This window comes from Onychostruthus taczanowskii, unplaced genomic scaffold (genome assembly GCF_017590055.1).
Source record: "Onychostruthus taczanowskii isolate IOZ18803 unplaced genomic scaffold, ASM1759005v1 scaffold32, whole genome shotgun sequence".
In the NCBI taxonomy this organism is placed as follows: domain Eukaryota; kingdom Metazoa; phylum Chordata; class Aves; order Passeriformes; family Passeridae; genus Onychostruthus; species Onychostruthus taczanowskii.
In genome coordinates, this window is record NW_024500572.1 from 7,971,901 (window position 1) to 8,040,552 (window position 68,652).

The window sequence follows — 68,652 nt, forward strand, 5'->3', positions numbered from 1 at the left end:
ACCAGGTCACACAGAATCAGGGATTAAACTCTACATGATGAATAAAAAGCCACCCAGCAATCCAGTGCAGAACGTAGAAATGACTCTGCTTTTCAGAGATGACAAGATGGACAAGGGGAGAAAGGAGTGTCTGTCATTCAGCAAGGACAGCAAAGGATCCTGAAAGCTGAACAGTGTTTCCATTGTTTTAACACAAGCTCCGCTTCTCTACTGAAAGATCCAAATGACAAGGACACTGAGGCTTTCTTTCTCTTTGCTGTTTGTTTCCCTAGTAACAAATACACAAGCTGCACTGTTAGATACCATCCTTTCATCCTTTTCTCTTTCTTCTTTTTTTTTTTTTTTTAAGATAAAGACATGTCAAGGATGTAGTCAGTGGTAGCAGGTTAAGGTTGCTTGTATGAATGAACCTCCAATGCAGCACAATATACTTGAGGCCACTACATGTAGTCAGTGGCTGAGACAGTGAAATAACTTTAAAAGCATGGAAGAAATGATGGAAGTAGTGATGCATCTCAATGTTTGCATCATTACTTCCTTTGCTTCTTTAGCATATGTTAAGTCTCAAAGGTTTGGAGACTAACCAAATTTTAAAAATCAGTTGGTCTTAGAATTTCAAGTTAGATTCTTTGTGTTAGCTGAAAGAAAACCACTGAAAGAAGGAAAGACTATTTTTAAAAAAAAAAGTAATTTAACTACTTTCCTATATGCTTGCCACATATGCAAGCTTAGTAATGAAAAACAAATCTGCTCTTGTGTTCTCAGTTACTCAAGTTTGTAACCTTGTGTTCTCCAAAGTTCTTCAAGGAAAAGAAAAATGCATCTCAATGTTTGCATCATTACTTCCTTTGCTTCTTTAGGATATGTTAAGTCTCAAAGGTTTGGAGACTAACCAAATTTTAAAAATCAGTTGGTCTTAGAATTTCAAGTTAGATTCTTTGTGTTAGCTGAAAGAAAACCACTGAAAGAAGGAAAGACTATTTTTTAAAAAAAGTAATTGAACTACTTTCCTATATGCTTGCCACATATGCAAGCTTAGTAATGAAAAACAAATCTGCTCTTGTGTTCTCAGTTACTCAAGTTTGTAACCTTGTGTTCTCCAAAGTTCTTCAAGGAAAAGAAAAATGCATCTTTTTTTCTTGGGACATGGCAGCAACTGGTCTAAATAGTGTAATGTACAAATAACTGACAAAATTCATATCAAGCTTCTTATTATATAATATGAAAATACAAAATTATGCATTAATTGTAAACCACCTTGTTGCTAGGACAAGTTACACTGGTATTTGTCACAGTGTATTTTAGTTACTTGTCTGGAACTGCCTGTGTAGGGAGGTATTTTAGGTGAACAAATAAATTACTTTCATTTGGGATGCTTTCTGAAATCAGTAGAACTATTAAATTGTACCACTTATGCCAACATAAAATCTGCAAATGCCAAAAAGATGCAGAGAAGCTGCATCTCCAGTGGATCAGGGAATCCAAAGCGATGTGATCAGCTGTCCTGAAACACTTTGATGTCTCAAGCTTTCATCAAGTGGAGAAAGGCAAAGGAATTTGTTTGGGGGTATGAATCAAACAAATCTGGATCATGACTTTACGTGATGTAGACATCTGCTCATATACATATAAATGGTGTGATGTGGAAAAAAGTCAGAATCACCCAGAGCTCCAGATACCTAATCTAGGACAATAAATGTTCTCTCTGTCAGAGGGCTGAAATACACACCACGGGAGGGCAATTTGTCATCTGCAAAATCTGAATTGCTCTGTTAATGCCCACCACCACTGTGGAAGATCTACTTTATCTCTTGTGTGACTTTTGAAGTAGCAAAACCAGATGTTAATTAAACTTTTCTAATATTCAGACTGACAGATATACAAGTGTCCTGCCTAGAGTGGAGAGGTTCATCAGGGAATGCCAGCACACATGCCCTTCAAGCATGCTGTAGTGGCTAGGTTAAATTTTATTATCTTTTCCCCCAAATTTGTTGTTTTAATAATTTAATATCAATTTTCAGTAGAATATCTAGATCTTTCTCTATATGATAACAGTAGGTTGAGTTTTGTTTTATACTTCTTTTAGTTTTTAAACAAAAATTAGATCTTTCTAGAAGAAAGATCTTTCTCTAGTAGGTTGAGTTTTGTTTTATACTTCTTTTAGTTTTTAAACAAAAATAAGGCCCAAAAAAGAATCATCATACTATAAGCACAGTAATGAAAATGGTAATGATAACAACAAGTGAGAGCTGTATTTATTGTTGAAATGTGGTTTTTGTACTAACCAAGCTGTGGAGAGATCAAGTTTTGTCTGTCCTCAAAAGCAGAGGCAACTTTGGAACGGTGACCCGACTGTGTAAATGGGGAAACCTGGTTGTGTCTCCATTTCCTAATGGCTTTGCTTGTTTGCTTTGGGAAAGTCTGTCAAGAGACTCAAGAGCAGAACAGACAATTGCAGTGTGTAAATATCTGTGTGTATCTCTAAAACTTACAACACTGTTTTTCTAATGGGAGAATTTGTAACCGTTCCATTTGTGTTTATATCTGGCACAATCAATTACAGGCTCTGGAAGAGCAGGATTCACAGATCCTGTCTGTTAGTTCTGTAACTTCTCCCTCATCTCTGGAAAAGAAGCTGTACTTCTTTTAAGCTATCTCAAGCTCCTTTGCAAGGGGTGATGTCTAGATCATCTCCAGAGACTGAAAAGGCAGAACTGTCCTGACCCCTCCCTGACAGTGGCTGTGATTCTGAATGCAGAGAGGGCTGGAGGCTGTGCCTCCAGCATGAAACATTGAGATTGTAGACAAGGACCAGACTGCACTTTACCAGGGGACTGGAAACAGCATCATCAGTTTTCCAGCTGTTCACTCCTGGTAGGTAAATTACAGAGTACAGTGGAATATTTAGCATGCAAACAGGAGTGGCAACACAGTAAACCAGCACAACAACACGTAGAAACGAATTGCACTTAATGAGTACCATAGCATTTATATCACAAAATCAGATGCTAGCAGGGATTGTCTGTATTTAGCAGAAGAGAGAGCAGAAGATGTGTTTTTCTGAGGGAAAAGGAAAAGGTAGTAGAATAAAGAGAACTAGGTAAGCTTTTCAATGTATACATACATGTTAAAAACTCCGCCCTCATGTAGGATTGTCATATATTTCATGCAGCTATCAACTCCCTGGCTGACTATTGGCCAGCTGTTTCTTATCTGGGAAGTTAAATTTGTGTTTTGTGAGCCATAGAAAAGCAGAAATTAAATTTCTGTTGATATGTGTTTTGTAGAAACACATTCTGCATATGCTTGCCTATATATGCAAAACAGTTGGCTAGAGGCAGGGATTCAAGCTTTTTCTGCATTGGGATTGTTCAGTTTCCTTTTTTTCCTTTCTTCTAAGAGATGTGTTTCTCATCTTAAAATCCAGATTTATATTTCCATCTTAATTTTCTCTCCTGCCCAGATTAGGGCATCCAGCACAAGCATATTCTGTCATTTCACAGATAAATAGAGCCAGAGGATTATTGTAATCATGTGGCACAACTCACCGTGGGACAGAAGCCATGTGACTGCTGATATTACTTGTCATTTAAACCAGAACATCCCTTAGGGAAACATGCCTTAGAACATCCTGTCTCCACAAATTGTTAATTCCTTGTTCCAGTCATTAATTACTCTCATTGACAGATATATATATCTTATTTCTCCCTTGAATGTATTTAATTTTACCTTTCAGCTGCTGTTTCTTCTGTCTCTGTAAGATGGATGAGACTGTAAGACTCACTATAGGCATGAGAGCATCCTCTGAAGTAATAGTGTTTGATAAAACACATTTTTCAATTTCTAAGTTACTTCTGTATCTCTTCTCAGATCCTTTTCCAAGGTATCAAATGATTTCTTGAGCTGTGGATTCCAGCAGTGAATTCAAGCATGGGACTGTCCTTTTCCTGTTCAGTCAGATGATCATATCTATCTTTGCAATTAATTGCCAGTTCAACTGACTCTTTATTGGGATCCCCAAAGGCATTTCAGAATTGCTGTTCCCACTTCAAAACAGAAATATCTTCCTATAAGGGGTAAGCAAACCCAAAGTTAGTTAATTGATGGTAAAAATCTTTGTAAATTTTAGTGTTTTCTCGTGAATCAGGCTAGACATACTATACAAATTAAAAGCTTGGCCACATTCAGAAGGCATCTGCTATCAGGAATGACCAGCAGGTCACCTGGAGTTTTTCACAGAAGGTGAATTTAATTTAATTTCTGAGGTGAATTACAGATTTCCATAGCAAAGCAATACTCTAGGAAAAATTAAATTGGAAACAATTTTTGTTAGGATTGACTTCCTGTGGTAGCCAGCCTGTTGTTTACAGGGCAAAAATGCAACAGGGCATCAAATTATTCTCTGGAATTAAATGAAGACAGATACTAAAGAGCTGATTGTTTTTGCAATGTTGAGATAAATATACAAAGTAAAGAGTAATGTTGGCCATGGAAATTTTCTGAGAAGGACAAAAATAAAAGCTTTTATTGTAATTGATATGAGTCTAGTGTAACTTTGAAACTGAATGAGAAGGAGACTGAAGAGAAGAACAGTAATAACAAGAAAAAACAGATGTTCTGTGACTATCAGAGCGCAGGGTTATACACTGTAACTTGACACTTGACACTTACTCTTTTTAGTAACTTATCTAAAAAGTGTCTACAAAGATTGCTGGAAGGAGAACATACAAAGCAACCCCTGTCTTCCTGCTCTTCACACTGGGGTTTTTAAATTCACTGTGGTAATTGCTAGAGCTGCCTCTGCTGATTTATTGCTTGTACTGATACACCCGATTCTGTAAGATTAACTCAAAGGCCTTATTTGCCACCCTGTAATTTTTCCCTCCTCTTAATCTTTCATTCTTTTTTTTCCCTTAGGTCATTTAATTCTGTAAACCCCTGGAGAATGCAACTGAGTCTAAAGACTAGTTTTATTTAGACTCAAGAAAAAGCATCACTGATTTTTATGTTTTGTGATCAGATTACCTGTACATTTCATTTGTAGGTTGGAACAAGCTATATGTGATTTCTGTACTCTAAATACTAGATATTTCTGATTTTTGTTTTCTCCAATGGATTTTTATTTTCTCCAAGGCTATCTCAGTAACTGAGAAGCGAACAATCCTATTAAAACTGCTGAAGGATTTAGAGAAAAACCAGCCTAACACTTTGTCCCACTGGGAAGGTGTGCCTGGTACTGTACTGGCTCCATCTTGTGGTTGGACCTGCACTGGTTCTTTATAACAGGCTGAATATTCTTATATAAATATTGATAAATAAGTGTGTGAACTTCCGTTATAACTTTCAGGACGAATGGCTCAAATTTTTCAGGTAATAGAGAAATAGGGAGACAGGTTGAAGACAAGATTGGCCCAAGCAAGCATTGCCCAGTTCCCAGTGTAGCAGTGTCAGTCCCAGTGTTTGGTTACATTCTCCTGCTTACTGTCAGAGGAGCCTCAGCCAGGCAGAGGGAGAACGAGCAAATACCAGCACTTTTTGATTCCAGCCTGCACTAAAGTTGCTGTTCATTATTAGCTTGCTGTGGCCAGTAAAGCAATTCACCATTTACCTTCAAGAGTGGCCTCGAGTTTCTACCAAAACAAAAACACAGATCAGTGTAGTTTATTTTGGCAGCATTCTTTTTTTCTAAAACAAATATTTTTTCAATCGGTTGTCATTAAACAAAATGCTAGCATTTGAAGGGCAAAAAAAAGCAGATACCTTTCAATTAACCCTTTCCTTCCATCCCTGGACTGTGTTCAGTAAATGCCTCAATTTGTCTGCTCAACCACCCAAACCATGAACTGAGCATAGGAAAGGACAAAACACACAGCAGGAATTACAGAAGGCTGCCAGCATCTTGACTTATTGACCACATGGCTCAGCTAGTGCCTGCTTCATGTCCCAGTTATGTAAGTTCATGCTTTGGTGCATAGCACAACTAGGTGTTTTCTTCAGACTGCAGAAAAGTAAATAGTTCACTTTTAGCACCTTCAGTGTTGGCAGCAGGAAGGCAGTGAGCTGCTAGGGCATGCTGGATGTTCTGTTCTGTTGTGTATCAGCTTGTGTGTTACAGGATAGAGCTTCTAACAGGCACAGTAGAAATGGCATTCATCTCTAAAGATATTGCCACAGCTGCAGGATTGCAGAGATCAAGAGAATACAAACTACGATTGCAGAAACTGGTAGAGGGTTGGTTACTGAGTATGAGGCAGGATAAGACTGGCTGCACCCGTATTTTGGCAATGTTACTATCAGACACATCCCCTGATCCATATGATGTGAAAACAAAGGAAGTGCCTGTTTCCAAGGAATCACAAGGCCCAGCAAAATATGCATGGCAAGAAAAGTCCCTCTTGCTATATCATACAGAGCATCCATGATATCCAGGCTTGAGTGACAAAGCAGCTTTACCTTGTAATGTTGTCACTGCAGGCCCCCAGCTGGGTAATAATTAGCACTGACTCCATGATTCTCAGAAGGCTGATCAATCTCTTTATTATACTATACTTATTAAGAAACCCTTCCCCCTTACAGACAGCCACGACACAGGTGGACCCAATTGGTCCTTCAACCTAAACACCATCACCATTGGCCAATTAAGAAAACCCTTTGGTAAACAAATCTCCATAACACATTCCACATGTTCACAACAACAGGTGCAGCAAGTGAAGATAAGAATTGTTTATCATTCTTTTCTCTGATCTCCTCACAGCCTTTCCCAGGACAATGCCTGGGAAAGTTGTGCTTTGCTCTCTGTGGTCAGAGAGCTGCTGCCACAAAATGTAGCTGACAATCTGAAAAATATTCTATATCTAAAATTCCATTTTGTATCCCCTGCAGACATGCTTAGAAATCTGAAAATAAGTACAGATTTGCAAGACTGCCACAGTGAGTTGACAGTGTCAAAGTCTCATTCTCTGCTGCACATCATACCCGTTGCATAAAGCAAATCCACTCAGAGCTGCACTACAGTTTTACGTGAAGGATTCCTTGCTAGATTTTAGCAAGAAAAAAATCTTTGCACTGTGTCACTTTGCACACAGTACATACCTGCTGCGCTCCGTGCTGTGCCACTCAGCTGCTGAATGCTCTGTCTGTTCTGCTCTGGTCCTCACATGTCTGTCAGTGTTTGCTGAGCCTGGCACAGGCACTGCTGCAGCTTGCGGCCCAGGAGGCAGCACAGGAGAGGAGCGGGGTGGCCAGGCTGCTGCAACCACAGCATGATCAGTGTTTGAAAAGACTGGAACAAGGGGGGAGGAAGCCATAAAAGACTCTCTTACATCTGCTCAAGACAGCAGCATCCAGCACTACACAGAAAAGTTACAGGCGTGTCATGGAATGTAATAACAATTACTTAAAATAAAGGCAGAGGTAATGCTGCTGCTTCGTGTTCTGCAGTGTGCCAGGTTAGCAGGTTGTTGTCTGGTAACAGAGGGGTGAAATGCAAATATTGCAATGCCATCTCAGCTGGTATCTAAGCTTTAGAAAGGTCAGTGCTCAGGTGGGTCTTACCCACACCAGCTGGGGGTTACAGTCTTCAGCATCCTTCTCTGCATCCATATATTCCAGAAAAGTAGTGCTGATGTTGGTGTACCATGCAAAGGAACTGTCACAGGTGCCTTTGTCCTGTGCTTTTCTGAAACCCACTTTGCATTCTAGGTTTTCTTTTTGTATTCCCCGCTGTCCTTGAGAAGACCCTGTTCTGCTACAAATATCCACACTGCAGTGCCTTTCTGGGGTATCTCAAAATTTCAGGTTCTAAAAGAAAGTCATCTGAGACTTCTGGTGGCTCAGGGGACACAGGAAACAGGACACAGGACACAACCAAACCAGCTGCTCTGGCAGGAGCGCACAAGTGCAAGTCAACATCACTCACATTTGATCAGGAAACTGATACTTGCTCTTGTGAGAGCTAAAGAATTCTAGAGCAGAGCAGACAGCATTAACTGCGTGGGCAGGGTGCAAAGCAGGGCATGGAGACTGACAGAAAAGCTATTGGAAGCAGCAAAATCCCTGAGCATCAGTATCCAGACACTTCCTGTAAGACACTTTGCTGCTGCTACAAACAAGATTCTGCAACCCCTTGGATATTGTTACAAGAGAGAAATGTGTCATCTCAGCTGGGGGTATAAAACACACCCACAGGCTGGTGAAGTTAGTTTTTCTTGTTACAAGCTATAATACTGTTCTCTCAGTCCTCTATCTTGAATTGTTCTTTTGATACTTCTGCCAGTACGTATGGAATGGGTGGATTGGAACAGAGATGAGAAGAACAGATTGTACAAAATTTGACAATCATAACTAGCATAATCATAATCATTAATATTCATATTAAGTTCCCAATGCCTCACCTTGCTGCTGTGCTTCATTCCCTAGCACAGTGGTGTGCTTTTTTCCTAGATGGTTGGAATTGCTTGGACCCACACCAGAAACGGGGGAAAAAACGGAAGAATGATCAAAGCAGTCCCACCAAAAAAAAAAATTGTCTTTAATTCCTCATTTCTACTGCCTTGGAAGAATGATCAAATCAGTCCCACACACAAAAAAATTGTCTTTAATTCCTCATTTCTACTGCCTTGACCAGTCATACTGTACACCCACTGTGAGACTCAGACTACTTTAAAATAATACAACTAAACAACCAAACCAAAACAAAAAGAACCACCAAACCTACAACATAAAAATAGAAATGATTCATTTACAGTTTCAGAGACACGTTTGTATTGTACCCCGTGACTAGGTTAGCCTTTGACAAACACCGGAGCTCTAAATCTAGAAGACTTATATGGTATTTTTCTAGACAGTCTGGGTATTATTATAAATTCTGCTGGTTTTATTTGTATAACGCATTCATGGCAGCTTTCCCCCAGCAGATGGCACGAGCACAGCCCTGACCATCCCGACGGCTCTGCAGGAGCGGGCTGGGCAGGAGCGTTTGAGGCAGAGCTCCGAGCTACGCTTACGCTTTCTCATTTCCTTCAGAGCTTTTATTTGGATTTTAACAGAGGCAAGGTTTCTACCACGAGGCTGAATAAAAAGTGTCATTACGTCATTTCTAGGGCCGGTTTTGTCTCTTATTTTTGCTTTCTGGAGAATAGAAAATTCACCATTGCTGAAAAATTTGACCTGCAGACAAAATGAATAGCAAACATTACACAAAATGGGGTTTGATTTGTAGAAAGTACGTGTAAAATCCAGTATCTGAAACGTGCAAGGTGGTTCAGGATGAAAGCTCAGCCCTGGAGCAGGAAGAGCACGAACGGGGGTGGTGCCAGGCAGGGCAGCCTGTGCAGCAAGGAGGGGCTCAGCCTTTGCCTCTCTGCGGCAGCTGTAGGCTCTGTACAACGGGGATCAGCCTTTGCTGCCAATGTCTAACAGTCAAAACAGAAAAAAGGATGTGAGGGGTAGCCCCCTTTATACCCTACACCCAACGTGACTGAAGTAGGGGTGAAAGTGATTAAAGGATAAATTCCATGCCTAAATCTGTCTTGATTACTGTATTTCTTAAAAATGGCAAAGTTTAGCTGTCTAAGGTATTAGCAAGTATGAAGTAAAGATCTATTTCTCCCCTCCCTTGAGCAGGTCCTCTTCATCCCCACACAGCCCAGAGGTGTCCAGGTCACCACATCTGCACTGTCAGTGGGTGTTAGGCTGGGTGACCATCAGAGGTTCCTTCCAACAGGATTTTTCTATGGTTGCCTTCAGGAGCTTGGTGACATTTGACAACAGCTACATCTAATGGCACTGAATTACAGAAAGTTCTTGGGATGACCTGCCTGTTATCCAGGAAGGCCAGGCATTCATCTGCCCTCAGCACAGCCTTTAAAGTGTAAGAGGACTAAAGAGAAGAGTAAAACTACAAGAAAAAAAAAATGATTGCACAAGACAACAAATGGAAAGAAAATCATTGCAAGAAGATACCAGGCAGGACACCTCTGGCAGCACCCATTACTTCCTGAGGCAGTACTGGGTGAATGCAGTTTTGGGGCTGGTTTAAGAAAATCAACATGGCATTGGAAAACCCACCCAGCAGTACTGTAGCAGCTGCCCTGGAAGGTGACAGCCCGTGGTGTAGTCTCCAGCAGGGTGTAGGAATTGTCCTCATAAGAAGAGCTGTTTCCCTCAAGCTTTTCAGAAATTAGTTAGCTCTTCACTGCCTGAGTAGGTGCAAAGGGTTTACAGATGTATTTATTATCCCTAAACAGGCCATACAAAGAGTTTTTAATTTTTACTTGTTTACCTGAAGATTATTTTATTCCAGGGCATGAAAGGCTTCACGCCCCCTGCTCCAAAATGTAGCAGTTAGCAAGCAGCAGTAAGACAGATCACTGAAAGGCAATCACACTTCTTTTCACAGCGAAAATTACCAAATATTCAAATGATTCATACATTCAAGTAAAACCAAAATATACACATGCAAAATTTCAGTAATTGAACTCAAACATGTCATCATTAATCCATTCTCAGTGCAAGTGAATGCCAAGACAATTCCTGAATATCCTGAAATGAGCACCTTAAGAGCTGAAATAGACTCACCTGCTTAATTAATTGCTACCTTTGATGAGGAGTGTGGCAATTTGCAGATAGCAATATTTATACAAGAAATGCCATGGGCCTCATTGTTGCTGCCCACCTCTCTACCCACCAAACCCACCTGAATTATAATCACCACCTTCAGACAACCCCTGTTGCACACACAGATTTCATTCATTCAAGTGCATTGATCTGGAGATATTTTTGTTTCCTAGTCCCTTTTTTCTCCCCAAGATTTAATTCAGTAGCTATTACAGACGTGGCACTTTATTCTTTGAGCAAAGTGTTTTGTTTAATATGCTTGTTGTAAATAAACTCTATTACCCCTTGTGGTAAAAGGCTACAAGTTCCTGCTTTGAGAAACTGTTAAGTGAAATTGTTTCCAGATAAATGTTTCCATGTGGTATTTGCCTTTTCATTCACTTAAATACCTTTGAAAGTCTCAGCCTCCCAAAGACTGCATGTAACAGTTGCAGGGGAGGGAGGTTTAAAAGGAAGAAAACAGTGAAGAATTACAGAAGAATGTAAAAGTTGGGAAAATTATTATACTGTCATCTCCAAAAAGTGAATTTTTCCCTGCATACATGCAAGACAGCTGACTGGAGTCTCAGAGAGTTGGGAATTACAAGCTGCTTCTCTCTTCAGCACTGCAGAACATCCACCCATTTGATTATTTCCTAAAAGTATTTCATATTCACCCCCCCAAAGAAAAGACATTCAATCCCTTGAATTTTATCAGCTGCTGCAGTGCCCGATGACTGCCTTCCACAACACATGGGCTGCATTCATCAGGGCACATTGTTCTGAAGGCCTTCACACCTGGCTGCCCATTCCACCTCCTCAGGACCGATTTCTAGGAGAGGGAGCACTGCTCTGAGCACATCTCCCAGCTGCCAGCATTCCTGCTGTCCCTCTGCCCAGCCCAGCCACGCAGCCTCTGCTGCTCCCCTGCCTCGACACCTGCAGAGACAGCAGCAGAGCAACACATCTGGATTTGGAACTCAAGCACAGCACTTCGTGTTCTGCACACAGGCCAGACCTCTTCCACTCTTCCCCCCTCTCTCCTTGGATAGGAAACACACCAACAGGCTCCAGGGACACAACGCCCCAGCAACAGCTTCCTATCAGCCTCCCACTGTAAATAATCCTGTGTTCTGTACTTGCTATACAAATGGTTAGAGGTATTTACATAAAACGGTATTACTGCTGCACTGACAATCAGTCTGACAGAAGGGTTGATTTGCTGTCAGCTGGAAAATAATGTGGCAGTGCTCTTGCCTAGGAATAATTGCTGTCAATGCTAGAGTTGCCTGGAACTTGTTATAGGACCAGACTGCTGTGGAGGCTGGTCAGCAAAAGCTTCCTCATACAAAGCACAGGCACAGCCTGTGATCCTCCAGGGAAGTGCAGTGAGGATTGACAGCTAAGGCAGTGTCACACGTGTACAGAGCAGCACCACAAATGACTGTGCGTTTACAGTAATTTTATTTACAAGTTACTATGACACCTGTAGTACTACAGTTTTATAACACCATTAGCAGTAAAGTAAGTCACATCTAAGAAGAGTAGGAGGCAGCAGAGAAAATGTGCACAGAGAAGGCAGAAAGGCTATTTAGCTATAACTGAAAGTAAGTCCTTCTACAGACCTAGGAAGCAAGAAGGAATATATGTTGAGAAGAAGAAGCTCTTCAGCCCTCTTATTTCTACAGCATGAAATTTTTTGTACAGTAACAATTTAGTACAATAAGTACTACACTAGCAGTCAAATGCAAGTGATAGGGAGAAAACTGTCTTAATATCTTGCCCTTTTGAGCATCCAGAAATGGAACCCAAAGCTTCTCTTTGAATGGAGTTATCCAGGGCTGGTTTACTTGCAGAGCAGAATTGCTACTGGGGGGCAGGAGGGAACACAACTTATGACTAGAGAGTTCCCAAGCATTGCATATTGCCTGTGAGGTCTTATCTGGCCTTAAGTAGTTGGTGAGCAAAGCCAGTTGCAGCATTCCACAAAAGTCTTTTTACATGCTGTGCTCTAAAGCTGAGTACATTTTAGCAGAATCCTAAAATCAAGCAGAGAAAAAAAGCCCTTCTGCTCTCGTATCATCATTGGCTCTAATGATGCTGGTGTTGAGCCTGGGCCTTTCTCAAGAGGAACAATGTGGAGGAACAAATCTGGAAAAACACTCTAGACTTTGATGTATTCTGATGACAAGACTCTGAAGAAAATAAGCTTAATGCAGCATCAGGTGCAACCCTTTTCTGCTTCAAAGTACAGCAACAGCTTCCAGAAAGCAAACAAGTGTTATCCAGGACCTGGTTTTCCCCCAGACGTCTTTACCAGCCTGGAGCGACTGTCAGTGCACACAATCCATGCTAGTGGCTGCAAAGACAATGAAAATACAAGCTGCACAGTAATAATTATTTCCACTAGTAACTACAAACAGGATATATTGCTTTTGGTACAATGCCATTTATTGTCACGAGAAGAAAACCAGTGATTAAGTTGAGCACATGAATTATGCAGACCTTTGCCATGCTGGAACAACAGCATATTTTACTTACAGAAATGTCCCCGAGTCAGCTGTAAAAACAGCTTAACACAGTTCCTCCAAAATACCAAGCATATCCTCAAATCCAAATTTATATTACATTTAGCTACAACAGAATGATTAAGAAATGGTTTTGTTTTCAATCCCCACTTTTGTCTGGAGTGCTGTGCTTATACTGCATGGAGGCACACAGAATCAAACCACGGAGCTACAGTGACAGCCACAACACTCACTGAAATACTTCTGAGTGGGCAAACTGGCCTGCAAGTTTGTGTCCCCTCCACACCTGTGCAAACCTACTCTGAAAGCCTGCAAAGGTATGTATGTGTACAAAAACTAACAAAAAGTTTTTTTTAAAACAGAGAATGCGTTAGAAAGTCTAAAGTTTACTCTTGAGTCTTGTGGTGCCTCAACTGTAAGTCAGAATATCTGTGAGTTTTAACACTTCCAGGAACAAAGAAAGGATTTTTAGTCCAAATTTCCTTTTCAGCAATAGCTATAAAAATTAAAGGTGACCTAGGAGAAAAGCTTGACTAAAAAAACCTTCCAGCTCTCTTGTGGTATCATCAGTTCAGTGAGTCTCAAGCCAAAATTCTGAATATTCAGCATTTTTGCATTTGCAGTATTAAGGCAGAAAAAGATGTTCACAGCAAGCCATTTAGTCTTGGATGTTACAAAAAAATCACAAACAAAAAACCAACAAAAACAAATAAACAAACAATCCTCCTAAAAGGTGCATCTCAAGTCTTTTAGTAATAGCAAATTTTAAAAAGTTCTATGGCATTCTCTTACAGCTTTGGGTTATCTTGTGGGTTGTTTTGTTAAAAAAGTCTGCATTTTCAGACATAGATCACACATTACAGATAGAGAGATTAACATCTTCCATTATTTCTAAGTTGTGTGTTCAAGGTCAGAATTAAGCTCGCAGGGTGGAATGAGAGATCCCTGCCCTGCCAACGCCCTGGCTGCTGCCACGGCAGGGCTGGCCCAGGACTGGAGCTGCCCTGCACCATCCCGGTCTTCTCCCCAGAGCCAGTGGCTGAGCCAGGGCTCCAGGTCACTGCCTGTCCCCAGGCCCAGCTCTGTGAAGCACAACTGTGCCCTCAGCTCAGCTCTACAGAGGCAAACAATGAAAGAAGCAAATAAAAGCAGAGCTGTGAGACCGCAGGAATCTACAAGTGTGCTAGGTAAGGAAAAGTAAGAACAAAGGAGTGAAGTCATCAAGCCAGAGCAGACAAGGGACTTTGGAGAAAGATCCCAACATGGAAAGTGCAAACCCCTGAGCAAGAGCAGAGTTGCTGCAAGAGGAACTCAGATCAAAGGTCAGCCCAGTGCAAGCAGCAAGGCAAGGAGACAGGGAGGGGCAGTGCTGCAGGCAGCAGCCAACAGCTGAGGGCACACAAACTCACAGACTGGCAGCAGACATGAAAGTATTTTTATTACTGTCTTTTTAGGTGAAAAAACACTGCAAACCCAAGACCCTGGCAAGGCATTTCTTGCTCTTTTCAGGGAAATCAGGAATGGAAGACTTCAAGTCTCCTCTCTTCAGCTTCCACATACAAACGCAAGCTACCTTTGTACTAAGCTAGAAGGATCACCCATTTTTCTACCACACTAATTAATCAGCTGGAAAGAGAAGGAACTTCAGGAAAAATGGGTTCTGTGTGTGTGCATGTTGAGAGGAAAACAAGAGGCAGCTTTAGGGAACTTGCAGGAAGTTTTCAGTATTCACAAGGTACATCAGTTTAACAGGATCAATAATCTGCTGTTTATCATCAGAACACTCACAAATCCCATAGAATATTTTTTTTTTTTTTGTAACAAGTGGAAGTTGTTTAGACTGTTTAAAGACAGAGAAAAGTAAATTGTCAATAGCAAGGCGTACTGAAAAAAAGGGCAGAGTTTTAGAAACTGAAGGAAAGTTGTCAGTGTCAATTTATAAATTACAGGGGAAAAAAAGAGGTTACAGAACAGTTCTCACATCCAACTCCCAAGATCAAGTTTCACACAAACAGCACGTGAGCAGGGCTGCCTTCCTGCCGGGGAGGTGAGCACCCCTGAGACCAGGGTGGTGTTCAGCAGACACACTGAAGTTGCCTTTGGAAGCAGAGCTGAGGCTCTAGAACTCCTTCTGAAGCTACCTGGACTTGTGTGGTGAGAAGAGCAAGGTAATTGCCAACAGACCTGGAACACATCGATGCAATGATGTTTGTGAGTCTTCTCCAAGCCTCAAGTGTTTTTTATTTTTTAAGCTTTTCAGTGTTACATATATGCAATTTAGTAGAAAGAATAACTGAAGATGAAACATGCACAACACAGAATTATCTTTGGTCTGCAAAGTCCTGGCTCAGAGTTCTACACAGCTTGATGCCATCAGACCTACATGAATCTCTTCCAACAAACACGGCTTGGCCTCAAAAGCAGCTCCTTACCAGACTTGCTTTGAGTGCAGCATCTCCCCAGCACCTGGGGGTTCACTGGAACCACCACCCCAACCCACGTGCCCAACAGCTCAGGAGTGCCCACTGCACCTGAAGCTTACAGATGGAGAGCTTACAGCCACTTCTGGTGAAACACAGGAAATCTGTGATGTATTTCAAACTAATCCCACTGAAACAAGGATCACAACAATATTAAGTCGATCAGTTATTTGTCAAAATCTTCCTGGAGCCAAGCAGCTGTGCAGTTGTACCTTGAAGTCCCTTCCTGAAGTGCATGCTACAGTGAACACACCTTCTGCCAGGGGAACAGCCACAGCCAACAAAAATGTTAAGAACACACAGAAACATAGTGAAAATGAAATTCTGTATTATTCTTGGGGGGAAAAAAATTGTATTCTGCAGTGAAAGCCAAGGAGGGGAATGAGAGATGCATTTTTACAAGCCAATCCCAGAGCTGTTACACACCTGCCAGTTACGGTTAAGCTTTCTTTAGTTTCAGGTCACATTTTTTGCTTTTCATATTAACTAGAGAAGTTTTTAGCTGCCATTATCCAGCTACACCTTTTAAGAGTTAAATTCTTTGAAGAAGAATTAAAAGTCCATGACAGTGATATGAACTTACTTGCACTGCTCCCAGAAATCACACATTTCAAATCCCTGGTTGGAGAAAAACCTTTTTGTACTGAAATGAAACCATTTTGTTTCTAAGGATTACACAAGTAAAAATGTTCAAGATTTCATGGGAACAGTGCAATATGAATATCCATATAAAGAGTGTCTGTGAAAAAGCCTGTGAACCATCAGGTAACACTGACATTGATTTGCATCATTCAAGGGGTCAAGATTTCATCATTTTCTCACACCAAAGATAAAACATTCTGCCTGTCTATAAAGAAAGCTCATCTGTGGGTTTTTAAATTTTTTTTTTTTTTGGGATGGCTTCCCTAACTTAATTGGTACAAGTTGTTACACAGGGGGACACACACCTTGAGCAGCTCCAGCTCTGCCTGCAGGCTGCTCCCCGTGCACTCCCAAGGAGGGGCGGGCTTGGCTCAGCCAATGGAGCAGCTCAGGCCAAAGCAAAGTCCCAGTCGTTCTAGATATGCACGGAACTATGCTGGTTTGGTAATACAGGGACACAATTTAATGATTTTCTTTGCATTTGTTTTTACAAGATTCAGATGCCAAAAACAAAACAGAACATTAAGTTACCTGATTTAAAAAAGAAAATCACAAACGTTTACAACATCAAAAGAATAAGACGAAATATAAACCTTTGCTACTTACAATTGATCTATACAGATTAACCAAATCACAAATCTGTCACAATATAAATGTTTAATTGTTACAATGAATAAGAACATACAGAAAATGATTTATTTATTTTTTATAAAATCTTCCTTTGCTTTTTTATTTTAAACTTACCATTAACTAAATTAGCTATGCAGGACTTGTGGGGTACATGACTAAGAAGGCACCAACAGTACAAAGCAAAGACAAAGCAGTTTGAGTATTTTAAGAGTGCTCTACACTGATACAACACGAGAAAAGGCAACAATAGTAAGTAAACCAGCTGCAACCTTTAGAAATTTGTTCTAGATTTACACATGTAGTCCAACTTTTACATTTCTGCCGATGTGTCACTTGGTTTGATCACAGCACATGCTACAAAAACCACTGTAAGCTTCACTTTACTAATGTGCACTTTTCACTAATTTAGTGTCTTGATTTCAATTGTTAACTAAACCATTTTGAACCACAAATGTATTTAAAACTTAGTAAAAGGATTGTTTGGACTTTTTTGTTTAAACCACTGCATTTACAAAAATATTTCCCCTAAAATCTGGGATTGCTTGAAGACATTGCTGTACAAATATAAAAGTACTATGCAAGGGACCAAATTCATAAGTATATGGTGTGTATGTATAGACCTATATTTATACCATATCACTGTGCTGTAACAACACAATAAATTTATCAATAACCAAGGACTATATAAACTACACTAACATAAGCAAATATATATTAATAAAGTTTAAATCTATAGTACAGTTGCTCAGCAAACAACTTTGACATGGTATAAATATATCATAGCATATTACAGTGGGCAGCAACAACAGGTTTTTCTTTCTCTCATTCTGCAAGGAAAGCCCTGCTCAGCTCCTCAGCTTTTGTTTGGCCACTGCCGAGTTCTGTCCCCGCTGCCGCTCCCGGAAGCTCCCGGCGCACGCGGCCCAGCTCTGGCGTCACCGGGGTGAGGAAGAGTCTGGCCACAGGCAGGACAGCAGAGTCAGAGGCTTGTTTGCCAAAGCATCCATGAGAATTTTGTGTTTGCATATTTTTCTTCAGCTGTAAGGTTGGAATGTTTTTGACAGTGAACTGTTTACATTCCTTATTCCCAAAGCATCTTTACCATGAAATATGCATGCTACTTCGATTAAGAGTTGCTGTTCTCCGCTTTAAAATATAAAAACTGCATAAAGAAAAGAACCCAATGTAAAATGATGAAATAACTGACCTAACACAGTGTTGTTAGAGGCACCTTCTTTAAACTATTTTTAAAATCTCACCAAAAAAAAAATCGTGCTTCAGCATTTGACGCATCAACAAATTCAACCCAACAATGTTTACTGGATTCAGTAAAAGGCCGATGAATGTGGTTATGGATCCTGATGGATGCCAATTGGATCCAGCAAAAGTAGCTAAGGAAGAAAGCCCAAAAGCACCAGACATTAGGTAAAGCAAATCCTCGGCTTCTCACTCAGAGAGACAGGATGCAAGGGTAAGTCTACACCACCCCAAACATCCCAAATTAAAGACAGTATTAAAAAAAATAATTGGGAAAGAGAAGGGTGAAGTAAGCTGCCGAAGTTCTTCCTTAATAAATTAAAACGGAGGTGTTACAAACTAATTTCAGTAACAGTCATCTTTCCAACCATGCCAAAAATGATTCCCGTTGTAATGATGATCATGCAAGTAGCAGAGATTCTAGAACTATTTCAACTTCTCAAAACTGAGTGAGAAAAGCATTTTGGTAAAGATGTGTAGAAAGGTCAAGAGAAATTTCTACACTGGTATCAACAGTCAAGTGCATATTTCTTCTACAGAAATGTTTTTAGCATAGGTTCCATACCACGATTCCATGATCACTTGTGCAGTGTCCTGACAATGCTCCGAATTTGTTCCCCACGTCAGAGATTTATGTACCACAGGAACTTCCTAATAGAAAATGCCCTTTAATGATGAACCCTTGCTTATTAAAAATTAGTTTTGGCAGATTAACACTTAAACTATAGGAAAACAAAATTGAAATGGAATCTTGTAAGCACCCTTATCTACTGGAGTCTAAGTTAATGGCTTTCTAGATTTCTCTGAAGAGCAGACTAAATGGTATGAGGAAGCCTGGAGTTATTAACCAGCCAGCATCCTTATGTACTACAGTAGCAATTGAACCTGATTTCCATTCAAAGACATTACCCAAGAGGAAACCAAAAACTAATTCTTAATGTTAATGTGAAGATATAAGATTTAAATTTATTTCCAGGAATTACAAGTGCATTTTGTTCATATTAGCAAGCAGTCTTTATACAATCCATTCTTCACTGCTGCCAAAATAAAATGAGAAAAAGACAGCAGAGATATGAAAAGCTAAAAATAGAACTATTTTTCCTAAGTTATTTGTTGAATAGCATTTCAGTTGAACACAACTCAGAGGTAACAATAGATTATTTTTTTTTCTCAATCATAGGCATGTGGCACTTAGACAATCATCTTTGCACAGAAAGCTTTAACAGTCATGCGAGGGCACAGTAATTATTTTAAACAAGGCAAATTTCTCACCACAGAGAGCAGTGGGGAAAGAAAAGGAGGCACTGCACTGGAACATAACACCTAGTAAACTCCACATTATACAATTTCAGTAACAAATACTTGAAAAGATCATTAAAAGGTATACAATTTTAAATGTTATTTAGTGCTAGCTTTGTTTGGTTGTCCTAACTCAGCATTATCAGAAAAGTTTGATAGTACTTGACAACAGAACAGTACTTCATGTCACGAGCTCATGGAGGCTTGATTACAAATCACCATAGTGTAGGTTGCAAGAAATGAACTTGAGATGCTGACATGCTGTAGGAGCAAAAGTAAAATCAAACTTTCTCATTTGAAGATGCAGTGTTCCTCTCTGCAAGAATCTAAATGTCAGTGATTAGATTCAAATGTCAAAACTATCAATCCTCATTTGAAGCATTTCATTGGTAAGCAGGATGTAGACTGAGTTAATTAACATGATATTCTGATTTCTTGCTTTTCTTGCTTGGCTGCCTCGCCCAGGAAAAGCACTGGCCATGGGGTCACGGTGCCATCGTGGTCTGTGTTAACCCTTCCAGCACTCAGGGAGCCAGGAGCAGCTGCAGCTGCCACCTTGCCTTTGCACAGGCCGTACAAACACTACTGCATGGTAGAACTTTGGGAGTAGTATGCCTCCAACACGGGTAAACTTTAAATGATCTCTCTTAGGAAAAGCAGGGAGAAAAAGGTACAAATTTTGTCAATACATGGAAAAATGTTTCTTAGATGAATTCAGTTAAGTTGGGCTCCTATGTGGCTCTTACACTGGATAGAATACCTGTATGTACAGCACAGGACACCCAAACAAGTGCATAAGCAAGATTAACATGAACACAACTTATGCTGCAATCCATAGCATAATGGTACACTCTGCCGGATGCTAACCAACCATTTCTATTTAAAAAGGACGTGCAAAAAAAATCTGGGATGTCACTGACTTAAAGTGCCCTGAATAGTAGCTTTTCTAAAAAAAAAATGCCAGCGACTTCAGTAAAGTCAGAAAAACACAGTTCATGGTGTAAACGTCTTACAGGTTAATGAATTATCTTCTTGGATATTGATCCAGGAGTGAAAGGAACCACTGCATCTTTCAAACCAGAAAGCAAGCAGTTAAAACACGGGCAGCAGTAGGTGCACGTACAGTACAGTACTGCAACAGGTCAACAATGGGCATTACGCATAGGAGTGTCAATTACAATTCTTCAGGCTTAAAAGATTCATTGAAAGCATGAAAAGCCAAAACTACCAGGAACCGCCCTCCTGAATGGCTCAAAGGAGTTAGTGGATAAGCTGAGAGAGGCCACAAGACATGACCAACAATAAAGAACTGGGAAGAGGAACAGCAACATTTGAGCATGCCCAGTCCTTTAAGTCCTTGTCCTACAAGAGAGCAGAGATATATTTCAGTGAAGCAAGTTTAACATCACCTTTTAAAACAAGCCCTTTCCCATTTCTGTGCTCTGTGCACTCTGTTCACCATCGGCCAGAGCCAGCAGGATCTACAGATGTTAAAAAAGAACTCAGAGACAGTAAATCTCAGGGCATTCCATTTTAAACTATTAATTCTTCAAAAGATTAAGAAGATTAAACATAACTAATCAATGAAGTAACATTGTTTGTCTGAACCAAAAATCGGTTCTTTTCATATTTCTTCTCAATTCCAAAACCCACAGCTCAGGGGAAACTTTGAATCTTGAGAAACAGCCCAGTGAGAAGAGCTGGCTGATTGAGCAAAGAGGGAGTGTGCAGGAGAACAGGAATGCACAGCAGGACAGTTACTGTGCATTTGGAGCCAACTCCTGGGGACTGGCCCTCACTAGGATGTCAAGCAGCCATGTTTAAACTGCTGTGCTATGGCATAGCTGGCAATCCTAACCACAAATGACTCGGACAAATTACCAGCATATCCTCATCAAGCTAAGTACAATGTTTCAATTTCAGTATTATGCTGGCCAAATCAACTCTGCATAGTAGCATTTGAAGGTAAGGATTTTATCAAACCAGAAATTTCTGCTAGCAACAGATCACTGATATCTTTATCCCTAATCCTTTTATCCCTTAATCCCTAATACAACCTAGGTAAGTATGGTCTGAGCAAAGAGGCAAGCATGAGATCACAAACCATGATTTACCACATCAGTAACCACTCACTACCCTTCCTTAAGACTACACCCTATTAGGAACAGGCTCCATCTGTTCCTAAAGATTTCTGTAACTTTCTTCCACCATGTGCACATGCACAGCTCTGTTCTCACTCAGAAAACACGGGTGGGACATTAACACCAGCCAGTTACTGTGTCCCAGGTCTGCTCTACTAACAATGCCAACTAACAGAACCAGTGTGTGAACCTCAGATTTCCCTACCTTTTCATTATTACAACAGTTCCAAGCTTAAATACACAAAATGCAGTATTTGTAAAAACTGAAATTTGTTCATTTGTGAGCTTCTATACATCTAAATATTTAAGCCAGTGGCAACAGCAGTTACCCCATTAAAGTAAAAACTGTACTTTTAGAAGTTTCCCCACTTTCTTTTCTTCTTCTTTCCTATTAATTCATAATTAAATGAAAACCTGGGGGTACATGCAATGCAGAAACTGAAATCACATTTTTAGTGCAGAAAAATTATTGCTTATAGCAAAGCCACAAAGTTCCTGCACACTGCCAGCAGAGCTGTGGATTTCTGGCAGCAAGGAAGTGCCCTGGCTCAAAACTTCACCTTCCTGCTGGAACTGCCCACGCAAAGCGTGATTGCAGAATGCTGCTCTGAGGGGGGAAAGCACAGAGAGCACAAAGCAGGAAACCAAGGGCAGCCTGTTGCCTTTGGCTTGTTTTTCCTTTCCACTCATAAAAATGTGATACTTTCCCCTATCAGTATCACAGAAGTTTCACAGGTACTCCAATCAAGTCAGTGTTTGACCAGTTTGGTATGAAACTCCTGAGACTTGCAAGCCTTGTGGTACAGGAAGACCAGTTAAGGTCATTGATTTTAAAAAACAGTCAGTAAATATCAGTACATTTCATCTTAAATTGAACTTTCAGACCTTCAAAATGCTGGGAAGATTAATCATAATTCATTTATGAATACTTAAATACCTATTCTTATTTACTCACACTATTTGGGAGCTACTTAAAACTAAAGATAATTCCCTACTGAAGTGTCATGTGTGGGTTTTTTCCTTTAAAATATAACTTAAGAGATTTCTCCTCTGTATATTACATTTAGGAGGAGGTTTTTTAAAGAGCATTTGAAGCCATATGACAAAATTATGTATCTGTAAAATATGAAGAACATTGCCCCCTAAGTTTTTTTAAAAATAGAATTTGCATTTCAATGTGTTACCATTGCTTTTATTCTAAGCAGCACTATTGAAATGCAATTCTTATTCCCTAAATGTAACCTACAAGTAAGGTAAACACCTCGGACAGTTGCCTGGATTCCATGTGGACACCTCAGTGCTGTGGGCAAACAGAAACTTTCCTCAAAAACAGGACAGAACTGAGGTCAGCTCCTTGGACAGGGAGTTACTGGTACTGGGAAAGGGAAGTCCTGCATTTCACCAGCAGCACCAAAGTCCCAGATGTCCCCCCTGCCCCAGTGTCCCCTGTTGCTGTGACTTTACCTATGCACGATTTAAGATCGGTATCCTGGCTGGAATCTTGCGGTTTCCTCAAAAATCAATTCTTTCAGCTTTTCCTTCGGCAAGTCATCCAACTCCATATCAAACTTGAAGGGGGCTTCAGCTACAGGCTTAATAACACAAAGAAATGTGATTAATGTCACCGTGCTGCTGAATTTCATGCAGTCCTTTTATGGATGGGGGAAAAGTCTGGAAATGTCCTTCACAAAACACCTAACACTGAGCAGCCTTCAAGGCAGAACTCCCCCTATTAGTCCTATGTGTGCTTTATGTATTAATTTACCAAATTTTACAGGAAACACAGTAAGTAGCTAGTCAAATCCTAATTACAAGTTGAAATATTTATTTGAGGGTCATAACTCAGTATCTACTTGAAGAAAAATATTATCTTAAACATTTTTATTTATTGGAATAAACATATCTGGCCCTTAAGTAAAACTAGGTTATTTCCTCCTCCCCTATTTCTTCACAAAAAGGAGCCAGAAATCTCCTCAGAATTGTATATAAACTACAGTTCCAATTCAGGCTTTTAAAGCATAATCTGATGGCAAACTCAGTGATTCTCCTTCTTTACCTCAGACATTATAAAACCAGGCCTCACATGAGCTGAGAATCTCCATTTTCTGGAGAGGGAGGACACCTTAGTATCTATTTATTGTGTAGCATCTCCTATGTGTTGTACTAAAGTGAGAAATACAAATTTTAGTAAATTGATGCAATTTGTTCTTCAATTCCGTTAGTGCAGTAGAAATACAACCCCTGAAGTAAAGCAGAAAATAATCAGCTGGATAATTTTACCAATATTTACATTTTAACAATGTCTTTACCTCATCACTTGGATCATAATACTGCTCCAGATATGGATGGGCTAAAGCTTGCTCCACTTCAATCCGCTTATGAGGATTAAAGGTCAACATTTTATCCAACAAATCAAGTGCTAAGAGGCAAAAAAGTAAGCAAGGGTTTAATACACACTCCAAAAAAGTGTCACAAAGCTTGACCTTATCCAGACAATACCCACAACCCAAAGTCTGTGCTAATGGCAGCTCCCCCCTGGAGCTCCCCTGCTGTAGCTGGGAGCTGGAACGTGGGCACAGAGGCTGTGCCTGCCCCTCTCTCAGCATTCCAGGGCAGCACCTGCCCCAGCAGAGGTGTTACCCTGCCCAAGCCTTTCAGCCCCAGAATGAATGGCAAGGCAAGCAGTGCATCGAATCCTACAGCACAATCTGGCTTGAACTACAACAGAAATTAAATAGATGAGACTTCTTCTTCTCTCAGAAAAATGCTTTGGATTTTTGTGCCAAAATCCAAACTAAGATGGAGCTTTTCTGAAATAATTATGAATATGTTCTTATTCTGAAAAGAAAACTTGGCTGTTTACAGATGAAAATATCATCCAGAAGTCATTAGAAGTTCTAGATCATCACAGTGAAATATTCTGGCACAACCAGCAGCAGAGAAGATACCCTCCAGAGAAGATGAAAATACATTTATATTCATGAGATTCAGGCAAAATCTGTTGAAGACAACTCGCAAAGAATCCATAAAGAACCTGAAGATTCAGTAAGCAGAGAGTGAGGTCTGGTGAAACTCTGGACAGACATCACAAATCAGTGCTACTGATTGGTCAGCTACTTTGCCTGTAACATATTTCGCTTTTCCAAGAAGAGGAAAAACTGATTGTAGGAGCAAGAAGCCCTAAGATACCTGCAGTATCCTAAATTCCATCACATTTCTTCTCCTCACCACATCATTTATGAACCAGAATTTTAACAGAGGCTTCTTGATGCAGCGCAGCAGTTGCAGCTTTGCACCAGGATGAGGAGCACACCTGTGACCTCAGGTCACAGCGCAGCCTGGGGAGGGAGGATGCACCGGCGCCTCACCCCGCCGCTGCAGGGAGCTCCTCTGGGCCTCTGCAGCGCTCAGCACTGCACAGGAGACGCCCCTGCACTCGAGGGCAGCTCCCAAAGCCCCAGAGCTGCACCGCAGCCATCACTCTGTGTTTTGCTGTGGCTTCCTCAGCGCCGGGAGCTCCCGCCGGGCACAGCGCTGCCCTGCCCTGAGTGACAGCCAGCTCCTGGAAGCTGCCCTGGCACGGCTGCCCTGGCACAGCTGCCCTGGCACAGCTGCCCTGGCACAGCTGCCCCGGGCTGTCACTGCCAAGGGGCTGCACCAAACGCACACTCCCCCTCAGCTCAGGTACCAGCACTGCTGCCATCTGAGCTGTCAAAGCCCACAGGGAGGATTCTCACACTGATGAGCACTGTTATAAAAGCAGAATAAATCACTGCTGTTTTCCTCAATGACAGGGATAATCAGCTCCACACAGTTCCATCTGCAGAAATCAGCTTTTACATGGTAATTCAGTACCTGATCATATCCACTAAGAGTAAATTATCATATCAGTTAAGAAGTGACTTATGAATTGTACTAGAGCAGGTAAAAAAGCACTGTACTGTGAACACAACCACCCTTAAACTGTACGAAGTTGAGTATAAAAGGTAAATTAAAAACTATCTAGCAAAAAAAAAAAATTTACTCTTTACTAAAGCCTTGCTAAGAAAGGCTAACAAATAATATATTCCTTGCTTCTATAACTTTTTCTCCACACATCCTAACTGAATTATTTAACCCATTAAATATTAAGCTTTCATGGTACCTAAGGATCCCACCCACTGACGAGACCCTGTTTAAGCCACACCTGATGCACAGGTGTAAAAACTCTACCCAGGGCAGCAGCAAGCAGCTGCCTCCTGTCTGAAGTTAGAAACAAAGTTCAAGATTGTTTGATGCCAGTGTTGGAATCCAGTGCTGATGATCAGCTCTTGAATAATGTACTGTACTTCCAAGGAATTATTTAGCCCATTAAATGTTACGCTTTCATGGTACCTAAGGATCCCACCCACTGACGAGACCCTGTTTAAGCCACACCTGATGCACAGGTGTAAAAACTCTACCCAGGGCAGCAGCAAGCAGCTGCCTCCTGTCTGAAGTTAGAAACAAAGTTCAAGATTGTTTGATGCCAGTGTTGGAATCCAGTGCTGATGATCAGCTCTTGAATAATGTACTGTACTTCCAAGGACAGCGACAAGAGTTTGGATTCCATATGTATGTTAAAAGACCAAATGCCACAAGAGGTAATCTTAGAGTTATTAAAAATTGCATTAAAAAGATAAACTAGTGTGAGGGCTTTGTGCTGGTTTATGATTTTATATTAGATTTACAGTGCTATTTTAAGGCGCCTGCATGTTCTACTTCCAGTATAAAGATAAATTCTTAGGTTATAGAAGCTCCCATCCTGCCATTGCTTGGATACAATGTAATAGAATATAAAATACCTTTGGGGTCAGCGTTTGGAAACAGCCTGTTCCATGGTACCTTATTTTTGTGTGGTAGAGAAAGTAAGTAGTTTCTGGCCTTTAAATTTATTATACAATTCAAATCTTCTTGGGAAGGGGATCCAAGTATACCTAAAAAACAGGAATACAAACAATAGTGCATTCTCTGAAAATCACATTAACACAGCTGTATCATATTTGCTAAAACTCAGTATTAAACTGCTGGGAAGGAGATTTCAGACCAAATGTTTTAGGGATAGAGAATACCGGAGTAGATTTAAGAAACTTTTACTAAAAACCATTTGTTAAATAGATAAATGGATCTGAGTTTTCTAATGATCTGTAATCTCTCAGAAGGATCTCAGTAAGTGGTGTACCTAAAGAAATTTTTAAAAATTTGACCTGCGCCTAATAATATACGAGCTTTTAATTTATTTTTTAAAATTTTGTTTTAAAAATGTATCTGCTGATGTAGTAAATAAATTGCCAAGTATTCTCTAGCTGTCCCCAAAACAATGATTACCTGCAGCAATGCTGAAAAATAACGAGAGGGGACAGTGGCCACACCTGCAGATCCACACCTTACAGAGTGCCCACTGGAGAAAGACCAGCCCAGCTGGCAGGAACGATGGAGAGAGACAGATGGATGTGGAAATGCTGCTTTTCCATAAAGCTTACCAAGGATATGGTTAAGTTGGTCAAGGTAGTGTTTTCCTGGGAAGATGGGTCTGTTGGAGAGCATCTCTGCCAGAATGCAGCCCACTGACCAGATGTCAATAGACTTGGTGTAACCCTGCAAGGGAAGCAGAAGCACATTTTTGTCAGATTTTTATATAATAGCAGCAGCATGTTACTTTAGTAAACTGTGAAAGTGCACACAAATCATCTTTTTCTTTTTCAGATGAGTCGTGCTCGCTCATGCTGTTTGGTTTTTCTGTACAAATGAAATAATTAAGGACCATATATTAAAACACTACTTTGAAGGGGTAGAAAGAACTGAAGTCTCCAAGATACGGTTTTCCAAAAGGATTTTTTAAGTTTAGCTAAATCTGTTACCAACTGCAAATTGTTGAGATTCCCTAATTCTATAACATTTTGGAAACCAGGTATTCTGAATTGCACAGCCCCTGACAGAGTGCTGAGCATGTGTGAAAGCAGCTGTCCCTGAGGGGATCCAAGCAGCACTCCAGGACCAGGCCTTTGGCAAAGGGGGAAATGGCCACATCAACGGCTGTTGGTACAACACGACAGGCAGGAAGAGGTGAAGATGCTGGGAGGAGACCACACCAGTCACTGGGGTACAACAGGAATGGAACAACCAGGGGGATATCCACGTGTACGGCTAACCCGTGCCATCCACAGTGACACCCGCCAGTGACAGAGCCCCACTGTGCCTGGCCTGCTGCCACTGCCTGTCCCCTGGGAAGGCTCTGCCCCACTGACCCCACAGCCACTGGGCACCAGCTCCTCAGGATGTCATCCCTTCACCATTTGTGTTCAAGGCACCAGAATCATAAAAGGAATCACACATTAAGCCAGGAACTTTTAATCTGACCACCTCTTACAAAGACAAAATGTATTTGTTGTGAAAGCCTTTGATAAGTAGATGTGGGCAGCCCAGTGCTGTGAGGGTTTAAAATAGAAGATGTGAGTTTAAAATAAAAGAAGCTGGGGGAAAATGCCCTCAGTTGGTCAGACATCTATTTTCTTGAAGTGCTTGGACATGCTATTGACACACCAAAACAAACCCACCCACTGGAAAAGCTGTAAATCCTACAGGAACAGCTGTCCCAGAATATAAAATACAGCTCCAGGTGTCACCCAGGTGTTTTGCTAACAAGTGTCTGGCTGTGGGAGTGAACACAGGGGTTCTGAAGGACACCCACCACCTACACAAGGATTGGATGCACCTTAAACGGCCACAGAACACAACAGTAAATCCAAATATATAAAAAGCAAAGGAATGATTTCATGAAGACTATGGGTATGCAATTAAGACTGACACATAAGAAGGATCACATGCCTTCATTCAGAATCAGATTCACTCTCATTATACATTCTAAACCCAAGTTAAGATGTCAAGATAACATTAAGGGAACACTTGCAGCCTTGATGGAGGCAGCAGTGGAATGCTCATTCCCAGCACTCCTGTCCTGCTCAGTGGCACAGCAGGTGATGGAAGCATGACTGGCAAGGAACTGGAGATGTGGGAAGATGAGCACGTGATTTCTCAGTTCTAGTACCCAGTAACTGATTCTGGAATTACAATTTATTTCGAGTAGCTCTACTGGAAACCATGCCCACTTCTCCCCAAGACTGTGCATGCATTCTGATCCTAATACCACAGAAGGGCTTGCTGTTCCAAGCACAGCTGGAACTCACAAGGGAGTAAGCAGCAACAGCAGCACCCCAGCAGCTCACTGTGGCCCTTACCTTAGAATTCAGCATGATTTCAGGAGCCCTGTACCAACGTGTGGCCACATACTCTGTCAGGAATCCTGTGTGATCATGATCGGGATCTGCAACGCGAGCCAATCCAAAGTCACAAATCTGGTTGTAGAGAAGTAAATAGGGGGGAAAAAGGCACATTAGACACAATTCCAATACTATAACATTACTGATTCACCACTCCCCAGTCAATGATGTAACATCCACAAATGTTATTGCACAAAAGTGAAGAAAAATGTTTTGGATCAATTAAAAAAATATCCACCTGCCATTCAGGGGCCAGTAAGAATAAACAGTTCATAATTTATGTTCCACTATGGGCTTGCTTACAGCACCTGCCAAACAGGCAAAGATCCACTGCTCCAACCTCTCAGAAACTCACCAGAAAACAAAATGAATAGCAATTAAGACTTCCAGAAAACATAATTAGCAACCAACACATTTGTAACCAAGTTCAACACCCTATTTTACAAAAGCTATCATCATAATTGCATCTTTGCATAAGAAACAACCTATCCAATCATGAGATAATGGTAGACTGGAGAGATTATGAGCTGTTGAAGGAAGCATAAGCCTAAAAGAAAAAAAAAATCTCCCAAAAACAAAACACAAGCAAGGAAATATTTCTCAACCCCTTATAAGGAAAATAGTTTTATCTAACCATGAAAAGAAAAACAAACACCGATTTAGACTAGTGAGTTCAGAAAAAAGAAAAAGGTGGTTTTAGTTCTGCTCTGGTAAGGAGGCTCCATGGTTTTCAGAGCTATTTAGTGTCTAGAGAGAAATTAAGAAAATTGAAAATGTGAAGACAGATTGTTGTAGAGCAGAGCAGCTGTTCCTTTCTTAGCACCCCAAAGGTCAGTGGCAAGGCTGTTGAGAGGCACATTAGACACATTCACAAGCTTCTGCTGCCCCCCCAAAAAATACCAGGTTATGATTGCCACACAAAGTGTATGTCCATGAAAGAATACATACTTTCAGGAAAACCAGGCATCAAATGTAGGAGTGGCAAACAGTGGGAGGTTCCTCTGCTACATTTGTTTTATAATATTTACTCTTAGATAGTTAATTGTGTACAGTAATTATACTGAAAATGTGAAGTGAAAATAGGCTGTAGTCAATAAAGTCAGTAATGGAAAATCCTACCACAACCACAGAAACCTCACTTTGCCCTGGCAGACATTTCTTAATTTTCCTGTAGGGACATCCTGTCAGTGAAATAACTGATAGATCAGTGAGGGAAGAAATACTTCACCTGAATAAAAGCTGTATCTGAAAGACAAAACTCAGCAGCTGACTGTTACACAAAGGGTCTGAAGAAAAGGCAATGATGAATGCCATAAGCCAAGCTGCATGCCATTACTTTAGCTACATACTAAAAAAATAAACCCAGCTCCCTGATTTCTTAGAAAACAACCCCAAAAAGAACCTTTTTAAAGCATGGCAAAGTTCTCCCAGGCTACAGGAACAGGGCAGCTGTCTTGTGTGCAATTAGCTTACATAAAGAGACTCAGTACAAATAATCAGAAGAGCCTCCTCTAAAGACAAACGAAGAAACGAAGAAACAGCTTAAAGACTTCAGAAAATAATTATGCAGCAAGCAAAATTGTTGTAATCTCTTCCTCCTAACCTCAGAAAAAACTAGACAAGATTACAGGCAAAGAGACTTGTGCAGAATTTCAGTATTACACAAAAGCAAAGTGCCAGGGTTTGTTACTATTAAAACAAAAGAAGAAAGACACTCTGTGGTCCAAAGCGAAAAGCAAGAACTGAATTACAGAAGATGTCTCTGAATCTCTCAACTCAAGTAGAAAAATGCTCATGGGATGGAAAGGAAGAATAATGACAAAGAGAGCTCATTAAAATGACAAAAAGCCCCTGCTGACTGGAGCAGAAACAGGTTAAGCAGAAAAGCAGAAACACCATTAGTGAGAAAGACTTCAAGGTTGAAGCTGCAAGGAAGAGGTTTTGGCTGCAGAGCTGACAGGAGTGACAGCACAGAGTGAAAGGGACGCTGGAGATCCAGGGCTCTGCGTGCAGCCCCGGGTGAGGGATGGGCACAGCTCTGGCTGCAGCTGGGGGGGCAGACCCTTCTCACCCTGTGCCCACAGGACACACAGGGAGCTGGTTTTTAGGCTTCTCCACGTGAACAAAAATGGTAACAAAAATAAGTAATCTGAGAGCAATATAGTAATAGGCAAATTTTCTTGGCATTTTCACTAAGTCATAGCAGAGAATAAAAAACTACATAATGAAAGACCCGGGTATGTCAGTCAGTACTTCATGCCTTGGAGAGACAGAACAGATGCTACTGAGACATAAGAAATTACTTCCCTGCTAAATAAATTTTAAAATAATAAATAAATAAATAAATAAATAAAACCAGTATCCTATCTATATATTTAGTTTCCACTTCTTGAAAACAATGTTCTTGCACTCAGCATCGGGGTTTTTTAAACAGAGATGGTTTAAAATTGGATGAAGCTATGAAGCAGATGGGAAGATTTAGGAGGATCATGTACATGCAACCATTTACTAAGCAAATGAAATGACACCAACAGTACTACTATATACTGAAATACCTGCAGTTGTATTGTTGAGTAGCCTGTGCCTCTGTGTATTTGTATAAAAGGAAACAGAGATTCATTGCTACTGATAAGATGGTGGCTCAAACAGTTGCATCTCCTGAGTAACTGGTAAAATCGTGAAACAAACACTAACTTGCATTTTCCTTTAAGATCTGTCTCTCATCACCTTCTTTTCATGCCTGCCACAGTATGTAACAATTCTTGGTTGTTTTATTAATTGTGAGTTTTCATTAATGTAGACAAAATTGATCATGTAGCCAGTCTTCAGAATGGACCAGCATACAAACAGCAAGGAATTGTGTGACACTCTTGGAATTGTGACAAACCTGTACAGCCCACAACTGGTTCACACTTTGAAGAGGGCATTTTTGTTTTGTGGTTTGTTTATTGAGAAAGTTAGAGCTACACTAAAAATCAAAGGGTAACTAGGAGCAACACAGTATTCAACAAACACAGCTGTACCACCTGGGATCAAGCACTGTAAACTCAGTAATTCCACTCCATCTGTGGCCAGCAGCAAATATGTGATGTACAGTGAAAAGGGGAACAAATTCCAATGCCTCTCTCATCTTCCATGGATCTGCCACTGTGGGACTCTAAACCACAGCGAGCACTCAATGAGGGTTTTTTCCTGCTAACTTGCTTGGTGGTTTTTTAAAAACTGCAATATCTACAGTGCTCTGTGATACCAAATTCCACAGCTTAACAATGCTGCAAGTAAACTTCACCTGCTCCTTTCCTCCCTCCCAGCCTTTTCCATAGGTACAGACAACTGCTCCCTAGTCACTGACAACGTTATCAGTGTTGGCAAATTCTACTGGATTCCTCTGTACCCATCCGCGAACACAACTGCTCCCTAGTCACTGTCCCTCTGCCACTGACAACGTTATCAGTGTTGGCAAATTCTACTGGATTACTCTGTACTCATCCCAGCAGAGGAGAACCAGTCTAAAGAGCTCTTTGTGTTATGGAGAGCAGTACTCTGAAATCCTGCTCTCCTCATGTCACTGGGAGAAGTTGATAACTATGATCACATTGAAGACTCAAACCAAATGAAAGGTACAGAATGGCATGTTTTCTGTTTTATTCTCTATTTCTGTTCTATTTCTTCACACTTGGTTAGTTTTACTGAATGCCACTAAGCATTGAACTGACATTTTCCAAGAATCATAACAGCTCATCCTTCTGTAGTATTAACGAGTACAGAGCTGATCACTGGAAATGCAAATTAGGAACATTCCCTCCCTAAGTAATTGCCATGCATTTAATCAGCACTGAATCTCACATGCTGCTTTAGCTGCCCACTAATATGAAGTCCTTTTCCAACAACAAAACATTAACAGTGTAAACAGAGAAACCAAATCTTGAAACATACACAGTTCTGAGTTTACTTCTGAGGTAAACATGACGCTGCTTCAGATCAGGATTTTCACCCATCTTTCAAAGAGGCTGTTTCCAAGTCAGCCTCCAGATGGAAACAGTGATGCACTCATTACAGCAGTCTAACAGATTCTTAGTCACTCAAATCTTGATAATTATCTTATCAAACCAAATAATGTTTTGGCAATCTTTCCAGGACAAAAATCACATTAATACCCAGTAAAAACCCCACATTCATGGTTACAGCAGTTCGTTTATGAAGACCATGGCAGGAGAATCTGTAAGAGATTTCAACTCACCTTGAGATCACACGTGGTGTTAAGCAGCAGGTTGGAAGGTTTGAGGTCACGGTGAAGCACATTGGCTGAATGGATATATTTTAACCCTCTCAGAATCTGGTAAAGGAAGTAACAAATGTGGTCGTTGCTGAGGTGTTGAGTCTTTAGGAGCTTGTAAAGGTCTGTCTCCATAAGGTCCTGCACAATGTATCTGTGAGGTATTAGATGTAAGGCAGCAAAAAAACTTGGTGTCATGTCAGATATCAACACACAGTACCCAAGGAAACTTCTAGAACATCTTTTCTCTCTTATTTGTCTGTTTGATGACAATTATGAAATCATGTGGCTGATTTTTCCTTTAGAAGTTTGGAATCCAATCAATCCTGTTACATGATGCAGCCCTTTACAGAATAAAGAGGCGCCAGCACTTGATCCTCTCAAATTAATCATCATAAACCTCTATTTCTTCATAGTAGAGCTTGACTTTTATTGGAGTCTTAATTTCATCTGATTCCTATCCTGCTTGCCAAGAAACAAAGCATGGTTTTTTGGCTAATGAGTAATAAGCTTCCAAGATACTTGTTTGCAGTTGCATAAAAGCAGGAATGTAGAGGATCTCAATTTCTGATCAATTTTCTCTACCATCTCCCCACTTTTAAAATTCAGTGCTCTTCTCTACTGTATATACTTATTATCCTACATTGAACACAACAGTCCTTCCCTTACCAATATTAAATTCCAATATACTCATTCAGATTATTTTTTAATAAGATTGCAATGAAAATTGAAAGAAGGGGCTTTTGTTTTCTTTGGCAGGACAGGAATGAGTTAAATTTTCTTCCCCCTTAATTCAAGAAAATTTGAGACAATTACAGCAGAGTCTGGCTATTTTACTTTCTCGTCAAAGCAACGAGTTGTAACAGCAGCTCTACTAAGAGCAAATATAGTTCTAGAATTATGTGACTAAATTAAATCTTCTCCACAATGTTGAGTTCTTTGCCTTGGAAGATAGAAATTATTCTCTTTTCCTGGAAAAGAAAGAATTAAACTAGTGCTCATCTACATCAAAACTATAAACTGATCAAATACTATTAACTTCCTTTTTGATTTACAATAATAGAAGCCAACATTTATTAATATTTAGGAAGGAAGAGGATGAAGGGGAAGAAACAATCAAAAGAGAGGAGACAACCATTACTAATGATGCCAAATAACACTTTGAAAGGATACACATCTTTCATCTGTTCAATAGTTGGAGCTCTGATAATGTCATTTATTCCAATAATATTCTCATGCCTGAAGCGCAGTAGGATCTTGATCTCTCTCAGAGTTCTCTGGCAGTATGTCTGATGCTCAAAAGGACTGATTTTCTTTATAGCAACTCGAACTTTGTTGACATTATCATAAGCAGAACTAGAAGAGAATCAATAACATCAATTACAATGAACATTAAATTCATTCAATTCAGAAAGAAAGAATGTGAATTTATTTAATAGAGGGGTGGTGCATTTTGTTTACATTTACTTTTATCAAATGGGGAGAGGTGACAGTGACACATCTTTCAGTCTGGTGAACTGACAAAACACTGTTGTTCTTTCACCAGCCTATTTTGGTCTCTACGACCATTGGCTTTCCCAGCTGACTTGGATCTCTGATTCATGGGTACTGCACAAAGGAGAAGGTATTTGTCCTCTTTGTCAGCCTGTGCAACAACCCAGCCTGAGGTTTTTTCTATATGCTGCAATCATCAGAAGTTTGAGAAAGTTCATCTAGAGTTAACCCATTCACTTTGGGGTGCAGAAAAACCTTCTCTTAAGCAGCAGAATACCACATCCTGTGTCCAGCCCCCAAAACTAATAGCAGTTGTCACAATCTTTCATGCTTCCATCAATCTACACTGTCAGCACCTCCACACAGACACGGAAGAACAAAGGGATGGAGAATTTGTGACAACACCTTTCCAAGTTCAATTCCAAAGATAACAAGAGTTTGAGGAAAGAGAGCTGCATCCAGGTACACACATGGAGTGGAAGCAGGCAGCAGCACAATGGGGATCACAGTGACCCATGGTAAGGCACTCACTGCCTCCTACATGTGCCTGACTCTTTCCAGGAGCTCAGAACGCCATTCCCAGCTACACCAATAAACAGCTCAATAAATAGTACCTCTGTTCAACATGCCTACGCATTCATGACAGCCTGAGTCTAATTAAAAGTCTCAGTGAAACACACCTAATTTTCTGAAATCTGGACTATGAATTCTAACAAGTTTTAGTATGTTTTCTATGGTCGTGTTTATATAAATGACAAAGCATCTCATTATCATAACTTCTACCGTATTAGAAGTATATGTTAATTCAATTAATTAAAATTTAGATGTGTTTATATTATTTTTGTCCCTATTCAAGCCTGCTACTGAATTATTAAGAAATTAAAAAATAATCAAGCCTACATCCCATACATTTCTGTTAGCCTCAACTATTTAATATAAAAATATAACCATACCAGCCAAGGAGACTTTACATCCTACCAATATTCTATAATTGAGTCCCAGAACTTTCTTTGATACACTTTTATTTTGCCTTACTCTGCTGGGATGTCCAGGTACCTGGTGACCAGGTAAAGCAGAATAAAATGCAAAAATCCAATTAGAAAAGGAGACCTTAGAGGAATTCAAATGCCTGGCCACATCAAGGCTCTTTGACAACTAAGCAGAAATACGGTGCAACAGGGTGTTTTTGAGATGGTACTGTCATCACTGGATGCAAAACTGTTTAAAATTTCTCACTTTCATTATTCAAATGGACATATAATTCAGTCAATTAGGGTCATCAGGAAGATCTTCATACAGCATATGCATATGTAAGGACATCCTTTTTGCACGGTTTTCCCACTCCATTCCTTCGACCTGCCTGCGTCCCCAACCCTGGCCTGTACCCACCGACAGCACCATTTATCTGCCTCTAGAAACACTGAACTCAAATGCTCCATGGGGAGCTCTGAAATGCCACATGCTGAGCAAGTATTCATTACAACTGTGCCTGCTGCATATGTATAGATAACACATTAGCAGCTCCTCAGTCCCAAAATAGATAATAACCCAGTGTTGTAAGTGGAACTTGGCATGGCCTCCAAGAGCACTTGGGCTCCAGTAATTTTCTTAGCTCATCACCTGTGGTGTTTACGATAGACCAGTGAGGTCACAAGCAGAAAACAAAACCAGAAATAACTCAGAAGCACGAATAACCTGGATTTGGGAAAGAAATGAAGGAATCCTATGGGCTATTTCATCATTATAAACAAACCTCCTGCCTCCTCCTCTGTACTGACCTGAGCATTTTTTCTGCCACAATGCAGAATCTTACTTCCTTTCAAAGGACTGGACAGCAGCAGCTATGCAGAGTACAAAAAGGCAAAATGCCAATATTTACCCATTGATGCTGCTTAAATAAAAGCTCCCAATCTCTTAAAATACTTGATAAATCAGTTACTGCTTTGCAAGGGTTGCTTATTGATAGAAAATACGTTATCTTTCCTTGTACAGATTAAATGAACATGAATTCACCAATTAAAAATACCAAGATTTCTTCTCTTGTAGCTGTTTCACCTACAGTCCTTCAAGCATTTTCTTTGCAAAAGGTTTATGCTCTCATTTAGAAAAGGATGGCTAGTTTTGCTTTCTGATGGTTCAACTATAATACACCTGGTTCACTGAGGAAAAAAGCTGCATATTTGGAATAAAGATGCAATCAGTTTCCTCTCCAGGGTACCTTCCCCGTACAGTCATCCTTCTGTTTGTATCAGGTTTCCCCACACTAGCACAGCTAAGCTTCCATTGCCTCAGCTGAGGGGAGAAAAACTTAAATATTGTCTAGCTGAAACATTAAAAGGGACACTGGATTTATTCCCGATGTCAAACTTTTTGAAATATAAGCCTTTCTGTAACTTGATTAAACATCCAAGGGATTATCTCAACTTCTATGAGCAAGAAGCTAATCACACAAGCAGTCACGTACACTTGCTGGTGCATAATATTTTAAATGTCATGCATAATACAGGTACACTGAGAATCTGTATTATCTAGTTAACAGCATTTCACATTCTCAGCCACAGCCCTTAAAGCACATACTGCTTTATGTAAATTCTGTGACCCTTTAGAAATGCTTTCTCGGTTTGACACGTGCTATAGGAAAGTGTAAAAGCTACACGTTAGACTGAACTTTAGTGGAATTGAAGAGTCAGGCTACAACCAGACCCCTGTTTTGCCTACGAAGCCCTATGGAAATAACTGATTGACTATGCAGGAAACCCCTTAAACTCACAGAACCGGGTCCTTTGTAAGGCAGACTGAACCACTTCCCAAGCTTTCCCTCCACCCAGCGGTTCACTGTCTGCCACCAGCAGCAGATTTACACACTCCTCCCCAGAGCTCTGCTGAAGGAATTTGCTGCTCATAGGGTGCATTCCAGTAGTTGCAAACACAAGCACCCTGCAGGAGAGCAAATGCAGGCCCCGGTGCATCTCCCTGCAGCCGTGCAGCGGCTCATCTCTGCGGGCTGCAGCCGCAATTACTGATCTCATCTGCAGCTCCTGATCACCCGTGCTCCCCCTGCAGTCCGACCAGCATCAGCTGCACAGCACATCCCATCCGCCTCCCGGTGCATCCTAAATTTAGATTATTTGCATTCTGGCGGTGCTGTCCCAGTGTGCACAGTGTAACCTATTTGTCTGGGCTGCCAGCTTCTACCAAACCTCACAACAGCTGGTTGTATCTGCAATGAAGCAGTTAACTGGGACATCTTCTGAAGTCAGGAACTTTCTATTATCTTGACTTTCTTCCAGAGAAGATAAAAATCTGTAAAGTGGTAATAACAGTTCCCATATCAAGAACTCTTAGAGTGTCAGTTTATAGCTTTTATTTTTAATCGTTAAGCACATGTACTGATCAGAACTGTCCCATTATGATGAATCTAGACACCAACACTCTAAATATTCAGAAGGGAGGATTTATTTCCGCCCAAATCATGTGCAGCCTCACAAGCTGAAGCAACCATAGAGCTGTGAGTGCTATTTATCTGCAATGTGATAAATTTAAATACAGATTTTGCAGCTGCCCAACTGTTGTAGCCACAACATTATTCCTATTTCAAGCCGTGGTTACTAACCTGTGACAACCTGCGAAGGCACCGTTATTTAGATACTTTTGCAACATCGTGTCAAAATCAATACAAGCCCCGGCAGCAGAGTTTATCATTGCTGATTTTAAGTATCTTGTAAATACATAACAAAGTTTTGACTAAGTAAAACATCAGGCGCAGCTGCACAAAATAAACAAATGAGCATTTGTAACCAAAGAAGTTGCACCACATAACTTTTAAAGCCAGTTTTTATCCTTCTACTCCCTGGTACCAACTTCCTTTTCAAACAGAAGCCCAGGGCGGGGCTGCTTCCAAGAGCGGTGAGCAGCAAGGCGCCGCAGCTCGGAGGCGCAGCGCGGCCGCGGGCATGCGCCCCGCTCCATGAGCTCCGGCCGGGGAAGCTTTCACCGGGCACGTGTGGCCGAGGGCCAGAGCTCAGCCCCTCCTGCCACAATGCCTGCTGCACGTTCTTGCAGCCATTGCTATTCCTCGCATGTTTCATTTGGGGCAGAACTGGAACAAGTGAGAGCACGCCGCAGCTGCCGGCTCCTGCAGCCCCCGCATCCCACACAGGGCTGCTGCTTCCCCCTGGAAGCACCGGCCTGCTGCTCTGCCGCGCTGCCTGCAGGCCTCCCCTCCGCGGCACGTCCTTCCAGCATTTCCACGAGTATTCCCCTCGTGGCTGTTTTACACAAAATACACGATGCTACCGGCAAACATGCTAATTACAACTCTAAATAAAATTTAAACTTCTGATTTCAAGTTTAAAAGGGATATTTTTTTTTTTAATCAGTAGCTTTGTGTTGCTGTGGAAACGTGATTCCAAGGGCATATCCAGAGATAAGAATCTTTGTGAAATATTGGGTAATTTGGCTTAATCACAGAATAGGAAAGGCAAAAATAATTCCCAGCAAGCAAGCTGATCTACGGAGATCTTTATTCAGTCTACATTTAGCTCAATCATGGACATTTCCACAACACGCTGACATTTATCAAGTTACAATGCAAATAGCTTAAACTTATTTTTAAGACTCCTGTAAATAAAATAATGCAATATTATGACACAGCAACAACCACCCTAACAGACTGTTCGCTACAACTTTTGGGGATGGGGGAAGGTGGTGGCAGAAGTGCAGATCTGCAGAGAGTTTTGGGGTTTTTTTTGTTTGGAGCTGTTTTTTTAATAATCAGATATTAACCCTTCCAGATTCTTATTCTATGTGAGTAAACCACAGAGAGTAGCTACAGTGTATAACTTTTTTAATAAAGAGAAAAGACTGGAAAAAGGATAAAAATAGTCAAAGACTATTCAAGGACACTGAGTAATGTGTCATTTTTACACTGTTGAATGTATTTTTTGTAGCCAACTGTAAACACCTACGTTTACTAGAAATATTCGTTACTTTCCTCCATTTATTCATAATATTTTGAAGACAAGTGTATTATTCATTAGACTTTTTTATTAGCACTAATTTACAAAATCAGCACCTGGTTTTAGAAGGAACAAGTGCCTACTTATATTGGGGTACATTTTCCACATTTCAAGAAACCTATTTATAAAAAGACAACCCATGTCACAGTTTCATTTAATTACTCAACTTTCTCTAGAAGAGGATCTCAATAACAAAACATTTCTCAGCTGAGAATTCAGGAAAAAAAACTACAGAAACTGGCATCTTAATACACTTCTACTTTTCTCCTTTAAACATTTAGTTTTACAGATTCCTGCCATGTAGGAAAGTCAGCAATCCATGAAAATGGAGTTAACTCACTATTATATTCTTTAAAAAAACAACAGAGGAGAAAAAAAACAACAAGGGAGAAAAGAAATGTAATTTCTGAATCACTGCCCTTTATTTTATCACAAGACCATAGCAAGGTGCCCACTGAAGCTGACCTGGAGCTGCAGGCTCCACTGTGCTTTAAGTTAACCTCTGAGGCTCACTGGGTCAAACTGGAAGAGCATTGCCTTCACCTCCACCACCTACTGCTTCAGTCATCTTCCTTTTAACAATCCAAAGCAATCCTGATAGTAAAGCTTCCTGCTACAATTACGCCAACTCCTTCCTGCCATGACAAAGGTGAATAATTACTCTGAAGTGATTTTACTCAGATCTGATCTACTACAGCCTTTTGTCCTTCACACCACAAATTCTTAAGGCAATTTCATAATTTCCTATTATTTGCTTTCATTCCATTTCATTGTATCTGCTCAAATAAATCTAATTAATACTGGTGAGACACTGGCACAGGCTTCCCAGAGCAGCTGTGGGTGCCCCATCCCTGGAGGTGTTCCAGACCAGGCTGGAGAGGGCTTGGAGCAACCTGGTCCAGTGGAAGGTATCTCTGCAGGGGGCTGGCTCTACCTGATCCTTAAGGTCCCTTCCAACTCTAGGCTCTAATAGGTTACAAAGTCACAATTTTATTTTTCAGAATTTAAAAAGTAGTATTTGATGGATCCTTGCAAAAAATTCAATTTTAAGCTACTTACCACGCACATAATAATTACTTAATAGTATAATTCCTTAGATCACTCCTAGTATTTGGAAAACGAATAGCTAGTCATGCAAAATGGAGTCTGTTAAATTAATTACTTTTGCCAGAAGCTCAGTCAATTCATAATCCAGGGTGTGGCAGACCAGATGATTTGTGTTTTGTTAGCACCTACTAAACAGAACTATGAAGAGCAGCAGTTCTAGAACTACACCTTAATACTGGCATTAGAAAAAATCCTGGCTATTTCACCCAAGGTTCTGTACCATCTGGCTAAAAATGTTACTTAATTTTATGGTGCACTGATTAATCTTAGTTGTTTGAAAAAAAAAATCAATTCTTTCAGTCTCTTCTAATGTGTATTTTTCTTTCCATACCTTTAGCTGTAGAACACTGACTTCAAACCACAACGTATGCCTACTCTGTTTTATGCCACTTCAAGTCAGTCTTCAGAAAATAGAAAACTCTTACATCTCACTTTATCCACTTCTTCCCTTCCCACTTCCCTTCCCTATTTTAGAGATTTACTGGTTCTCCACTGTCAGTATTTCCTTTGATAGCATCGATGCCAAATTTAACAAACTTCACTATGTTTAAAGGCCCCTTGGCATCTGTGAAATAAATTCATTCCAAAGGCACCAATTGCTTCTGATAAAATATTATGATATTAAATATCACTATCTTTCTCCTCTGTATACAAATTCCTGTGGGAATTAATTTTGAGCTAAAATTGTAAGAGCTCGGCAACATGAGACAACCTAAGGTCTCAGTGAATTCAAAGGAGGGGCCGTGGTTCACTCTCCCTTTTATGCCTCACATCCCTGCCCTTTCTCACTTTCTTGGTTGGAGCAGTGCCTTTGTTTGTGTCAGTTCAGAGAACCAAAGCAGCTCCAAGCTGAAACAGGAACAGTAAAGAAGCCTGTACCTGCATAGTCCCATTCCTCTCCTGTGTCAGCACCAGCACTCACAGGGCTTTGTGTCCATCATTTCAACTTCTCGCCTTTAAATTTTATTTTTTATGAAGTCACTCTTCAGCTAAACCAGCTTTCCAACACAGCAAATGCTCCAGCCGTGCAGGGCCCAGCACAGGAGGAAGGAGTGGCAGAGCAGAGGCATGGAGGGAAAAGCTGTCCCTGCAGCAGCAGCACAGCCCCAGATCAGCACAGGTCAGCCTGTAAGGCTCAGCCCTGCAAAGCTCAGCTCAGGTGTCTGGGCCTCCCAGGAGAGCCCAGCCTCCACACAGCACTGAGGTGCCCACCTCCTCCCCCTGTGCTTAAGGCTCCTCAAGGGGCAACAACAACCCACCAGGAGAGCAAAGGACAGGTCAGCAACATCATCACTGTTACTCCAGAGCCTGGAAAACAACCACCACATCCCCAAGCAGCAAAGTAGGAATCATAAATGTGTGCAGGAAGCACTTCCCCTTTCCTAGAGAGAAGGGAGAGCACTACCAGAGAGCTGTGAGTGATGATAGGATTAACAAATCCTCCAGTGTGGTTTAGTCTTTTGTCTGCTAAGGTTCTAATTTGACTTATATTCCAGATACTCCTCCTAAAATCAGCTTATTTAATTGATTCCACACCACATAAATCTTCAGAAGAGATAGTTCACAGTATTTCATTCCAACAGAAATAGAAGAAAATCATCCATGCACACTCAAAAGCAGAGACTTTCCTAAACCTGACATTGAAACATCAATGCAAAATGAAAACGATCCCAGAGCACTGATGAACACAAGGTCATTACCACTGTCCACTCTGCCACGGTTGGTTCAGTATTTCACTTGCAACCAAAACAACCAAACCACCAGCACTGAGTGTGCATCCCACCACTATCAGAAGTTACTTCCCTTCATATCAGATGACAAGGCATTTTCTACATATTTTTTCCATGTTTCTAAAAAACATGCCAACAGTAAACCCTCAGCATATTCACAGCTTGGTGGTTTGTTCAGAGGAGGTATCAGCACTAAGACATGTTGGCTCCAGTAGCTGAAAGGAAGCTATTTCACAATTATGAAACACTCAAAAAAATCCAATATAAAAGTCAACCTGAATGTCATTTGGGATATTTTGCAAATCCAAATCCCAATAAAATTGGGCAAATTCTGGACTGAAGCATTTTGAGGAGTATTGATTTGGAGTGCTCAAATGACCTGAAATTTTACTCAGGACACATCAGCATATTTGGTGAAGCAATCTGCCTTCCTTCTGAAGAAGCAAGAAGTAATGCACTGCAGTGGCAGCTGTTAATGTTAAGAAAAACTGCAAAATGAAGTAATTGCACATTATAAACTGTAGCCTAATTGCAAGTTGCTTGTACTTAAAACATACCCACAACACAGACGAATTACTTTCCACCATGTAACAAAAACTCTTATTTGCATCCCAATCACCACAGAGTATTTCAGTATTTTATGAAAATTCTCTTAAAATACAAAAGAAGAACTTCCAAGAGAAGAGATTTCCTCTTAGGGGAACTTGGGTGGTTGTGATTTTGGGTACTGCAAACAGATGGACAGTAAAACCATGTGCACAACTCTGCTAAAACTGAACTGCCATGAAGATTCTGCCCAAATCTAACAGAAAAATATTTCTACTACAGCCTTTCTACAAGACATATATACACAAACCAGCACTGAATCCACCACTAAGAGGTCACTGGGCTGGAGGGGACAAGCCCAGGCAGCTGGAGGCAGCCGGGGCACCAGGAGGGTGAGGAAGGGGAGCTGAGGCTGTCCCTGCACTGGCTCTCCCCAGCGGAAACGGGTGGAGACAGGAATGCTCGTGAAACAGAAACCAAGTGCTGCACCCGATGGAGCGCAGGGAACCCTGCCAAAGGACCTGCCATCAAATAACACTAGCTGAATCAGGGACGTTTATTACAAACTGTAATTATCCTACCCATCTACCTGCTCAAAGCTGACAATGAACTGCATTTGGGTTTTTGTGCACCTTGCAAAAAGATGAGTTTGAGAATAGCTCAAACATATACCCAAAAGTTGTACTAAAGCAAAGGAAAACAAGCTCTCTTCTGAAAAGGAGATTCATGCACAAGCAAACCAGTGTCATTAATAATCATCCTGCCAATTAACAGAACACAGATTTCACAAAGATAAATCACCTGAAATGAACTATACTGTTGAATTTCACATTATTACACTATTATTTTTATTTACCTTACAACACAATAACATAGAAGCTACATTTTTGAATACATTTATCGCTCCATACATTTCATTTGAGTGATCTGAAAATCAAAATCAAATACAATTGAAATCACTTAATAAAATGTTTCTGGGTTTGGGGTTTTTTTTCCAGATATTATTTTAAAAGTTCCTAAAATACTTCACTTTAAGTGAAAGCCTTCTCCAAATTATCAGAACAGCACCCAACTTCATCCATGAGCAGTGCCAGCTCCCAGTGATGAAGCTGACCAAGGACTGCTCTGTGTTACGTGCACAGCCAGCAGGTCAAGGGAACTGATTCCTGCTGTGAGGGCACATCTGGAATTCTGCATCCAGTTTTGCTCCCTTCCAGTACTGGAACAAACCCAGCAGAAAACCATTAGGATGCATGGAGCTGAAGGATGTGACATGAAAGAAAAAAAAAATTTGAAGAAATTGGGTTTGTATAGGCTAGGAGGGGAAAAAGGGGTGGCAGTGGAAAACATCCAACTACTCTTTTAAGTCACATAAAGGGGAATCACTGAGAAAAGTGATGCAGATTCTTCTCAGAGACAAAGAGTAAGAAGGACAAGAGGGGATGGTCCCAAGTTGCAGCAAGGCAAACTCTCATGTTTTTAAGGAGAAAAGTATCACTGGGCAATTGGTTTAACACTAAAACCAGAAGTTGCCCATAGATGTTATAGAATCTCCATCCCTGGAGATTTTGGACATACTGAGTGGACATGTTGAGCAACTTGGTCTAATTTTGACATCAGCCCTGCTTTGAGTAGGAGGCTGAACTACATGACCTCAGAAAGTCCCTTTCAACCTACATTATGCTGTGAAATATTCCATAGCAAGATGTCATAAAATATTTTCATTAAATATCAAATCAATCAGTTATTTTCATTTCTAGATCACAGCTGAAAACTGACAAAGCATCAACAGAAAAAATATTTTAAAAAACCTTCTATGTTGGCGAAGTACTAGTTTTCAACACAAGCTGAGCTCTACACCTACTCAGTTGGTAAAGCACCAACTCTTCTCTGGGCTGTAGATCACCACCCCTGAACAAGAAGCCACTGAACTTACAGAGCCTGGTGTCCTACAAATACACATTTCTAGTCTCAGGAGTAGCAATAAATCCATCTGTGAAACTGGGGCATGTCATGTCTCCTCAGGGAGTCTGATTTCTCACATGTGACCCAATACAATCTCTTCCCCAGTGGAGCAGCTTACAGGATCTCTTCACTCGAGCAAAAATACCTATTTTTGTGAAACCTGCAGAATAACTTTCTATCTTTAAGACTTTTACCATCTGTCAGATTTGATGGAAGGCAGGCAACAGGTACTAGAATCGTATGTACAGGTATGGGAGATGGACAGATGCAGCCACATACACATGCTGTGAACACATAAGCCTTATTTCCTTAATAAAGCACTCTTCTAAGAAAACCCATAAGTTATCTCTGTTCCCATGGGATGGATCATGCTGTGCTAGAAAAATGTGTATTTACTCATAAAATGCAAGTGTCCATGAACTGCACTCTTCAGCTAAGCCAGTATCCCATTGCTCTGGGCTGACAGCAAAAGTTGCTATATCTTATCTTCCATAAACTGGGAAGACAGCTCTGACACGGAGCGAGCTGCTGCTGCCCGTCCCTGCTGCACAGCTTGTGGGGGCCACCTGTCCATCAGCAGGAGAGCAGGAAAAGCAGCTCTAATTCCTCCTTTGGGTTCCCACGCCAGGTTAGGTAAGTGCTAGAAGCTTGAGTGACTGAAGGGAAGTGCTTACATCTGCCTTCTCCCCAGAGGGAAGAAGCTGATAACTAGCCACCAATTACACTCCCTAATTCCCTCCTCTGATCCTTGCACTGGGGCGGGTTGTATCAGCTCCCTGCTCCCTTTATCACACAGACAGAACATGTTAATTACCAGGTATTGACACCCAGACCCAACCCGTGCTCCCTAAAAGCACACGCAAACAGGGGCACGATCCCTGCACTGGCCCCATCCTTAAGGGACTCTCCGTCTCTCAGGATCAAGGCAAGAGCTAACAGAACAAACACGAACTGATCACTGCCACTGAGCAGCCCACCCCAGCCACCACGCTGACCCCCACAGAGGATGCAAAAGCCACCTTTTTATGTAACTCAAAAGAAACTATTATGCAACCTTCAATTCCATTCTAATTTCATGTCTTAATATCGATATCTATGCCTTGCAGATCGTTCTATTCCTGATTTCCTTCGGTTTTAGTTTCTTTATTAATATGCTTCTCTTCATTTTAAATTATTGATGCTCTAAAAGTAGGGCAGTTCCATGAGACAGTAGAGCGAAGTGTAACTTTAAAGAATCTACTGCCAAATGTTTTAAGTTTCTTTTCAGCATTACTTTAACATTTAACTATTGACTACCTAAACTTCTAATATCACTCTCTCACAGCACATCAGTAACACAAAGCTCTCTTTGTAACACGGCAAATTCAGAGCAAGAAATCCAAAATTTGAGCTTGCAGATTATTTTCTTCCAACTGCACTCATCTGCATTCAACTGCTTATTTATAAGCAGTTATTTGCAGCACTGATATTACTTCACATTCATATAAGCTTGATGACAAAAAAAGCTTTGAAAAGCTAGGATAAAAATGAGAACATCCCTATCACATTCAATTCACCATTTCTTTCCAAAATTATTATTTGTTTTTTACTGTCAAATTATCATCCTTGCCAAATTACCACTGATCAACCAGAGGAAGAACACGTCACACTGGGAATGTAAAGCTCAACTCCATCATATTTTTATTGCTGTTCCAGTGTGTTTGAAGTATGGCTTGTTAACAGGCTGCTTTAAAACAATACTACTAATAATAAAACCAAGCCCACACAAGGGGAGAAAGAAACAACCCCAACAACCTTTCCCAATTTGTTGTGCCTGAAAGATATTTCTGAAACTCTCAGACCTGGTCTGAAAGCGAGTTCCATCTGACTCTGATGTCAATAACATCCTAACACTGAATGAAAGGGAAAGTCACTCAAAGAACTTTACCCCAATGCCCCTCAAAACAACTAATAATTCTTAAGTGAAAGCAGAGAGGAAGACAACACAACATTTACATATATTTGGATGAATTAAGTCAGAGTAACAAACATGACTGTATGACTAAGTAATTGCTCAAAGAATGTCCTGCAGACCTAGGAAGTGCTGACGATTTTGGCTCAAACTTCACTCTGTGCTCAGCCCTCAGTTTCACATGCAGAATGACCAAAACAAAAACGGGTTAGAAAGGGGCTCTGACAGGGATCCACCTCCTACCACTTCACCCTCTGCAACAAAAGGCTGAATCACAGGCTGAACGATTCTGGCAGAGTTGAACTGGAGGACATTAGGATGGGGTTTGGCCTGATAATGTGCCTTTTCTGCTTACGAAGCTGAGAAAGTGCAACCACAACACAGCAGTAAATATACTGCTCTGCTGAGTTTATTTTTACTCAAAATCTGATTATGTAAAAAAATGACTGCACTAGGAAAATAGTTAAATGCCTTCAAGGGTTTTCAAATCCAGATGAGAGAACATTCATGTACAGTCTCTTCAGCCAACATCTTCCTCTATTTCCTGTACTGGCATTTTATGTTGTGATCAATATTTCTCAAACATTATTGTCTCGGCTGCAAAATAAAAATGGAAGACCGACCATAACAGCACTATCCTAAGAATACTTCATTTGCCCTTTTACTCATATAATCAAAAGCATTTTATTGTTTTCAAATCCCTAATCCAACAACGTAGAAATATAAGAATTAGGATAAAAACGAGAGAGAGAGTGAAGGATTTTAAGAGTCAAAAGACACTCGTTTGCCATGTAACAAGCCTTATGGCAGTGCACTTGTAAATAACCATCATCTCCGAAGAGCTCCACATTAGCTGTGGGTCTGAAACAAAACCATCAAGGCCTGCTTTGCTTTCCTTTATCAGTGTATAATTTTAAATGGATTTTGCAGTTGCAGGAAACATCTCCATCTGCACACTCACAGCTTGCCCTCTACCCCACCCCCTGAGGGAGAAGCTTCTGCAGATCCTCACTGCATTAGCAACCAGAGCAAAACACGAAACACAGAGCAGAGAACTGCACAGCCTGCACGGCTGGGACTGATAGGCAATGGCATTTCATTGCAGTCACCAGCACACAGCACAGCTGCCATGGCACTGCTGCCAGTGCATCCAACACTTTCCTGATCAACTGCACCCTATAAACTGAGACTTTGCTCCCTGTCATTTCACACCCAAGGCACAAGAGCAATAATCAAGAGCACAAAATACATAATGTGGCATTTTATGTTAATAATTGTATAGCAGAAAACACAGGAGCCAAGTGCATATTTCAACAGAACTGGAGATTTGGGAATTTTGATAGTGATTGTGTACAGCATTCACAGCAGACACAAAGTATCAAAAGAAGTTTTCAAATAAAAAGCAACCTTTTGGATTTGGAGTGGCAACAGCTTCAGTGTAGAAGTTTACCACACACAATTTGGAGGGGCAGAAGTGGCCCTGTTTCCCCTGTATCTGCTCATTGGCCCAGGGATGCCAAAAAAGGGCATCAACTGCCATCCTGCTGCTTCTTGCGGTCCCTGATCTGTGGTGAAATATTTTAGCTTTTCACTTTGTTTGTGAAACACAGTTTTTAACACCTTGTTACAGTGAACTGGACTGTCCCCAGCACACACCTCAGCAATGCTGTTCCCCAGGACCTTCAAAAACCTGACTGTGAGTGCAAACCAGTGCAGCCACCACTGAGATTATCTGCACTCATTTCTTTACCCTGGTTCAGATGATAAAATAACCATAACAAAATACAGCCTGTACCAGAAGCTACATCAACAAGTTTTGGACTAGATATATTGCTGTGATTTCTAACACTGAAACAATAACAAGGATATTTTACACTGTAAACGGGATTTCTGATTTACATTTTGAAGGTTCTTCCCACAGCAAAAAAAAAAAGTGAAGGCCACAACACAAAACTCTGAGAGAGAGGCTCATCTCCCAGCTAAACTCAGGCCTAGATGAAAGCTCCCTCCTTGAAACACACAATGACTTCATCCTGACAGGCCAGCACAATTCAGTGACTATGTGCAAAAACCTACAGCTATAAAAATCTGTAGCGCACAGCTGAAGGCTCTGAGGTGTCCTCGCTGAGAAATGCACTGCTTTACAAAAGATTCCTCATCAGAGAGAGAAACTAATGCTGCTAAAGCTTTCATGAAGTCACAGCCTGTAAGTCGCTTTTAGTACTTCTGGTCAAAAACCACACTGAAGAAACAGAGTCAGTGTTGCAAGAAAGTTGATAAAGCAGCAACAAAAAAGAGTTTTTCATCTGCATCCCTCAAGTTATTTCAGGGCTACTGGGGTTTTTTTAACTAACGGAAGACAAAATATGAAATCCCAAGTCAGGCCACTGAGCATACTACGTTAATAACCCAGTCATTAGATACACAGATCACACAGCATCACCCCAGCTCATTGAGACTGCTAAAAAATCCATCTCGCACTCTTAATCCAGTTAGTTCACGTTTTTTGTAGTTCGTTCACGGCGCTCTGTAAGACCGATGCTACCCACAGCAAGCGCACACGATCGCTTTTCAGCGAGATTCAGGCTAAGTCCTTATAATGCAATATAATTTAGAGCTAGGACAGCTAAGAGAACTTTCACCTGCACACGCTAACGCAGGCACTAATCCGGCCAGCTCTGCAGCACAGACAGCACGTCCTGAGCAAAGTCAGGCAGCGGCAGCAACTCCTGCGCTCACATTCACCTTTTATCCCCCACGACCTCGGGCTGCCGCAGCCAGGTGAGCCCTCGCACGGGCACTGGAAGGGACGCGGGGCTGCCAGCAGGATTTACCACCTTCCCACCCTTCCTGAACGTCTGCAATCGCACTACGGAGACGGAGGAAATAACGAGAGCGACCAACTCCACGGGCACAAGACTTAAAGAAAATAAACGCAGGAGCGAAACGAAACGAGACGCTCAGCTGCACCCACCGACGGAGGGATGGGGGGGTGCAGGGAGGGAAAGGAAAGAAGGGTGATGCCGGAGAGACAACCTCGGGAACACCGAGGGGGAGGCAGAGCTGAGGAGAGCGAGACAGAGCTGCTCCCCCTCCCCGAGGGCAAGGGCGGGCCGGGCCCGCGGCCGGGCAGGGCGGCGGGAAGGAGGGAGGGAAGGGAGGAGGGAGTTGTCCGGGGCAAGGGCGCTGCCCCGGCGGCCGCACTCACCACACCATGCCGTAGGCCCCCTCGCCGATGTAGGAGAGGTTGGTGTAGCGCGGCCCCACGTCGAACACTTGTCCCCGCACCATCTCCGGGCCGCCGGCGCTGGCGGAGCCGCCCGCAGCCCCTGCCCCCGACACCGCCGCCATGTTGTCCGTGCCGGGAACCGCGGTGCCTGCGTGCGGGGGGGCGGAGGCGGGCGAGGAGGGGGCCGAGGAGGAGGATGCGGGAGGGAGGAGAGAGGAGGAGGAGGAGAAGGAGGAGGGAGGAAGAAGCGCCGCCCGCTCCGGCCGCTCCGCCGGTCTTGGTCCGTCGGCCCCGTCAGCGCAGAACCCGCCGCGGCCGCTCTGAGGAGGCGCCGCCGGCCGCGCGCGCGCACCGCCCGGCCCGGGAGGCGGAGGGGGGGGAACGAGGGGGGGCGAGGGGGGGCCTGGGGCGGGGCCGGGGACTGCGGTAACCGCAGCCGCTGGGGAGGGGGCGCGGCGGCCGCGGGTCACGTGGGGCGCGCGGTGGGTCACGTGGCCGCGCGGCGCCATTAGAGGCGTCAGGTGACGGGCGGGAAATGGAGGCGGGCCCGGCCCCTGCGGCCCTCAGCGCCCGGCCGGTGCCGCCGGGGCTCGGGCCTGCCGTACGGGCGGCTGCGTTTGGACACTCCCCGACTTCAGCGCACAGTTTTACAAACTCTTTTTAGCATGTCGTTTTTACATGTAATTACGTTTTCCTGTTCGCTGCTTCCCGTATAAGTGTCAATAAACTTTGTAGGGGAGGTGAAATCTCAGCTGAAGGCTTGTCGTGGTTTGAGCGCTGCTTGCACCAACGCCTTACCTTTCCTGTTCTTCCGCAAGGCAGAGTTTTAAAAAACAGCTTTTAAACTAGCTTTTCCTTGTTTGCAGGAGTCTGTGCACAAGGATCTTAACTCCACTCCTGCCTTTTTTCCTGCAGCTCTCTACTGACCCTGAGAACAATTACCCACCTCTGGTTACTGCTGACATTTTCACTGTCAGCATCTCTGCTGCTTCTCATCCGTCCCTGCCTTGGGGCTGTCCCCACCCGTGTCCCTGGCAGTGCCTCGCTCTCTCCGAGGTCATTTTTGGCATCCCACCTGGCGGCCCTCCATCGGCCCCGCCGCCTCACGCTGTCCGTGCCCGGGACCGCTCGCTCGCCGCCCGGCCCGCGGGGCTGTCCCCGCTCCGGGTGCCCCCCGGCCCGGGCGATGGAGGGAAAGCTGTCAGGGACGAGCAGCAAAATCTAACAAAACAAGCTCCCCTCTGTGTTTAACAGGCATTCAGCTCGTGCTTTGGTGTGTCTGAGCGGGATAACGCTTCTGATGTATTAATTTTTATGTCTGTATAATGGTTTTTGTTTCGTGGTGTGTTCTGCGCTTCGGAAACGCAGCGTTGTTTTTCTCAGAAATTTCAGACGGCAGTAAATGCGGGTGTTTAAATTTTCTGAAACCAAGTCAAGTATTATTTTAAAGGTTCTCGAAAAATGAAAATTTGCTTACAGTTCTGATTACATACATAAATAAATCTGTCATCAGCAAATGCAAAACAAATTATTATGGAGAATGTAGCTTAAACACAGCCTGTCATACCCGATTTAATTAAAAACTGGTGTGTATCTAGATTATTTTCTACCTTCACTGGGATGTGTCTGATCAAAAAGGAAACCGACCAGGCAGGCCAGGAAATTGTGGAAGGACTGTCAGCTCCTTTGAGTGCTGTGTTCAAATATATGTCTAATCCAATTAAGCCCGAATAAGTGGTCAGAGGCTGTGGCATGCTCTCCCAACAACTCCTCCCGTGACAGAACTGGTGCAGTATTTCAGTGAGGCTCTGCACTTGCTGAGATAGGCAGAGCAGATGGGAGTGGTATCAATCAGGTTTCAGCCTACTTAAATACACTGCCATTACCTGCACTTAATGTTGGGTCTTTTGCCTTAACAAGGTGACATTAAAGCCTGAATTCTGGAAAGCACATAAACGTGTTTTAAGGAAATTAGGAACTCCATGATCAAAATAAAGGGCTGTGTTGGGGGAGGTGATGCTTACTAAAAAAAAATAGCAGATAATGAAAAGCAAAAGGAAAAAGCCTTTTTATTTCAATCAGAAATCAAAGCACTGCTGAGAAGAGTTTGTGTAAGCAGAAACAGGAATATTAAGGAAAAGCTAAGCCATAAGCTAAGTCAGTGTAAATACGTCATGGTTTGGACTGTCTCCATCCTCAGTCAAGTTCAGGAGTCACATGAATGAGTTCATCCTACAATCAGGATCTAGAAATTCCCTGCACTGTCACTCGTTCCTGCTTTAACTGTTGGTTCCTGTTCTGTAAATAGGTCTCTTGGGAAGGGAGTGTTGTACCACAAGGCCCCTGAGGCCTGGGATCGGCGGTGCCAGGCCAGGCCGAGGACAAACACCACGGAGCTGCCCTATGGTGCCCCTCCGTACTGGGGGTGGGAGGCATCCCAGATCTTTGTGCTGGTTTAAAACTGAAGCCACATCTCCTAAAAACCGTCATAATTATACCGGTTGTGTGGTTTGTGTGGGACATTGCAGCCATGGCTTTCTTGGTAGCTGTGTGTCAGCATGAACCTGAACCTCCCCATCATCCCAACTAAACACAGGCATTAAGAACGTACAGTTTTACCAGAATTATTTAAAAAGACCTCAAGCCTTTATGCGGGGGTGACGAGAGAGAGAAATAAGACATGTTAAAATGTTTTATAAAGATATATTTTAACTTGTAAGGCACTCAGGAACCATGGTGATGGTTCCTGAAATTGCTTAGATATGAGCTCTGATCCACAGGGAACTATCCTAAGATTCAGAAGGAGCATCAGCTGGTAATAACTTCTAGTCAGTACCTACCTGGGCTTGACTGAACAGGTGACACATCAGAAATCCCTTGAGACTGATCTTCACGTGAATGTTGACCACTGCTTTGGCAGAGTAAAGTGACCTCAAAGAAAATGAGGATCTTGCTGTAATCTTGCACTGCTGGGAGGTTAGAAACAATCTTTCATCCAAATTGCTGGCACTTGGTGCCAGAACAAATTTACTTTCCCCCTCCAGTGTTTCTTTTTTTCTGCATTCAACATTCTGATGGACTTTGCATGGAGCTTACTGTGGATTAGACACCGTGGAGTTAAGATGAAAAAACAGATTGCTGTGGTTGTTCTGTGCATGCCAAGGGGAGCACAAAAGATTATTAATTGCAGAGTGATTCTGACAGTAACAGCCTTAATCCTGCACTGGGTATCATTCTGTCACTGTCAGAACCTGTCACTGTTGTAGGAGATGTCTTGTATTATCTATCATGTTCTGGTTAGCTTTGCTGTTCAGAAATATGGTTTGAAAACACGGCTGCAATTTCACATCATTTTTATGTTCCTTAGTTTTGAACATCTAGTTACAATCATCTATTGTAAATATAAATATTTACAAATATTTAAAATATTTTTATTATAAATAAATAAAAATATTGATTCTAAATATTTTAAAGGAATCCATTTTACAGCAAACTTAAACACTTATCATACAGATCTAGCTCTTTTAATTAATATACTGACACTTTGTTGCTGTCTATATAAAATTAAGTTTCTTTCATTTTTCAGGTGCGGTAGTAGCAGTATCCAGGCACTGTCCTGCAGTTCAGTAATGGAAATTTCCCAGCCTCAAAGCACACTCTGTCTCAGTCAGCTGCAATAAAACTCTGAGTGATTTCAATATTGTTGTGTGCCTTACTTGTCCTCGGTTATCTGGAGCTTGTATCTTTTGAAAACCAGCTACTCCTCACGAGCTTGCTTCATCTTGCCCAAGACTTAAAATTCAGTAAACAAGCTGGGGATGATAAGAGAATTGAATCACCAGATAAAAAGTTAATTTGCAGGACTGACAAAATGAAACATACGCATATTAAGTATTTACACAGCATAGTACAGCGACTTGTGAGTCTTCACTGAGGTCCTGCTACCTGACCCCTGTTTTCTTCTGCTGAAGCCTTATACACTAGAAGGCAAATATTAAGTTCTTACAGTAAGACTTAGCCAGTACATAATATCAGTCTCTTGATCTCTGCATTTCTGGTATCACTGAATGCTAAGAAAACAAAAAAAAAAAAAAAAAAACAAAAAAACAAAAAAAAAAAAAAAAAAACAAAAAAACAAAAAAAAAAAAAAAAAAACAAAAAAAAAAAAGGAGATAAAATTCTTACATAACCTCAGAAGTCTAACAATTTACAAATACTAGAACATGCAGTGTGTTTCCTCCACACTTTTTCTTGGTACAGCTGTAGGCAGGAACAAGTGATGCCTCCAGCAGAGGCAGAAGTCAAAGCATATAGAAACAGGATTATTAGGATTTTATGTTGTCCAAATATTGCATTTTTAATGCTTTTTGCTCATAGCTAAAAATGTAGGGAACTTGGCTGATGTGAGGACAAAGGGTGATGCAATAATGAATAAAGGAGAATGGGGTGGGGGGGAAGAATGTAAATTAAAAGTAAAATGAACAGGTAGTGGGAATAGAAGGGTCCTGGCTGGAGGGGTGATATCCAGACCCCACTGCATCTGGCTATGTGCAGGTGAAGCCCCTGGCAGACACACAAGTCTATTCATGGAGAACCAGCCTGGGGAATGATGCCAGGCCTTCTAAAAAGAGCTCACCAGGACTTGCTTTCCCTGGCGTCGGCGTCTGCTGGGGCGACGTTCATCACACGCGCGCGGCTGGTGACTCCCATGGCACAAGTACACGTCCTACTTGTCTGCTCTCATTAGATGTAATCTAAACCACGGGCAGTGGCTGAACAGGAACAAGTGCTAGGGGACAGTACACTAATGGCATGCTGAGGTTTCCACCAGGGTTGAACATTCAGCCAGCATTCATGGCTGTACATCCCACGACAAGTGTGTGGCAGCCTTAGGAGCAAGCTGGAGGCTGTAGCACGGCAGTTCTGGATGAAGGCTGCGCGTACAAACTGTCACACTGGGCTTTCCTGGGCATGTGACAAGGAAACAGGATTCCCTCTTCTTTGCTAGGCAGGTCCTGACCTTGCTGACATGGACCTGCAGAAGGTTTATGGCCGTAGAGAAGTCTGCATCTTTGCTGTCTCTACATTTGCTACCGGAGGGAGTGCAGGTATCAGTCTCCTTTCCTTGCCCTTTGTTCAATCCACTGATCTGACTGCCCAATGGGCCTTTACTGCTTATTTTTAATAGATTTTGTGTAAATTATAGACATCAGTTTCTACAGTCCAAAACTGATGAATCATCATTTTTAAAAACATATTTCTTTTGCAGTTTTGCACATCTATAGCAGATAAAAGCTGTGAAGAGAAGAGGTATTTCCTAAAGGAAGTGGTGTCACCATATTTTGAGAAAAAGAGCCAAGCTGTTGGAATCTGTGTTGCATTATGGGGTAATGCAATACCTCTGAGCACTTCCTGTTTATCATGAGAGATATAGTTTTCACCACATCATAAAACTTGCAAGTATTTGTTAATAAACACTCATAGAGGAAAAAAAATAATACCCAAATATACAACCCCTGTGGCATCTGCCATTATAAACAAAAGAAGGTTTTCAGTATATATATTGAAGGGCAATTTGTGTGAAAGCAGCAGATTTTGAGGGTCCCATCCAGCTCTTGCTGAAGGCCATGTCACATCTCTCATTAGATCATTGCACCCCAGCACATGATTCTTCTTATATGTAAACAGCAAGATGTTTGAATGAGCAAGTGTAATTTTTACTATCATCATTTGTCATTTTTTAAACCAATGTGGGGATACAGAGAACAAACATCTGCAGAAAGGCCAGAGAGTCTTGTATGAAAATGACAAAAGTAAGATTTGCTTTTAACAACAATAATCTGCCAGTGCTGAGGTACCTAATCAAATACACAAACTGTGCAGATGTTCAGAGTGGTGCTGTCTTGCTGTGTGGCCTTTCTGACTTGTCAGCTTTGTTCCTTCAATTAATTCTTCTGGATAAATTAACCTAGCTGGGAAAGGAAGAGCTGGGGAGCAGAAGGGTGGAGATTTTTCAACACCAGCAACCTTGATGGCACAATTTGCACCCCCAGCAGATAAAATCTTTGGCAAGGAAATGCAAATTATTGTGACTGATTCAGGATGTTCTTGTGATCTGGCTGGGACTTGGTCTGCAGCTGACAGACACACGGAGTGGGGGCTGGGGAGGGAATTCAAGGTTTCTGCCAGTTCCATGGGAAGCATTTTGATAGGCAACTGTACAACAACAACACTGTACAGTCAGACACAAGACAGCCTGGTGCCTCATACAGCTTCACCACTGTTAAATTCACTGTTAAGTTCAAAGCAAACTACGAGGCTTATCTGTTTGTTCAAGACGGGAACATCTGAACTGCAGTTTCATGTGGTAAAATCCTGCTGGAAATGCAAGATGGGCAGCGACTCTGTACAATTCTTACTTCTTTAAATGGCTATAGCATTTAAAACTCTGCCACACAGACTGTTATCAGTTAGACAAGAGGAAAGACTGAACATCAGAAAGATGTTCCCTCCAGCTGCCAGCACTAGATGCAGCAAAATTGAATTAAGACATTTGTAGCTTTTTGGGTTTTGAAAGTTTTAACAATGGGGAAATGATCTGGCTCACATTATCTTTGTCTTACCTGACATATGGTTGTTATTATTGCAGATACACAGAGCCTCACGATAAGAGATGCCTTTTATAAGTCCAATACATCCACTGTAATCAGGCATTACATTTATCTTACTGCATTACCAAGTCTCTGGGTTTTGTACAAGTGACACAAAATTGTTGTGAGGATATATCAGTGTCCTGAATATCAACTAACTTTTCAATATGATGTCTCATTTCCAACTGACATTAACAGCCTAGCTGAATCCTTGGCCTGGAAATCCTGAGAGAAAGACAATAAAGGCTGCTTAGGAAAAAAACCCCAAAAAACAAAACAGAAAAAAAAAACCCCAACAACAACGAACATCATTCTTTTAGAAAGATATTGCAAAATATCTATAGGATGATGCTGTGCATCCAATTTTCCAAGTACCATTTCTGGTGCAGGGTAAGGTTAAGTGATCACGCTCTGGCAAGCAGCACGTGGGGGGAGCAGACAGCAGATGTGCAGCCACTTAGCCCCTGCCTTGTGCACCAGACCGTGGTGTGGAAATGCACGTGGATATTTAATTGTTATTCAACTACAAGTTGCTTGGATTTATGAGTCTGGGAAGTGCAGATGCTGCAGTGAGGAATGAGTGTTTATTAGCACAGTAGCTGTGCTGGCCTTTCCTGCAGAGAGGCAAAGTGCCCCCATCTAGAGAAAATGGATTAAAAGGGGGCAGTGCACCACTCTCATGTCCCATTTACCTTTGTGAAGTGCAGCTGGAAAAGTGCCAATGTATGGATAAACTTCCATCATGAACTCTAAACAGATTTTACTGCTGCTTATCACAGATAATAAAAATGCAGCAGCTGTCCTCTTATCAAATCCCAGTTTAGAGAAATGTATGGCTAAATAAGGGACATAAGCACCTTCAGGGGCAGCTACACAGATACACGAGAATAAACCCTTCAAGAGCCAGGTGAGGAAGATGGGACCATGACCCTACACTCAAGCATTTTTCCAGTGCTTGTTGCAGTAACCTTCTGTGGTCACTCTGCACGTGTCCCCTTTCCTTCTTGGTTCCTCTTGCACTGCACTCTTCCCCATGCCAGCATCCTGCTGGGCTGCTGCAGGACCATTCAATCCCCTCTGTGCCCCAGGGGCTGCTGCTGCTGAGTGACCTTCCTGCACCTCTCCAGCCAGCCTCCCTGCTCAGGCGTGTTCATCCTGTGCCCTTCTGAGGGAAGCCCCACCTAGGAGGTGAAGTGAGAGGTTAAGCATCAACTGGGAGCAAGGCACTCCCCAAAACACCCCAAATGTGCAGCAAAATTCTGATGTTTATACTTTTTCCACTCACTGCAGTCTCAATTCTCACAGTGTCCAATTCTTCTCCTTTCCTGGACTGGTATATTTTTTACTTAATTCATTTTCTTGCAGTTTACTGAGCTGCACGAGCTCATTAAAGAGTCAGACAAGCACCAGACCTGCACAAAGAAAGCAGCATGACTGGAAGCAGAAGCATCATTTTGATACCAGCAGTCCTTTAGATTTGGCTCAGCTGCCAGGTGATATCACTCCCTAAGACTGGTTTCAGCTGTAAAATCAGGAGGTTTGACTGCACTGCTGAGAAGCCTTCAGACACTTCTCTTGCCTTTGCCATCCTTTGCTGCACTTTTCTCTCTTTTTGAAAAATGCAGGAAAAAACAATCATGAGGAGAGTTTTGTAATGACTTCCTTAACCACCTCCTTTCTGCTTGTCCTCTGCCTGTTTCTGCTTCCCAAAGTCTCCCAGCTGTAATTCTCTGTGCTCCTGGTGACATTGTCCTACCCTCTCACCAGCAGCCTGGATCAGGAGAGCCTTTTCCCTAGAAATTCTCCCTTGCAAACTGCACAAGCAAGACAGACTAACCCAGTCCTCCTTTCTCAGGACAAGTATTAAAAAAAAAAAAGTATTACACAATCCTCAAGACATGCACATTACTCACCAAAACAACCCTGGGAATCCTATTTGTGCCTCTCCTTTCTCTCCAGTGGTACCAGAGCCCTGCAGGCAGGACCCAGTAGCAGGACTGTGGCTGCACAAACCCACAGCCTGCAATGGAGGGCACTGCTTTGTGCAGTGATCAGCAGCCCTACTGAGAAGGACAGAAGTATCTTGCTGTGTTTGTTTTGTGATGTGCTCTGCTAATTTATACTGTTGGATTAATAAAAATAACAAGATAGAAGCTTTCCAAATGGAATCCATTGCTAACTGTCCTTCATAGCTCTATTCTTGTTCCACACACATTAGGAAGTGCACATTATCTGGTAAATCAGGACATTAGAAACAAATAAATGCCTTTATACTGTAGGGGGGGGGGGGAGAGCCTTTCTAGAAATACTGTAGAAACAGTCACATCCTCTATTTCTGCCTTTTATAAAAGGCAGGCTGTGTCTTATTATCATCAAGGAAGAAGTAAACAAATGTAATTTAATCAGTTCTGTCTTTCGTTGATTTGCATCAGCAAGAATAAAAGACAAAGGCAGAATGGAAAACAGCAGCTTTGTGCTAAAAGTTTCAATGCACAAAATACTTCTTTCTCCAGCTGTCAAACATTAAAAAACACTCTGCATACCAGTAATAATAAAAGTGTCAAGCAATTGACCACAATGGGAATCACAATGCTTCATTAAAAGCTCTAAAGCAGAGTAGAAAAGGTTCCAGACATTTGCTAAACAGAACTAAATGCTCAGATACTTTCAAAAAGTGTCAGAAGATGCTTTCATCTAGTCTAATCATGCAGATAAATATCTCCTTGCTCATTCCAGCCCAGTCTCCAAGCTCCTGCTATTTCAGCAGTAAAGGCTGCATGTGCCACTTGCTGTCCTGAGGCTGAGGCAGCTCTAGTGCACCACAAGAGGTTAATGTCCTCTCCAGTGATGGGGCTCCATTGCATGTGGCACTGCAGGGATTTAATCGGCAATTTTGCATTTACATATGTAATTATGTATTATTTGAGAACCTAACCTATTTGTTCAGCTGACAGGCGATGTTGTGATAAGGAATTTCAGCAGACAGGATATTTATAGATCCTTTATCTCTATGTACAATCAGAGCTAAAACATCAAACAATACCCCGAATAAAGGGTTGTTCCAGTTCAACTTTACCCCATTGTTGCTTTTCCTTTTTTTTTTTTTTTTTTTCTCTCTGTCAGGTTAGTACCTAAAACTTGGCAGTGAGAGAAAAAAGGGAATGTGACTCACACTGACAACTTCATTTGCTGTAAGAGACCTCAGTAATTGCTCTAACCCACTTACAGGAAAGCTACCCCTCCTCTTTCTCTCCTTCTCCACCCTTGGACAGACAGAGGCCAGGCTTGTAACAGGAGCAGCCCAGAGGCCAGGCTGTCCCTTATAGAGTAACCGGGCCTTCCTTTTCACTTTTCTTCTGCGTTTCATGTTAACCCCTCACAAGAATTTAGAGCAGCTTCAGCTTAAGGGGCATCTTCCCGGCATGGCTTTTTCATGAACCTAAGGATAAGCAGGGTTTGCAAAGGGCTCTCAGCTCAAACACAGCAGGGGTGAGGTGGCTGCTCCCACAGCACACAGGGCTTGGCAGCCAGGACAGCAGCTCCAGGATAAAGCTGCTGAGGAGTCAAACAATTGCGGCCTTTTCCTTTCCTTGTGGGATGGGGGCAGGGAGTGGTAAATAGAAGCAGGAGAAGAATCAGCACAGTGCCATGCAGCACTCTACCAAAATATATTTTCATTTTTACTTACATAATCAACATGAGAGCACATTCGTAGTGAGGTGGCGGAACAGATGGCAAAGACTTCGTTTTCAGCAAGACGTTAATTAACAACAACTCGGGTTTCTCTTAGAGAAGGGGGTTTGTTCTGCTCAAGCAGGGTTGAGATAGGTGCTTACTACATAAAACAAAACTCAGTTTCCCCACACAGAATTGTGATTTCTTTTTTCCTTTACATCCCTGTTACTTTTCCAGGATACTTTCTAACACAGCAACGTCCCAAATGCAAAGCCTTAAAAAACCATCACGAGTTTGGATCCTACCAGTAGCTTGGGATTGTCCTTGCAAATACTATTGAATGCTCTGTGGACATATAAACACAAAGAGGAAAGGGAAGAAGAGTCCTGACTTAGAGAGTTCTGTGCAACTTCACTGCAGGAAAGGCTTGTGTTATATGCAGCAGCTTTCAGAGAAATATGATTGAAACTAAAGCTTCTTAGATGCTCTGCATGAAGTTCCCTCTCCTCTTTCCTCTGTTCCACACACTTGGACTTCACATCTTCAGCACACTGATGCAGCTGAGTTTGAAAGAGCTGTCCCAAGGGGACTGAAGCAGAAAGTAGCTATGAAAGATATTTATTCAAACCACAGGCAGAGAATACATCACCAAGACACAATGAATAGGGAAATGGCACATGAAGCCGAAAAGTCTGGCCTCTGTTTTTCATCTGATAAGCTGTCTGGACATCCAGACACACCAAACAGCCACAGATATCCAGCTTTTCCCTCCCTGGGCTGCTAGGTGATGGGAGGTTGCTTTTTCCTGCTTTACTTTCAGCATCAGCAGCTCTCCAGAGTCACACGCCCAAGTCCTGCAGAGGCCTGTGGGCCACATTCCTCCAGGGATTACATCCATCCCAGCAGGAGAGAGGGAAGAGATGCAGGCCAAAAGGGATGGGCAAGCAGAGGGGAGGGAGGAGTTGAGGGGAGCAGGGAAGGAGTGAGCAACAGAGAACATCCAAATTAACCCAGGCAGGACCTGGAGGGCAGTACTGCAGAAAAGGCAGAGGGGAAGCAGTCACACACTGCATTATGTAAAATAGGGCAACAGGGCATCTAGATTGATCTGCTGTGGAGCTTGGAAATGAAGCCATTAGTCCCATGTCTCAGCACTCATCCCTGTGCTGCCAGCAAATCTCTAACACCTGACAAGAAACGTCTCTGCCCATTCTAGTGACATGCACATCTAGAAAGGTTGCTGTTCCTTACTCCCACTTCCTCTGTGCAGGCAGTAGATGGCTGTGGGTCTGTGCTGCAAGCTGAAAATCACGCCCTACTCATTACCCAGAGGGAGTGAACAATATTTTTGCAATGATTCTTTATTTTCTTCAATGTGTGTGTTGAAAACTTAGTTGGGATGACTGAAAAACTACATTACAAGAATACTGCAGTTATCAAGTCTAACTAAAAATGAGTATGTGCTTGAACTAAGAGTGTCTGCTCCACCTTTCAGCAGTTACTTTAATTCAAAGTTTCAGGTAGGCTCCTGTGCCTATTGCTCTCAACTACAAGAAAATACATCCTAACATTGTATACTGAGCACAACCAGCCTGCAGAATTGTACAAGACTTTGGCCTCCACCAGTTCACGTTGTGTTAAACCAGAAATGGGCCACAGAGAATATCTTGCATACATCAGATGGCAGAGATTCTTTGCAGAATGATTTTCAGGAGAAGTGCCAGATATCACTGAAACTGTGCTTAGGAGGTGCAAAGTAAAGAAAAGAACACCAAAATTGTATTCTGCTTAGCCTGTCCTCCTTTTGCAGGGGTTAAGAAGGAGATGTGAGAATCAGCAGAACTGCTTCTGTACTTACGGCTGATTTTTTGGGAGGAGAGAAGAGTGATGAAAAATCCTTTCCAAATATTACCTTTGAAAAATATTATCAGCATAACAAGAAGCTAGCTCTTCAATCAAAACCAAAAAGAGAAGCGACCAACAGATGCAGAGACAAGCACTGACTTCAGTGGAGCTGCAAGGCTGAATTTGGCTCCAATTCTGTGAAGTACTTTCAAAGCAGGAACATACTGCATACAAATGAGCATTAAATAATTCGCATCATTAAGAGAGCTCTGAGCAGCTCATCTGGACTTTGAAAAAAGCTAAAGCAAATGTAGATTGTTTGAATACCATTAGGGACAGTCATTAACAAGCACTAAGGCAGCTACAGTATTGACACAGTGACCCATCCTCCTTCCCAAGTTATTTTCTTTATTGATTTGTATTTTCTTACACATGAGCTTTAGAGTGTGACAGAGCTCAGCAATTCATGTAGGAGCACACCCCTTAAAGTACTATACAATTACATTTTTTGTATAGTGCATCTTTTAATTTTGGTTTTAGAGAAACATGGCCCTGTCTGTTTGGTGTAGATACCATAGACAGTTTCAACACCAATGTATATCGAAGAAACAAAGGCAAATAAGTAAATGGATTTGTCCAGGGTGACACAGAAGGAGCTGTGTAACAGAAACAGTCCAAAGGCTCTGGATGCCTCGTTTCCAGGTTGAAGCATTTCACTCAATCAGCTCTAAACAGAGCTGCTATAACACTGGGATAAACTCTAGCCTCATACCAAATCTCAAATGCTGGGAAACACATAGGACAGTGCAGAGGAGATCAGGTGAAGAACACAAATTGTGCAAAGAGCAGAAGGTACTCAGGTGCCAGAGCTGCAGGAGTTGAGAAGTGATGGAATACTGAGAGCTAAATATGTGCAGCAAAGTGCAAAGGGGGAGGCAGGGGCAGGCACCAGCCTACAGGCAGTCGAAGGGGAGCTGGAAGGAATGTTTAATGAAGGCAGAAATCATTCTGGGTGACTCAGAATATTGGTATTCACAAAGAGAATTGAGAACAGGCAAAAATAAATAAAGCTGAAAGCAAAACCCAAAGGCCAAATCCCTCTCAATAGCCAGAACACTGATATAATCTGAGCAACCAAACAACAGGTCCTTGTGAAAACCCCTCTGCAGCCACTTCCTGCACACCAGCCTCTCTCTGCAGGCAGCTCCCACTGCCCAGCCCGGGAGCTCTGCAGGCTGCTCTTGTGCTGACACCATTTTCCTGCAAAATGCAGCCTGGTGGTCCTCCCTCCACACCCCCAGCCCTTGGCTTTCCTGTGACGTCTCAGCTAGTGCATTGTGTAAGCTCACAAACTGTCCTGAGCAGCTCTGTGTGGCTTTCATTAGCTGCCAGCTTTTGTACATGACACAGGCACACACACCGGTCCCTGACAGACCCTAAGGCACAGTAGTTTTATTTATGGGAGGATTTAATGCCAGCCAGCCTCAAGATCTTGCTGCCATCAGTCAAAAATATCTGCAGGCAGCATTTAACTAAAACCCCAAGCTCTACAAGTTTTACAGTGAAGACTGGAAACCAGGCTAGTCAGTTTGTTTGGGTTTTTTTATACAAGTGTGATGACTTTTCTTCTTTCCTTTTTTAACTTTTCATTGAAGAGTAGTCAAAGAAGTTACAGTTATATATTTTGGAGCTGAGATCAGTAAGACTGAAGAACAGGAAAGATCTATTAGTCAATGGAGCAGTCTCCCAAAGGAGGTGATGGGAGCACAAGAAGTGCTTTAGCAGAACTAAAGCCAGTATTAAGTGCTCCAAGTGGTGCAGCCAGCTCCAGAGGATTGCCATGAGACACAGCAAGGACGCCTGCCATTAGCCTGCTAATGCACATCCTGGCCTGGCCAGCTGCTAGTGGGAATAGCTTACTGACTTAAAAGGTCATTAACAAGAAAATATTAGAAGACAATTTTCTAATGGCAGGGGCAGCCTCTGCAATGTGTCTTCCATTACAAAAGGTGATTATTAGTAGGGGGAAGAAACAAACAGTTTTTGTTAGTATTTGTATTAGGGCTTATTCATTAGGTCTTCCTTAAACTACCTAAAAGTAAAAACCACTAAATTGCTCAGATCCCCTTCATATCTAATTTGTCCTGCAGAAAACAGTTCTTCCCAATCTCTTGCTAGCATTACCAAGGAAATAAAGTACAAACCACCAATTAGAAAGGTTTAAGATGGGCAACACAGACCTATAATCTTTTTACCTTAGAAAGCAAACAAAACCAAGATAAATTGAAATGCTCCAATTCAGGCAAAACCCAGCCTTATAAACTTTTCCATGAGAAAGAACATAATTGGTGAGGGGAGGAAGATTAAACTATTTTCCAAAGGTTTTAGAGTCAGTACAAAATCCAGCACTTGAAATACTCTCATGACAATTTTCTGGTATCACACTGCACTGTGCAGCAGGAACATTGTCTCAGTGGTTTAGCTGCTAACTTTCAAACACCTTGTATTTAGGCTTCAAATGTAAACTTAGTACTGAATGTCTGGAATTTGATACTCATTTTAGTGTCCTGATCCATCAGAACACTACAAATTGTACACGCAACCAGCCCATGGTCTATAGTAAAAGTAAGGTCTGTCCATGTATGAGTTGACATTTCTATCAGTCTGAAGAGATGGAAATCCTTTGGAGGGGGGACAGAGAGAGGATTACTGTTTAGTTTTAAAAGCTGACTCACCAGTGCAACACCAAAGCCTGCCTGCACTGTTGAATTTGACCTTCATCTCAATGACAACATTTGTGTTCTTCAGAAAGACATGGGGTAGAAAGAGGGACTTGGCAGAGTCATCCCAGCAGCTGATCCATTCTCCCATCTCCAAGTCCATCATGGTAGGGGTTCAACAGGAGCAAGGCTGAAGCAGCTGTGCTCCAGGGAGCCTTCTGACAGCCAGCACTAAGGGGGACACGGTACCTGTAAAGACCAATGACCTCGTGCCAGTTAAGTCTGCCAGGGAAAACTCTTGATGTGCCTCCACACTCACCCCATGCCGGTCATTCCAGCTGCTGGAACAGTTGTGTGGAATTAGCTGCATCAACAGAAAACAATGGGGTAGAATATCTGTTGTCAGTGGCCCAACTCGTGTTACCTGTGCTGGTCTGCAACCCAACAATTAGATCCATCGTTAGCAGCTTGGCTTAATTATAACTTAGAACTTCTCCAAGCATAGACTTTGCTCAAGATTTTAAATGACTATAATTAATTAGGCAGAAAGCCTGAAGTGTCTTCTCATCCATTGTTAGAATTATTTTTTCCTTTCCCCACATTGACACCAGAATGTGATTTCATAAAGGAACTGGGCTGTCAACTAGAAGATTTAAAAAGGGGCATCTCTTTGTAGAAAAACACACAGAGAAACACCTTTTATATCCTATATAAAGAGAAAGAAGGCTTCAGAATTTTTTAATCTTGACTAAGAGATGCAAAAAGGAGTATCATTCTAACCTATACTTGTTTAGTCCCAGTCCCTATAGGAAAGATTTATTTCTTGCCTCCCATTTAAAAAGCTTTTTGGAGTCTCCCCAGATTTCTGCTGTTATCAGAGATCTGGTGTCGGGCAGCTGGGCCCCAGCCTGAACCAACTGCTTGGATCTTAAGCAGTAAAAAGCAAGCCAGAAAAAATGGCAACTTCTTAAAGGACACAGGGGAGGAAGGAAGCTGTAGTCATGCAAAGAAACGCTTCCCACCCGGCTTTCCAGTGCTCATCCACAAGAGAAAGCATTAAAGGAAGGAGGGCACAGGCAGAGGGCTCTTTGGTGCCACATTCCCGGTGCATTCTCTGCCGACTCTCGGCTCGCTCCGGCCAAGGCAGGCGGGAGCCCTCTAGGGGCGGCACACGGAGCCCCGGAGCGACACCGGGCACCGGCCGAGCCCTCGCCGTGTCCGGCCGGGCCCTGCTGCCTTCCTCGGCACAGCAGCGCTGTCCTGCAACGTGCAAGGGCTCGGCAGCTGAAGGTCCGCACAGCAAATCAGGCTGGGAACAAGGAAGCCCCAGGCTTTTTCCTGGAAGTGCTTACTCTACAGCCCGGAATATGATGTGGGAAGTCTCTCTTCTGTGGTTGGTTCAATCCTTTCAGGCAAAACAGAACATCCAAGTGCAAACAGCAGTTCTGGAGCTAGCCTGGCTCACCACAGCATAGCTGGAATTTTTTCTTCTAGGCTATGCAAAAAGGACTTGATTTTGCCTTACTGTGAACTCTTGTATAAAATGAGCAGATTTAGCTTTGTCAAGGCTTGTTCAAAATAGTCCTTTCCAAGAGCTACTTCTATTTGAAGGCTAGGTAACAGCTGCAGCATTTAAACATTTAAATATTTTCCCATTCTAATGAGGACTTAAGATCCTTTCCAAACAGCTCAGCATAACAACATGAGAACCCAAACTTCAAAACATTTTGACTCCAGTAAAAAAAAGCCCCAAAACCAAACAACACCCAAAACAAAACACAAGCATCAAAAAGCATCTAACAAGATATTAAAAATTTGCTGCAGTGCAACCAATAACAGATTTTGTTAGTGATCCAAACTGTAAGAGTGCAAGAACAGCTTAACACTTTGAAAAAAACCCACCAAGGTTGTTGTTTTTTTTTTTTTTTTAAATAGAAGAGAATATTGACCATAAAAGACCTGCACAGTTACATGAGCAAAACTGCAGTATCAGTTTGGTGAAACAGGTAAATACCCATTACAGTCTCTACATGTAATTACAAACAGCTTTCTGCATGACATATTCAAGGTTATGCTTGATTTCTTTAAAAAAAAAAAAGAAATTAGAGACAGTAAGATGAAAGCCTGTAATCTACATTAGTGCTGCTTGAATAGCAAACTTGATCTAGATGCAAAAAATGTTTTATCTATCCCTCACCAAATGGCAGAGATGTGAAGCCTGCATTACTAGAACCCATATTTCTTAAAGTTCTCCCAGTCTCTGAAGAAGCACTTCTGCTCACTCCATTTCCCAGGTGGAAAGGACAGGCATTTCCAGGCTGTTGGCAGAGCCCCGATTTTGGCTGTGATAGAGTTAATTTTCTTCCTAGTAGCTGGTACAGTGCTATAGTTTAGATTCAGTGTGAGAATAATGTTGATAACACACTGATGCTGTAAGTTGTTGCTAAGCAGTGCTTACTCTAAATTGAGGACATCTCAGTCTTCAGGGCTCTGCCAGCGAGGAGGGGCACAAGGAGCTGGGAGGGAGCACAGCCAGAACAGCTGACCCAAACTGGCCAGAAGGCTGTTCCTCTACATTCACTTCCATAGGATTATTGATTGTTTCTTGCTCAAACCCTTCAGCAACAGAGACTGCAATGACTGGAATCCTGGAGCAGAAGGTTGGCTCTGAGCCCCATGTTGAACACATGGGTGGTGGGGATCTGTGTTGGATGCGAAAGAAAACAGTCACGAGTACAACAGCACAGCCAAGAATCAGCAGTGCCCGGATTTCATCTCCTACTGTTCAAAAGGAGACAGCAAAGCCAATGTTGGGCACCAGCAAGGAGAAACAACAGTGATGTCCAGTCCTGTTCTCAACTGCAGCTGGAATGGGCTCTGACCCAGAGGAAGGCAGTGCCCTTGGGAAGGGAAGCACCAGGGATTCCCATGAGACACTGGAGTTACTTTGTTCAGCTCTGTTGTTTTTGGCAAAGACCAGCTGTAGTTGCCTTTGGACTGTGGAGTTACCTGGCTGACGGATTCCCACAGCTGCTTAACAAAACCATGGAAGAACAGCAGCAGTCAGCTGCTGCTTGTGCTCCCTGGTGAGCCCAGTGAATCACAGGCTGGAAAACTGCTGCTAAACCCAGTCAAGCAAATCCCCAGCCTACACTTTTCTGGGGATTTGCTGCTTTTTTAGAGATTATTACAAGTGAAGTTTCACCCCGGCAATTCTTCCTGTTGAAAAATAAAATAAAAACAAACCAAAAAAAGACATTTAGAACCATAAAATGGAAGATATTTTCAAGAGACTTCAAGATCTGAAGTAGGTTCAAGCATGCCCATAACATCTTGACCAGAACACACCTGATGATTCATTATGGTTATACTTATTTTTGTACTTCAAGAAATACTTATCTGCTTCCCTGTGATGCAGCATTCTGGGTTCTTGCAGAATTTTATTCTCTCTAGGATAAATACAAAAGCATTTAGACAAACTCCCTGAAAGATTGTATCTCTCAGATCCCCTCTTACAGCTTGCCTTTTGTCAAGTCTCCCATCTCTGTCCTGCTCTCCTCCTTATGTCTTCCTCT

General features: G+C 42.0%; 1 protein-coding gene across 1 annotated transcript; it reads right to left on the bottom strand.

Annotated features, from left to right (window-relative positions):
- Positions 1 to 16,686: 16,686 nt before the first annotated feature.
- MAPK1 (mitogen-activated protein kinase 1) lies at positions 16,687 to 50,564 on the bottom strand. The gene is made up of 9 exons (XM_041410462.1): positions 50,167 to 50,564; positions 34,321 to 34,503; positions 33,112 to 33,301; positions 28,830 to 28,946; positions 27,075 to 27,189; positions 26,397 to 26,528; positions 23,883 to 23,992; positions 23,038 to 23,165; positions 16,687 to 20,794 (listed from the first exon to the last, which is right to left on the bottom strand). Exons 1-8 carry the CDS (start codon positions 50,307 to 50,309, stop codon positions 23,049 to 23,051), a joined length of 1,107 nt encoding a protein of 368 aa, XP_041266396.1. The 5' UTR covers positions 50,310 to 50,564; the 3' UTR covers positions 16,687 to 20,794; positions 23,038 to 23,048.
- Positions 50,565 to 68,652: the final 18,088 nt, after the last annotated feature.

What these genes read in the sequence shown, in the direction of transcription:
- MAPK1 (XM_041410462.1), bottom strand. Translation starts at nt 50,309, where the DNA reads ATGGCGGCGGTGTCGGGGGCAGGGGCTGCGGGCGGCTCCGCCAGCGCC. An exon ending in GGGGCCTACGGCATGGTGTG is followed by an intron (nt 34,504 to 50,166) that starts GTGAGTGCGGCC and finishes ATTCTCTTCTAG; the next exon opens with TTCTGCTTATGATAATGTCA. An exon ending in ACACCACGTGTGATCTCAAG is followed by an intron (nt 28,947 to 33,111) that starts GTGAGTTGAAAT and finishes CTCTACAACCAG; the next exon opens with ATTTGTGACTTTGGATTGGC.